We start from the raw sequence: 72,089 nt of genomic DNA on the forward strand, positions 1-72,089 counted from the left end.
CAAACCTTCCGTAAAATCTCTCAGTTGCGCCATTGTCACTACCGGTCATGCATTCCGTGGTCACCCCTGAGTTCTGATCATCACTGTCGATATCTTTGGCCTCCGTGTAGAACGTGTATCCATTGATATCGTATGCCTGATAGGTGACATGGTTGGGCGAGGGGCCATGTGCTAAGGCGTATATGAGCAATCTATCTTTGAATTAATGCAGGAAAGTGGTGTTGTGCTCTCTAGTAACTTCGGCGTCCGTCCTGCATACCCCCTGGTCACGATACTTCTTTGAGATAATTTATTTGTGCAGTGCCACGAAAGGATCTACCTCGTCTAAGTGTTGTAGCACTACCAAGTTTGCTCTGTCAAAGTTGTTGCGTCGATCTGAGTATGCCACACGCAGTTCCCTGCGACTGTTGGAGTGACCTTCTCCTTAAAGCCTCCCATCGTTCTTGTTAACGGGCAAACCAACACCAACACCAGGCGACTGGTCTGCACCATATAGAAAATTCTCACAGAAAGAGATGCACTCTTGTGTTAGATAGCCCTGGACAATGCTTCCATCCGGACGAGACATGTTACGAACGAATCCTTTGATGATCCCATTCATCCTCTCAAACGGCATCATGTTGTGCAGGAATGACGGCCCCAGATCTATTATGTCGTCCACAATATGGACACACAGATGCACCATGACGTCAAAGAATGCAGGCAGGAAGTACATCTCAAGCTCATTCAATATCACAACGATCTCTTCTTGTAGCCTTCGGAGCTGCTTCACACTGATCGACTTTCGAGAGATGACGTCGGAAAAGTTGCAGAGACCAATAAGCGTGTCACAGACGTGCTTGTCCATTATCCCTCTAAGGGCAACAGGTAGTATCTGCGTCGTCATCACATGACAGTCATGGGACTTCATCCCGCTGAACCTTTTCTTGTCCGTGTCTACATATCTGCTTATCTTGCCACAGTAACCGGATCTAACTTTAACTCCGGTAAGGCACTTAGAGAATTGATCGATCTCAGACTAACTTAAGGTGAAGCAAGAATGGAGGCAATAATCCTCTTCCTTTTCTTTCTTGCCCTTCTTCTCCCGCGCCTTTGGCTCCGTCTCTGTCTTGTCTATATTTTTACGGGGCGGCATGTGCAGATCTTTCCTGATATTCAAATCTTGCAAGTATTTTCTTGCCTTCATCCCATCCTTCGTCTTATCTGGCATGTTCATCAGTGTCGCGAGCAAGCTCTCAAGGACATTCTTACAAATATGCATTTGATCAAGGCAATGAGGTGTGTCGAGTTTGTTCCAGTACTCCAAGTCCCAGAACATAGACCTCGTCTTCCGTACCTTCAGCAGTGGCTCCAGCGCCTTTTTCATCGTCTTTCCTGGCACGGGGCACTGTTCCTAGTTTTTTAACAGCTCATCGATTTCGGCGCCGCTCCACTTACGTGGAGGTCCTCGATGCTCAGCGTGACCATTGAATAAATCTCCATGGTTTCTCCATGGGTTGTCTAGATCGAGCCATCTTTGATGCCCCATGTACACGATTTTCACAGACCCGCCATCTTTCCTTGACGTTAGCTGCTGAGAAATCGTATCATCCATGCACCGCATGCATCTGCAATATCCATGGCACACCTTGCCTGCGACATATCCGTAACTGACATAGTCGTGCACCGTTGTGATCAACGCGGCTCTCATGTAGAAATACTCGCCTTTGCTGGCGTCCCATGTCTTGGCCGGTGTTTTCCATAACGTGTCTAACTCCTCTTGAAGTAGCCCCAGATACAGATTAATATTATTTCTTGGTTGTTTGGCCCTTGAATCAGCATGCTCATGTGAATGTACTTAAACTTCATGCACAACCAGGGGGGATGTACATCCATACAAACACGGGCCATGTGCTATGGTTGGTGTTCTGGTTTCCAAACGGATTCATGCCATCGATACAGGCGCCGAGCACGATGTTCCTTGCATCACATTCAAAATATCGATAGAAGTCGTTCAACTCTCTCCACTGGCTTCCATCATGGACGTGTCTCAGCTTCGAAACATCTCCATCGTCGGGCTTCTTCCTCTCCACGTGCTAGAGCATGAGCTTTTCTTCCTTGGGATCTATGAAATACCGCTGGAGATGGGGAGTGATTGATAAGTACCATACAACTTTCTGGGGACATTTCTTCCCGGCCTTGTTGTATCGAGAAGCATTGCACACCGGACAGCTTGTTTTTTCTGCGTGCTCCTTCCAATAAATTATGCAATCGTTTATGCATGCATGGTATCTAACATGCAGCAGATCAAGAGGGCACGCGATCTTCTTGGCCTCATCCACACTAGTAGGACATAGATTCCCCGCGGGAAGAACATCCTTTAGGTACTTCAGATGCTCATCGAGGCTAGTGTCTGTCCATTTGTTTTTAGCCTTCGTCTTTAGAAGTTGGAGCGTGAAACTCAAGCGGGTCACCTTAGGATTGCAACCATCCTACAATGGAGTGTTCGAGTCTACCATGAGTTGCTGCAGCTTAGCCTCCTCTCTAGAAGCACCTATCTCAGTATTCGTCTCCTTGTGAAGCAGTGCTTGAACATGAGGGTCCCGCATGATTGAACTTAGTACCGACGAACTCTGCGGTGTGGATTCCATGTTCTCTCCACTGCCATGTCCGGCCCCTTCTCCTCCACCATGTCTGGCCCCTTCTCCGCCTCCATGTCTGGCCTCTTCCCCTCCGCCATTATCGATCATCTCTTTGTCTTGCCCCGTGTCATCATTGCCTGCCCCGTCGGCATCCTCAACATCATCATCCTCATCTTCAATTATCCACCGAGTATAGCCATCCATGAAACCAGTCATGAGCAGGTGCGCTTCGACATGACCTTTGTCATAGGGGTCGAGCCAAACTATTCCTTTGCATCTTCGATACGGACATAAAACCTCTGTCAGTTTTTTTTCTTTCATGTCCTGCACAGCCGACCGCAACCACCTGTCCACCATCGTTCCACTGACCATCATGAACGCCCGCATGGTAATAATAAACAAATTGATTACAAAAATGCGTGCATGCATCAATGTCATACAAAAATTCGGCATGACCTTCCCTAAAAATAGGACATATAGATCTAGAGTTTGCCCGGAATTCGCCGAAACAGAAATAAATTGACATTTCGGCAAAACATAGGCAACTCACAAGCACAATTCGGCGTCAACTCATGCCACACACACAATATTTCCATCATATCGCCCAATTATCATATCGCACACACATACACATATTTCCATTCTTGCAGAAGCATGAATTTTTAGTCACACACCTATCTTGAGATCGAGCACACAGTGGATAGATTATGAGGTAGTAGGGAGATCAAAAGTGGACAAAGCTCTTCTTGACAAAGCTAGATCTAGTTAGGGGGCACATAGGTCACTTTACTAAATGCTACATCTACCTAGCTAGCTAATTTGGGAGGAGACAACTTCAAGTAGTGGAGGGGAAGGAAAAAGAGAAAGTAGATGCATTAATGGAGGTGGTGTAGTTAGCTAGGCACTACTAGGGAAAACCCTAGTAGTAGTGTGGGTTTAATGCCCACTAGTAGCGCGGGCTGCCGCGCTACTAATAAGGCGCTACAGCTATTACATAGCAGTAGCGCGTGTCACACGCGCTACTGCTAAGACACATAGCGACAACGCTTGTTCTCTCCCGTGCTGCTGCTAATCTAGCTAGTAGCAGCGTGTTTACTATCCATTGCTACTAGTATTCTTTTTTTTCATTTTTTTAGTGTATTTATACGCCGTTATATAAATTTTGGTACAATACCAATTATGAGGTTTATATCTTTGTGTCCAAAATAGTGTGTCAAATGAAGGTGGATTAGGTTCAAGTGCAGGCAATATGTGGTGCATGTCAAAAGTATACTACTAATCCAAACTTGATCTTGTTTGGACTAGTAGTACTTTCGATGTGCACCACATGTTGCCTCCACATGAATCTAATCCGCCAGCACAAGCTATTTAATCATCATCATAGTCATTACCACCAACAGTATTTATTTAATCACCATAGTCATAGTGTAGCACATCATCATCTTCAAAATCATTCTAGCTAGCTAATCACCACCAACACTAGATGCGGTAGATATCTAATCACCACCAACACTAGCTAATAATAATCATCATAGTCATTACCACCAAACTAGCTATTTAATCATCATAGTCATAGTGTAGCACATCATCATCTTCAAACTCATTTCTAGCTAGCTAATCACTCCAGCTGCTCTATCTCTCAGGTAAAATAACATAAAACATGTGTAGCTCTCCTCCTTCATCAAGTTGGATCATGCAGATGAACCTGTCTCCTAATCGTGGGATGCGCTTCTGATTACTGCCCCCTAGTACTTCTCTGCACTCCTCCATCACAAATTTGGTCCAGTCTTTCGCTATTAAGCATTCCTCGCTATTAGAAATCCTGAATGCACTAAAGTGCATTGTAGGATATCTTGGCCGTAAGCTAACAAATTCAGACGTAACTTTTCGAGTAGATGATTTTTCATATAAAAAACTTTTTTATCCGAGTTCGTACGCAAAAGTTATGCCCATTTTACAAATTCTCGAGAGATTTCGCAAATAAAGTCGAAATTCATATTTGTAAATTTTCACAACAACTAGACCACATATCACATGGGAAACTTATTTTCTTTTATTTTTTGACATTTCCATCATTTTTTTTATTTTTTTAAAACTGAAAAGCCGGTCCACGGGGGGGGGGGGTGCATTCGGTGGAAGTGGTGGCCAAGTTACTAATGGCGCACCGTGGCATGGTGCGCCATTACTAGTTCAACTAGTAATGGCACACCACTCCCACGGTGCGCCATTAGTAGGGTGCGCCATTAGTAGTTTTGAAAAAAAAAATTTACTAATGGCGCACCGTGGATGTGGTGCGCCATTAGTATTTGCACACTAATGGCGCACCAACAGATGGTGCGCCATTAGTATTTAGTAATGGCGCACCACATGTACAGTGCGCCATTAGTGTCAATTTCATCTTTAGCCCTTTTCCTAGTAGTGAAATGCTTGGTATGTGTGGGATCCGACAATCTAGTTGTTTATCCTTGGCAGCCTCTCTTATGGGCAAATGTAGTCTAGTGCTTCCATGAGCCTAGTAGTCCGCTACAGCCTGGTTCACCGGAGTCCTGCTAGCCCAGCACTACTGCTCAGGACACTTGACTGGCCGGCATGTGTTTCACTTCGTTCCTGTGTCTGTCCCTTCTAGGAAATGTCACGTGGTGACATCCGGAGTCCTGCCTAGCCTGCTACAGCCCGGGTTCCCGGAGTCCTGTTAGCCCAGTGTTACAGCCCGGATTCACACGCTGCTGACCAACATGCTCGATGTGATTCATGTATGCCTGTCCCCATAGGTTGGTGCCGCTTTGGGTTCACGACTAGCCATGTTGGCCCGGGTTCTCTGTCATATGGATGCTAGCGACACTATCATATACGTGAGCCAAAAGGCGCAAACGGTTCCAGGCCATGGTAAGGCGACACCCGTGGGAATACCATGCGTGAGGCCGCAAAGTGATATGAGGTGTTACCGGCTAGATCGATGTGACTTGGAATCGGGGTCCTGACAACTAGTTAATGTGGGGTCGCTTTCTTAATTGAAGGGTAAATTGATTTTGATTTTGATCGAGTCACAGCGCACTGGCCATCTCGTCGAATCGTCAATCGCTGCCGCACGCTCCTCTCCCTCTTCTCCACTGCAAAACCACCTCCTCTCCTCTCCACCATCTCCCTTCCAGAACCACTGTCTCGCCTCTCCCTCTTCTCCATTGCAAAACCACCTCCTCTCCTCTCCATCATCTCCATTCCAAAACCACTATGTCACCTCTCCCTCTTCTCCATTTCAAAACCACCCCCTCTCCTCTCCATCAACTTAATTACAAAACTACCATCTCACCTCTCCCTCTTCTCTATTGCAAGACCACCATCTCTCCTCCCATCTTCCAAAGATAGCACGGGACCACTCAGAAGGACATCTATGGAGAGGATGCAGCAGCGAATCAGGCAGATCATCGGCGGTGACCAGGCAAAGTTAGCCAGGTTGAAGGAGATCCTTACTTGGTTTGACAATGAGTGGGAGATTTCAAGGGAGGTGAGGGCCATCTGGCAATGTATGCGAAAGAGCGAGACGGCGGGGATGAGGGTGGTGATGTACTCCTCGGCGGCAGTCACACCGCAGTCCTTCGGGTTCATCGAGTATCTCTTCTAGGCAATGGAGAAGACGGATTCGCCCGAGGCAAAAGTCAGGCGGAGGTGGTGGGCATACAGGTCGAAGGACGAGCACCCAAAGGATAACGAATCAATCATGTATGGTGTGTCGTTTGTGAGGGTGTAGAGCCCGCCGGAGCCACAGGAGTATTCATTCTCCCACCACAAGAAGAGGCCGGATGGTGTGACATCACTTCCCCACCGTTCTCCATGGTTCCCTCGACGCTCGCCTCGTTTCAACGGCGGCGGTAGGGTTTAAGGTAAGCTTCGCACTAACCTAATCTTCCATCTGGTCATGCTTACAATCAGTGTGACGGCTAATGAAAATCATGCTTACAATCAATCTCTGAGTACTACGCAAATCACCCTAAAATAGCTCTGGACCTTTGGGTCAAAGTTGTGACACTGTGTACAAATAAAGAAAAATAGCTTGGTGCTTCTTTCAGAAAAGAGAACTCCCTAGAAAACTTCCAATATAAGCTACGAGTATTTGGTTAGAGGATTTGCTGCCGAGAAAGATCCGTCCACAATGAGCGCCACACATCCCACTATTAGTGGTGGATGCCAATGAGTTCATGGAGCATGGTTGGTGTCAGTAATTTTTACTTGCACACCTTGCACTCTGCATATATGCCGGTTCCATCCGTACATTTGTGCAGTTCTACCAAAATGCAGCTGAATTACCCTGTTTGCATAGATAATGAAAAAGCGTGATTACATTATAGTGGCACTAGTTGATTAAAAATACACTAATAAATAGAAGTAAATATTGCGATAGTATCATAGTATGCCATGTTGTGAGGGCGAGATGGGCCCTGCGACGCCTCATATGGTACGCCTCATACTGAAAATTGACCCAAGTCTCCCCGATACACCCTCTGCCAGTGATGAACATCAGTGTACAACGGTAGTACAAGGAGGGGCCTTGAGACATTCCAATCTCTATTTTTTGTGCAGATCAACTAAAATTAAGCACCCTAGTTTGCAGAAACGCTTAGACATTAACAATGGGACTAGTTGATGAAACATATACTAACAAAGAGAAGCACTTTCTTTATCTACATTGGAAATGAAATGATAGAGAGGACACTCGCTCTATTTTAACTGTATTATTACTTCATTTTATCAGTGGCACTAGGGTCGAGCAGGTGGCAAACAAGGTGTACCGTGCGTCACAGGGATGGAGGTCGGGGGTGCTTAGACTGGTATGCTGAAGCTGGCTCTTTCAGTCCCTATCTTCCCCTCCTAATGTTTCTGTGGTAGCATTTGTGTTGTAATCCAAACTTGGTCGAGCTGGTGTTGCGTCACCTTACCTACCTAGCTTAGTGGCGAACTTGTCTCCTGCTAGTACTCAGTCTGTTCTAGTAGTAGTTGCATAACTGCCCGTTTACACTGAGATGTTGTCGGATAATGGTTCTCTATGGTTGGGTTTCTTTAATGAAATCGGAGGAAACCCCCTCTTTCGATATATAAAAAAAATCAGTGGCACTAGCAGTGCCAAAACATTGCCTCAAATTAATAGTGCCACTAGATTAAGGTGCAAAATAATAGCATTACTGCTTTATCATGGCAGTGCCAAAACGGTAGCACAAGAGCAGACTCAACATGCAGGACATTTGGCAAACGGTTAGACCAAAAAGGAACATACCTCGTTATGGGAACAATATCTGCAGTCAACGCCATCGTAGAAGGGATGACACCAGTCACTAACATGGATGGTTCAATTCATGGGACCTTTTGGTGCAGTTCACCTAAAATGAAGCAATGTCCCATGAGCTAGCAGCTTCTTCTTCATTTTTTTAAGAAAAGGGCTCCAGCCCCGGTTCCATTTCCATTAGAAAACGAAACCCACAAAGCTTCTTCTTCATTAGTTGTAATAAAATTAAGCAACATCAAGGTTGGTTGTGAAGCTCCTGGAATTTTCAACTATAATTTGGATATCATTTGCACGAAAAAGGTGAAAAGGAGGGTGACTAACAAGTGATGAAACATACATCAAATGAAAAGAAGCATGTTCCTTATCTGAAGGGTAATCCTACAAGGACAGTAGCAATTTCTAAGGCAACAGCATTGCTAGATATTAGTGTGGGCATTAGGATTAACTATGACAACTGTTAAATACAACATTACTTTAATGGTTCCATTGCTTCATTTTACCACCAACATTACATTAACAACTGCTACAGAGTTGGTATTTGGGCACGGGAGAGTAGGCGGACTAGGACAGTTGCATTTCTAACAAAAAGAAGAAACGTGTCTTAATGGGAAATTTAGCAGGACATGAAAAAAAGTGCCATTGATTCATATTACTTTAGACATTACATTGAAACCAACATTGGTTTAACGCGTCCTTACTTTTAACAGTGCGACTGCTACATTCTACCAATGGAATTACATAAGAGTGGCTCGGGGCAACAAACATCAGAACGGGATATCTGGGTTGATCCCATTTTTGTTCGGTATAGCCACCTTATACTGTGTGAGGCTAGCAAATCTAGTGCTGGACTTACTCTGTTGACTTGTCCCCTAGTCCCCACTTTTTTTCCTTTTTCAACCAATAGATCGGGTTTATATTGAGTTTGTACTGCGTTTCCCTTTATTTCCCTATTAGACCAACAGACCATTTGGATAGCCAATCTCTGCTACTTTTTGCCCCCATTATTTCCTCTTTCGACCAAGTCCTAGATTCAGGTAACAAATCTTCCCCCACCCCCACCCCTTTCTTCCTTGTTTGAACCAAGTAGTACTAGATTACTAGTTTTACCTCTTAACAGTAAAAATTTAGGTGGCTTCCGAACAGCCTATCTATCCTATCTATGAGGGGGCCTGAGAAATAGTAAAAGATACAAATGCAGCAACATTAGGAGCATGGGAAGTAGAGCAAGGCCGGTTTCGAAGGAAGTTATACCTGAGGGTCATCGGGATGTCGCTAGGTGGGCGGCGGGAGGCCGGATCTTCCCACACTACGGCAGCGAGGAAGAAGGGGTAGGAGGCCCTCCCTAGCCAGTGGTGCTTGGGAGGGAATGGCAAGGCACGCTGATCGGTCGCGCCGGCAGTGGGTAAGCACCGTCGCCGAGGACGACCGCATGAACATTGCACCTTCTCACCTTCCCCGGCAGAGAGGATCCGGCTGGATCTGTGACCAATGTTGAGCAGAGAGAGAGAGTGTGTGTGCGTGTGTGGCCACCGCTGTCGTGTTTAGATCTGGAGAGGACGAGACAGTGTGAAGAGAGCAACACTAGCAAGCAAGCGCGGAGGCTCCTCCCTATATAGTGGAGTACTAGTTTTCTTCTGTCTACCGGAGCCGGCTTGACCTCGTCAATGACTGTCGAGAAGTCTTCATGCACGTGTCCCCGAGGCACAGTTGTCGTCATTTTGATCTAAAGCACTGGATTATAACATATAACACAAAAAATGCCACATGACAAGAAACCATAACCTCACTTCCCAAAGGAGACAACATGAATCCCGACAGACAAACTAGACGAGGATCGAAGCACAAATTAAAGATAAACTCGTAGAAAAGGGGTCCATCGATAGATGTCCTAATTAACATAGCCAGCTTGACCTAGATGGCAGTCGAGTAGTCTTCGTGCATGTGCCGCCAATGACCAGGGCCTTGGAGGAACTTAGTTGTCGTTGTTTAACCCTCATAGTGATCCAAAGCACATGACACGTAATATTACGAGATGACAAGGAACCTTTTTTTAGATTTCTCATCAGAACTACAGCCCTGTACAACACAGCCTGCACGATATGTAGACGATAGCCAATCCAGGTGTGTCTGCTAGAGTCTGGTCACATGCATGGATGAAATGATCTTCCATGTCATGCAGGGATCATTTAGGCTCCAACTTCTGTACAACACTTCTCTAGTACTATCGTTCGTCTCTCTCTTCTAATAACTCACCCGACTTGCGGGTCCGGGGAGTGTGCCTATGTTCGGTTCTCAATTGTGGTCCCACATGTGTGTGCAAACGCAATATGATGCGCGTTCCATTCGGAGCGCGGCGTGCCAGACCGACCGACCATCTGGGGTGTGACGCGAATGCTACGGGCGTGATGTATACTCCGTACATGTGTACCGCCGTTTTCTTGAGGCTTTGCTCCATGGCGCAATCCATGGATACAAAATTAGTATATTGTACTATTTAAAAGTCGAGGGCGTTTCCCGCGCGGTAGGCGGGGCAGTTCTGCCTAGTCGGTTCGATAGAGATGCGAGAAGATGAGGGAGTAGGCTGCTGCAAACGTAGGGCTATGTGATTTGACAGCGAGTTATTGCTGGACAGGTGGGACCCCGTGATTTTACTTGCCATTATCATTTTAACTGCGGCGCTACGACTGGCGTGAGTCTCTTGATTCCTGACCACCTCCATGGTATACAAGTGCCTCTCCCAATGCTCAACCATGTAGAGGTTGGCTCTTGCATGAGAGCCCACTCCTCCACTTTTTCCTTGCCTCTTTCCTCCACAATGCAAAAATGCCATGTAAGCTGGCTTATAGCCCACTATTGTACTTGCTCGTACAGGTGCTAAGCCTGCCACATAGGCATAAAGTCTGATGTGGCAACTTAATTAAGAAGAGAGAGAGTAGTTTGGGTACCCCAAGAAGAAACGGTGCTAAGCGTGTGTACCTAGGTGAAAAGACAATTTTGAGTCTATAGCTAATTAAATGAAGTAAACTTAGCAACAAAAAACTAAGCACCTATGCATTGGGGACTTCAGTTGCTAATCCATTTAATTCCCTTAGCACCTCATCTAAGCACCATTTCGTTGGAAGAGGTCACTCCTTAGCAAATGCAATAAATACTACGAAGAAAGAGATAGAGAGAAGTAAAAAATACTCTTATAGCCAACCTTATAGCTAACCTTGTTGTATGAGTGATTAAGTGATGACTATGTATGACATGCCAACATCAGATAGCCTAACGCACCATGTTAAATATCCAAGGGCGCGAGCATGCGAGCGAGGCGACGGTCGTGGTAGGCGCGCCCATGATACGGGCTGATGGCAGCCCTTGGATCTGAAATCGAACGGTCGCATGCTAAGTTGCTGAAAATTTGCAGAATAACCCTCCAGGATAGGATATTCACCCATAGGTCTAGAATCACGCCATGCAATCGTTCGATCTCAGATCCAAGGGCTCTCGGAAGCCCGTATCATGGGAGAATGGAAAGCTTCGTATCACCTGTAATTTTCCCGACGCTTGACATGACATTGAAAGCCATTTAATTGGGTATTGAGTAGGCATGACATCTAATTGGGACCCCATAGTACTGTGCATGAATCCATTTATCCACCAGGAAAGCCACTACCTTGCCATTCGCACGCCCCACTCAGCATTTTTACAATTGAAAAACCGGTGGCAGTTCGCTCCTACTCGTCCCTGGACGTCCTTTAACATTACGGCAGTTCGCTCCTAGTCGTCCTGTCCTTTCACATTACGGCAGTTCCACTAATCCTAACACTGCTCCCAAATCCATGGCGTCCCAAATCTCCATGATCAGCGATGAGTACAAGGTTAGAACCATCACCGATGATGAGTTCGACGTCATCTACACCCGTTCTTCTGCGATGGTGAAAGGATGCCTTGCTCGCTTCAGACAGATGTTCGAAAACTCAAATGATGAGTGGGTCGCTGGGCTATATGTTAAGTACACCACAACCCTGGACAAAGAGAAGAATCTAAAGCAGGAAGAGAAGATGCAGCCCGCCATGATCCAGGTTTGCGTGCATGACTTATGCTTGGTCTACCACATATGCCATGCCGACGTTGAGTGCGAGGAATTTAAGAATTTCCTCAAGGGCGGCCTAGTCAAATTCTTTACTATAGACTTTATGAATGACAGAATAGTCCTGGGTCGGATAGACCTCATTGTAGGCAACCCCTTCGACCTCCAGAAGAAAGGGTTGGTGCCCTCCCGTGATCAGCCTTCAATGTTGACCCTGGCAGGAGCCATGGTTCATCCTTCGTACGGTAAACTGCAGAAACCTCCGCCCATGTTTCATTGTGCATGGCAGTGGAATGTACTAGATATACACTACTAGGGATAACCCTAGCAGCAGTGCGGGTTTTAGGTATGGCAGTAGCGCGGGGTCCCACGCTACTGATACGGCGCTATAGCTAACCTGTAGTAGCAGCGCCTGTACACCCGCGCTACTGCTATACAAGTGTAGCAGCAGCGGGCACTTTTAAAGTGCGCTACTGCTAATAGCTCTAGCGCACTTTATTAGGCCGCGCTACTGCTAGTGGCACGCTGCTGGTAACTCTTCTCCACTCGCTACTGCTAATTTTATTAGTTTTTTTTCTGTATATTTGTTTTGTATTTGAACATATTTTATATAAGAATGTTTAGTACATACAAATGTCATCATCATACACATACAAATGGCTGCGAGATCACAAATGTAATCATAGCATATACATACAAATAGTCTCATCATAATCATCATCCAACACAAATTGGTCTCTCGTCATCATCTCGAAAATAGCGATACATGCAAGTCTCGAATACTTGCAACTACAACGTCATCCATCTAAACAATAATATACGCGAGAAGTGCTATCACTATGAGTGATAGCGGAACTATGCAGTACATGTGGCGGCGGTTATGAGGCCTCTCTCGCGCTAGCATGTACCTCAAGTAACTAGCTTGTGCTTCTTGTCTGCTTTTGAAGCCTTTATGGCTGGCGCCCGGGACCCCCTCCACTTGCGACTGACACTCATACCACTCGTCATACACTCCCGGAACCTTCCCTTTGTACACGACATAGCACCCCTTCGCCATCAAGAATCTACATACCTGTTAGAGATGCATCTTCATCAAGAGAATGTACGATCATATGCAACAAAATATACTAGAGCAACACGAAAAAGAAAGGGTTAGCAACTAAATGCAACATATAGTACGCAAACTAATTAACTAGAGGTACGCATGTCATCGTACCCAAACTGACAAAGTAGCATTATGCAAGTTCGGCAGGGACCGTGGACATCACAAAGTTTAATCGCTACAGAAAGTATACAAGTTCAACCGACACATATCATCATCGGCATCGTAAATCACTAGAAGTTCCATCCTTCCATATCATCAAGGATGGACCCTAGCTTCTTGAATGGTGTGAGGTCATGACGTTGCATGACTATGCGAGTTCGAATGTCAGCTAGCAATATAGGGCCATGGGGGAACATCCCCTTCTCATCGACGATTTCTTTCATGATGATTGTCGCAATGTCCCTTTGGATGCGAAAGAAGTTATCTCTAAGTTTATAATCCGCTTCTCCATGAGATTCTACCCACTTGCGGATATGATCATCGTTTCTGGTTGTCATATGAAGCTTTTGGTGATCTGTGTTGAACTCAATCATGAGATGGAGGAGGTAGAATCCATCTTTCTTGCTTGGTTTTGGGACATGGATGCAGCAGAAGTTAGTTTTATGCGAGAAACCAAACTTCTTGTTCCTTTGTTTCCTGATCTGCAGGTGGCCACCCCTAATGTTGAAGCCTTGGAGAGCATCATCTAGAATATTCATTATGTGGGTGTAGTCCTTCTTCTCATAGTCTCTGGTAGGGTCGAAATAAACGGCGTGGGAGACTCGCGGGTAAAGAACGATAAGGACGGCGCGCCCATTGCTGTGGGGAAAAGACACCTCAAATTATTCTCCATATGCGCGAGAAGAAATGATTGAAATCTACAAAAGGGTTGTCCGGAACTGAGTTACTTTGGATGATAAGGCAGGAGGACAATTTCCTGGTCCTTATTCTGTACCATGAAGTTTTGGAGGTAGTCCCTAGACGTTTCACGCTAAAAGTCGCTGAGACTCAAGAAAGACTCGTGCAAGTAGTACAGATCCGCCACACAGATTTGTGAGACTTCTTCTCTCTTCACGACGGAGCTCATATGTAGAAAAGGCGGACGATTGTAAAATCGAGCCGCCTTGTCAGAAACATCTCAAAGATATGGTCAAACCGTAGGAAGAACACCTCCACGGGTTGTGTGTCGACGTAGCACTTCCCCTCAGGCACACGAGCCGCTTTTGTGGGATATCCTGGATCCTTCAAGGCTAGTAGGCTTTTCTCAGTCGACAACACATGGTCGTGCAGTCTATTGAGATCCCCTAATAGTGCCTCCAGTGGTTTCGGCGGTAGCATCGGCTCACCTGTGAGATGGAACATGGTCACACCTTTCATGGGTACACGCTCTTCAGAATCCACCGTCGGGCTGCTATGTGCTCTGGCTTGTTTGGAGGCAGCTATCTTCCCCAGTCTCATCCTCTCCTTTTTCTTGGGCACACCTTCCAGACACTTCCTTAACCCCTGCCCCAGTGTTGCCAGGCTAAGCACTATACGACCCCCGGCTAGTTGAGCCTGTGTTGAGGCAGCATCTTCAGGTGTGTCTTGTGAGGATTTCATGAAGAGATACTTCTTGCAATCCCTGCTACAACGTTCCTGCCCGGGCAGATCATCCATATCCTCATTAGCATGCTGATAGCCCGATTCGTCATATGGTTGACTCATCATATCTAAGTCACCCTCAAACGTGTTTGTATTGGGGAAACCCATTGGGTCCTCCATCTCCTCCGTCTCATCATCCATTCTCTATTCTATGGGACCTATTACATCAAACAGTACTATTGCACCCCCTTCATCACGTCGTCTGCCGCTCTCACCCGGCACTACAGGAGCTGGTAATTGCGTAGGTGGGGTGGTGGTCTCCATACATGCTTGTTGATGTGTGGTTATTGGTGTGCTCTCGGCCGGCTCCAGAAGAATAAGATTCTTCAGCCATAGTAGCACCCAACCCTTGTAGCTTCCAATCCAAAGTGGGGTATTGTCGTCCTCTCCCCCTAGGCGTAATGGAGGAGGCAAATCCTCATGCCCCGATGTCACACTCGACAAGGTAACCCTGAAGTGCCCAGCGGGGATCGGTTGGTTGTGGAACGTGAGATCCAAGGGCTTCTTTATCAACCCCTTTCCCACGTCCACCTTCTAGCCTTTGATCAAGTAGAGTACGGTGCATGGGGTTTCGTCGGCCTACAAACACATGTCTGCGGCATAAAACATCCGAAAGGCAATGGAAATGAAATATTCTAGATATGTATGTTCGTGCGACATGTAATTACTGTGAGGGCGTCAAGCTCAGCAAAAGACGAAGGCCCGCCTAGCGCACCAAAGACTAAGGACGGGCTGCTATGAGCGGGTGCGGATGCGAGATGAGGCCCACTTGTGTGAGCAAGTGATGGTGCGGTGGTGTTGTTGTCCACGGAGTTGCTCGCGACGAAACTGGGCAACGGGAAATCATGTACCGTCTTGTCTGGATTTTCCTTCGCCCAGTTGATGATAGCCGAGACCAAGTTAGTAGCAAAATCATTTCTGCATGCAGTTACAGAGGCATTGACTGCCTGTTGTAGCAACTCATTTTTCTCCTCGGCTATTTTTTCGTGTCATCAGTTGCTTTTTTCTCGAATGCAAGCTTCACCTTCTCGTCGATGTCCGCCTGACTAAACTTCTTTTTCTCCTTCTTGGCCTCCGGGCCCTCGTTGTAAAACACCTTCCACGTGGCGCCATCTTCGGCGCTGTGCACACGACCATATTGTGGCCGTTGGCCCAAAGGGAGTCCTCTTAAGTACATTTAAGGGCCGGTTGAGAGGGGTATCCCACTTGGGCCTCATCGGAGAAGTAGGGATTTCAGCTGCAAGCTGGTGTTGCTTCTCCTGCAGAAGGAACGTGAACCGTTTACGAATGTGTAGTCGACTAGATCTGGAGCTAAATGTAATGTGGTAAAAGAATAATTACCAGTAGTCTAATCAATTTCGTCGTGATCTGGTCCGTGTAAAAAACCTTCTTTTCCTTGTCCCACTTGTAGCGGGCTCTGATGAAGTCACGCTCCAAGGGGTTGGTGAACTTCGCGAAGGGGTCTGGGAGACTCGCGGCTTCACGTTCTGCATCCACCTTATCCCATATGGGCCTTTTACCGAGGTAGCCACGGCTTCCGAGGCGATGCTTCCCCGTGTTCCTTTGCTGAAGGCTCTTGAATTTCGCAGCCTTAGCCTTGGCTGCCTCGGTAGCGCAAGTGTCCTTGAACTTTTCAAACTCCTCTTCTGTAAGTGTCGGATTTTCCTCCAGAATCTTGTACAGGGGTTCCTCAGCCTCAATAGCTCGTTTCACCCTCCCTTTCCAAGAGGACAAATCATTGCTGGACATGCCCATGGCGTGATTGTTAATCTTTTTCATCTTTGGATCATCCCACAGTTGTTCTATGTTATCATCCCTGTAACATCCCAAATTTTTCAATTTGGAATGTTATACATTAGATCGTCATGCATATCATATTTTCTTTCATTTTGGTTGATCCTAGAAATTTCACGCAACTCAAGGACCCATGGAGAGAGTTGGAGATTTCGTTATTTTCATATTTGAGAGTTTTCTCAAATTTTGAAAAGAGGGTCATGTGATTTATTTATTTCATCTTCAATTATTTTTCCAATATATCAAAATATGAGAGAGGGAAATAATATGACTTTTCCCAAATTTAGAAAAAATGAAGATTTAATAAATAAATCAAATTTTGTTTTCCGGTGTTTATTCGCATTTTATTTCGATAGGGAAAAATGCGTGTTTTCAAAAATTGCATTCTAGGTCTGGAGTAAAGTTCATTTTGTTCGACTCATTTTTAGGAGTCGGGGAAAATTTACTTTAGAGATTTTGGAGTTCGTTTAGATTTTCTTTCTTTTGTTTTTCTGCGCGCGTAACCGATTTAAAAAAAAGGAGAGCAGCGCCCCGCCTGGGCCAAGGGACCAGCCGGCCGGCCCAGCCGCCGGCCGCCCTGCGCCCCGCGCACCAGCCCCGCTGCCTGCATTGCGCCGCCCCCTAGGCCGAGTCCTAGTAGGACTCTAGGCCGGTCCCCCCCCCTCTTTCTTGCCCCCTCCCCCAAGTTTCCCTCTCCCCTCCCTCCTATATATACCCCAACACCCCCCCCTCTCCTCCCAAGCCGCAGCCACCGCCGCCTTAAGCCGCCGCCTCCGCCCTCGCCGGAGCCTCGCCGGAGGTAGCCATGCAACCCCTCGCCTCAGTTCGGTTTTTCTTAAAAGAACCATTCCATTTCTTTTCCGTGTTCTTTTCCGGTTTTTGTTTCGCTCTTTTTCCGAAAAACCCTAGATCGGTTTTCGTTCTTCTTTCGGACCGTTCGTCTCAACGAACGTGATCACCGATTTCTCCCGGTTAACGACGCCCGTTCGTTTAACCGTTCGTCTCTTTCTTTTTCGTCGGATTTAGTCTGCGATCGTGATCTCAGATCCGATCTTCGTTCTAGTCTTTCTTCCTGCTCGTTTATCGGAATCAGGTGATTCAAGCGCCTGGAGTTTCATTTCGAAACCGCCGTTCTGTCTAATCAACTTAAACAAGTTTTTGCCCCGGTAAAATTTGACCTAGTTTCAACTTGCTAGAACTGAGATGTTTTCTTCCGCCGTTTGTTTTTCCGTCGTCTGTTCGGTTTTTTTCTTTCTTTGCAACCGGAGTTCTTAAGTTGAACTTTCTGGTTCGTTCTCTTGTCCGAGTTTTACCTGTGCATTAGATGAGTAGTTATTGTATGCTTGTTGTTTGTCTGTGATAGATCACCTGGATTGCGCCGCCTGTTACTTCGAAACCCTAGGTCTCGCGGATCATCAGCAAGGCAAGTAACACTTTGATCATACCTTTTCTACAACCCATGTTTTATTGCATTAGATCAATCCTCTCACATTGCATGATTAGGATCTAATTAAATTGAGGGATGGGAAGTAGATGAGGTAGTACCTATTACCTGTATTATTATGAAACCTTTGGGAGTTACTTCTACGCTTGCTATTTATGCCATGCTATGTTAGTAGACGTGGATTGGGTGAGTGATATCCATGATAGATGTGAGTTGATAATTTTAATGGTTTATCTAAGGTGGCAACTTAAACACACATCTGGGTGGATTGAGGCACCTGATGTCTATCAGGACTTGCCTGTTTTTATTTCGGACTGCCACCCAGGCTCAAAGGGATCATAAGATCTTTCATGCTAGAAACTTCCGTGTGCAGCCACAAGCCATTATGGGCTCTGGCATAGTTGACTAAGTCATGCGAACTCTTACGGGTAGACTAGCAGATGTAGGGGAAAGTAGGTGTACCGGTCTACCCACATGTAAGGTGCTAGTGCTTCTGAAATACTGTGTCTCCGTCATCTGTCTTCTCAAACACCAAACGGAGGCGATGGAGTCTTGTGGGGAAAAGTGCGCAAACCTCTGCAGAGTGTACAAACTAATCATGATTAGCCGTGTCCCCGGTTATGGACAACTTGAGTATCTAGCACTTGAATATCATGTGAATCTCAACATGTTACTCTAAATTAATTTTGATGGGTTTTAATTGTTCACTTAATTGGGATTGAGAATGTTGTCAACCATTCTCAATGTTTCACAACTACCATGATAGCTAAATAAATTTATTCCTTTGCAGTAGGGAAAAACTGGCTTTATGCAAAACTGTAACCATAGAGCTTTTCACCAGCCAAATATGCAAATAGTATAGCTGTTTCATTCCTTTGCTCTCTATGTGTTACATTGCCAGCATATTCCATGTGCTGACCCGTTTTCGGGCTGCAACTTCTCAAGTTGCAGACTTTTCAGACAACGAGTAAGGTGCTTTTAGGTCGTGGTTCTATACTCAGTGATGCCGTTGGAGTTGATGGACCCATTTATCTTCCAAGTCTTCCGCTGTTATCGACACTAGATGGCCTTAAGCCATATTTATTGTAATAAGTTCTCTTTTGAGACAACGATGTAATAAGTGTGTGATTGCCACTCTGCTATAAATCCTTCGATGTACTGTGTGGTGTCAGCATTACTGATCCAGGGATGACACTGGAGCACAGTAGACTTGATCCATTCGGGTCGGGTCGCCACAGAGATGGTATCAGAGCACACGCTGACTATAGGACACGACCACTAAGTTAAAGCCATAGATCACCATTCTCTTATCATTTTCTAACTCTTCATCTTTTCTACTCTTTTAGGATGACGAACGCGAAGATTAAGTACGCTCAACCGGATGAAGGCACACCATTTGGATTTCACCTGAAGGAAGTCACCAAGTACCTGAACATTGGATTACCAAGCTTCACGGGAACCTTCAACGCCACTCTGCCTGAAGAGGAGCGCTGGAAGATTGAAGCTCACGTTCTGGGAAGGACATTCGCACCAATCACGAAGCCTATAGATAGTGTTTTCAACGCACCAACCTGGAGTCTGGGAAGGAGCATGGCAGCTCACATCACCATGGGACGCATTGGAGAAGTTTATCAAGAAGACAACAAGGACACTATCTACCAGATTTGCGGACGCCGAGATGAGCAATGGGAGTTAGTCAGCACCAAGAAGGATAGATCCATTGCATCTTTCATCCAGGAGTTAAACCAGCACATTCGACGTCATGAGAACTAGATGTGCAATGATATGATAGAGTTGAAGAATGCGAAGGCAAGGATCATCGAGCTAGAAGGAGAACTGAAGTCTACATGCAAGGACTACATGGACGAGATCGTAGCTCTAGCAAGACACAATGGCGATCTTAAGAAGGAGATTGAAGAACTCAAGGAGAAGTTAGCATCCAGGAAGGAGGACGAGTACGTCGCATGTCCGGACAACTACATCATCATCGATGACACCGATTCGGATCCAAGTGAACCCGACTTTGAAGACGAAGCTGGAGCAGATATCATGGAGTCTTCCACCGGTTCAAATTTCTAGATGACCGCCAGATAGTAGTAGTATTCCCCCATGTAAACATTATAGTCGAGCACTTTTGCGATAGTTAGACCATTTGTAAGCCCTTGTTTGATTGAATGAAGTGATTTTGTGTGCATTTGCTCATGTGCACTGGGGTAGTGTTTTCCCTTTAGACCTCACTCTTTTCTTAATTCTCGTCTTTTCTTAACCCTCAAATGCCTCCGAGACGTGACAATGGATTTCCACCGGAACTCACTCAGTTAATCCAGCAGCAGAATCAATTGATGCAGATGTTAGTCCAGAACCAGCAGAACAACAACAACAACCCACCACCACCACCACCTATTGACCACTTAGCCCGTTTCCTTAGGCTGAATCCGCCGGTGTTTTCCAGTAGCACCGAGCCAATAGTAGTAGATGATTGGCTCCGCAAGATAGGAAGGGAGTTGACCACTACAGGATGCATGGATGGTGAGAAAGTGAAGTTTGCCGCTCACCAGTTTGACGGACCCGCGGCAGCATGGTGGGAGAATTTCGCACCCACCTTCCCAGTCGACACTGTCACATGGGACCAGTTTCAGCAGGCTTTTTGTACTGCCCATGTTTCAGCAGGAGCAATGGCCATGAAGAAGCGTGAGTTTCGTAACTTGCGCCAAGGAGGACGGACAGTTGGCCAGTATGTGGAGGAGTTTAGTAAGCTAGCACGTTATGCCCCAGATGACGTTGCTACGGATGTAGCTAAGCAGGAGAAGTTTCTGGAAGGACTGAATGATGAACTAAGCATGCAGTTGATGGTAGCGAGTTTCAACAACTACCAGGAGTTGGTAGATCGCGCCATCATGATTGAAGGAAAGCAACAGCAGATTGAGAACCGTAAGAGGAAGTATGGACAGGGGAAGTATAACTCTGGAGCCCAGCAGAAGCCCCGTTTTGCCCCTAAACCGGGATTTCAGTTTCAGCATACCCATGGAGGAGGTAGCTCGCACAACCATAATGGCCACAAGAATGGTAATGGGAATGGAGGAAGCAACGGCCAGAACCGACCACCCCATCGACCCCAACCAAGAGAGATCTGAGTCAAGTCACCTGTTTCAAGTGTTCGAAGACCGGACATTATGCCAATGAATGTCCTGAAGGCCAGAATGGAAATGGCAATGGAAGCTCTGGGAAGAAGCCGAACCCTTTCAATAGGGGACAGGTGAACCACGTTAATGTGGAGGAGGTTGAAGATCATCCCGATGCAGTAATCGGTAAGTTTTTGGTTAAGTCATTTACCGCCCTCGTTCTTCTCGATACTGGTGCATCGCATTCATACATATCCAGGGGATTTGTGGAAAAGTATAGCCTGCCCACTAGGATTCTTAAAACACCTATGCTAGTAAGCTCGCCAGGAGCAGAGTACATGGCCAGACAAGGATGTTTCCAAGTGCCATTAAGTATAGGAAGGCATGTTTTCCCAACAGATTTAATTATTCTGGAGTCCCAAGGTCTGGATGTGATTCTTGGTATGGATTGGCTGTCGATGTATGGAGGAAACATCGATTGCGCCAGTAAGTCAATTTTGCTTACCACACCAGAAGGAAGAAGGATCAAGTATGTATCCCGGCATGTGCCAAACAGGACACAAGTAAACTGCCTAACAGGAGTTGTACAAGAAGAAGTACTAGTGGTAAAGGATTTTCCTGACGTATTTCCTGAGGAATTACCAGGCATGCCACCGGATAGAGACATTGAGTTTTTGATTGAGTTATTGCCAGGTACAGGCCCAATATCGAAGCGACCGTACCGGATGCCAGCAAAGGATTTGGTGGAAATTAAGAATCAGATTAAGGAGTTATTGGATAAAGGTTACATTCGCCCAAGTTCTTCGCCTTGGGGATCACCCGTACTTCTAGTGGAAAAGAAGGATGGATCATTAAGGATGGTTGTAGATTATCGTGGATTGAATGAAGTAACCATCAAGAACAAGTACCCACTGCCAATGATCAACGATCTGTTTGATCGGTTGCAAGGAGCTAAAGTGTTTTCCAAGATCGATTTGCGATCAGGGTACCATCAATTGAAAATTCGGGAGCAGGACATACCTAAGACAGCATTCACCACAAGATATGGACTGTATGAGTATACCGTTATGTCATTTGGATTGACTAACGCACCTGCCTATTTTATGTACCTGATGAACAAAGTGTTTATGGAGTTTTTGGATAAGTTCGTCGTAGTGTTCATTGATGACATCCTGGTTTATTCAAAGAATGAAGAGGAGCATAAGGAACATTTGCGTTTGGTTTTGGAGAAACTAAGGGAACATCAGTTATACGCCAAATTCAGCAAATGTGAGTTTTGGTTGAAGGAAGTTGGATTCCTCGGACACGTTATATCCGGAGAAGGTATAGCAGTTGACCCCACTAAGGTTGAGACGGTAACCGAATGGGAATCACCAACGACAGTTGGAGAGATCCGGAGTTTTCTTGGACTCGCAGGATACTACCGGAGGTTCATTGAGAACTTTTCAAAGATTGCAAAGCCTATGACTGAATTGCTGAAGAAGGATACTAAGTTCAATTGGACTGAGGAATGTGAGGCTAGTTTCCAGGAGTTGAAGAACCGTTTGGTCACCTCACCAGTGTTGATTTTGCCAGATCAGACCAAGGATTATGAGGTGTATTGCGACGCTTCACGTCGAGGACTTGGAGCAGTGCTTATGCAGGAAGGAAGAGTTGTTTCGTATGCTTCACGACAACTGAAGCCTCATGAGTTGAATTATGCCACGCATGATTTGGAGTTAGCAGCCGTAGTGCATGCATTGAAAACATGGAGACATTTCCTCATTGGAAATCATTGTGAGGTGTACACGGATCACAAGAGTTTGAAGTACATTTTCACGCAGAAGGAGTTGAACCTCAGACAGAGGAGATGGTTGGAGCTCATCAAGGATTATGATATGAGATTGCATTACCATCCCGGAAAAGCTAATGTGGTAGCTGACGCATTGAGCCGTAAGAGCCATGTCAATACTCTAATGACGGGGAAAATACCCAAGGAGTTAGCAGAAAACCTTCGTGAGATATGTTTGGAAATAGTTCCGAGAGGCTATGTAGCAGCATTGGAGATTCAGTCAACATTGATGGATAAGATCAGAGAAGCTCAGTAATCTGACAAGGAGATTGCTGCTATAAAAGAGAAAATGAGCGAAGGAAAAGCGAAGGGATTTCGTGAGGATGAGCATGATACCCTATGGTTTGAGGACCGTGTTTATGTGCCAAATGACCCGGAGATCAGGGAGTTGATTTTGCAAGAGGCACATGATTCACCATATTCGATCCACCCAGGGAATACCAAGATGTATTTGGATTTGAAGGAAACATTCTGGTGGACCGGAATGAAGAAGGATATTGCAGCATATGTAGCAGTTTGTGACGTATGTCAGAGAGTAAAGGCAGAGCATCAGAAGCCAGCAGGATTGTTACAACCATTGCCGATACCAGAATGGAAGTGGGATAAGATAGGCATGGATTTCATCATAGGACTACCCAGGACAAAATCAGGCTATGACTCGATATGGGTAGTAGTTGATCGTTTGATGAAGGTAGCACATTTTATTCCAGTTAAGACCACTTACACCAGTGCTAAGTTGGCAAAGATATACATGACTAGGATCATTTGTTTGCATGGAGTTCCGAGGAGTATCGTATCAGATAGAGGAACCCAATTTACCTCAAAGTTTTGGAATCAGATGCATGAAACTTTAGGAACCAGACTAGAGTTCAGCACAGCTTTTCACCCACAGACGGATGGACAGACCGAGAGAGTCAATCAGATTTTGGAAGATATGCTGAGAGCTTGTGCACTTGATTATGGATCTAGTTGGGACGATAACTTGCCATATGCGGAGTTTTCTTATAACCACAGTTACCAAACCAGTTTGAAGATGGCACCTTTCGAAGCTTTATACGGAAGGAGGTGCAGGACACCGTTGTCATGGGACGAAGTTGGAGACCGTTAGTTCTTTGGACCAGATTTGATTAAGGAGTCTGAACGGAAAGTTAAGTTGATTCGCGATAGGCTCAAGGTAGCCCAGTCCAGGAAGAAGAGCTACGCAGATTCAAAATGCAAGGAGACAGTCTACGAAACCAGAGACAGAGTTTATCTTCGAGTATCCCCACTTCGAGGAGTTAAGCGCTTTGGAGTTAAGGGAAAATTAGCACCGCGCTTCGTTGGACCGTATAAGATCTTGCAACGTATGGGAGAAGTCGCTTATAAGTTGGAATTACCAGAGGAGCTATCAGGAGTTCATGATGTATTCCAGGTTTCTCAGCTGAAGAAATATCATGCCGAGATGGCGGAGGTACCGCTAAGAGATACCGTGCCACTCGAAGCGATTCAGTTGAAGGACGACTTAACATATGAGGAGAAGCCAGTCAAGATTCTCGATTATGCCAGCAGAGTTACCCGCAACAAGGTTATCAAGTTTTGCAAAGTTCAGTGGAACCACCACTCAGAGGATGAAGCCACCTGGGAAAGAGAAGAAGATTTGCTCAAGGACCACCCTCACCTATTTTCTAGCCAACCCGAATCTCGAGGGCGAGATTCATCTTAAGGGGGGTAGGTTTGTAACATCCCAAATTTTCAATTTGGAATGTTATACATTAGATCGTCATGCATATCATATTTTCTTGCATTTTGGTTGATCCTAGAAATTTCACGCAACTCAAGGACCCACGGAGAGAGTTGGAGATTTCGTTATTTTCATATTTGAGAGTTTTCTCAAATTTTGAAAAGAGGGTCATGTGATTTATTTATTTCATCTTCAATTATTTTTCCAATATATCAAAATATGAGAGAGGGAAATAATATGACTTTTCCCAAATTTAGGAAAAATGAAGATTTAATAAATAAATCAAATTTTTGTTTTTCTGGTGTTTATTCGCATTTTATTTGGATAGGGAAAAATGCGTGTTTTCAAAAATTGCATTCTAGGTCCGGAGTAAAGTTCATTTTGTTCGACTCATTTTTAGGAGTCGGGGAAAATTTATTTTAGAGATTTTGGAGTTCGTTTAGATTTTCTTTCTTTTGTTTTTCTGCGTGCGTAACCGATTTAAAAAAAAGGAGAGCAGCGCCCCGCCTGGGCGAAGGGCCCGGCCGCCAGCCGCCCTGCGCCCCGCGCGCCAGCCCCGCCGCCTGCCTTGCGCCGCCCCCTAGGCCGAGTCCTAGTAGGACTCTAGGCCGGTCCCCCCCCCTCGTTCTTGCCCCCTCCCCCAAGTTTCCCTCTCCCCTCCCTCCTATATATACCCCATCACCCCCCCCTCTCCTCCCAAGCCGCAGCCACCGCCGCCGCCCCCAAGCCACCGCCGCCTATAGCCGCCACCGCCGCCCTCGCCGGAGCCTTGCCGGAGGTAGCCGCGCAACCCCTCGCCTCGGTTCGGTTTTTCTTAAAAGAACCGTTCCGTTTCTTTTCCGTTTTCTTTTCCGGTTTTTGTTTCGGTCTTTTTCCAAGAAACCCTAGATCGGTTTTCGTTCTTCTTTCCGACCGTTCGTGTCAACAAACGTGATCACCGATTTTTCCCGGTTAACGATGCCCATTCGTTTAACCGTTCGTCTCTTTCTTTTTCGTCGGATTTAGTCCGCGATCGTGATCTCAGATCCGATCTTCATTCTAGTCTTTCTTCCTGCTCGTTTATCGGAATCAGGTGATTCAAGCGCCTGGAGTTTCATTTCGAAACCGCCGTTCCGTCTAATCAACTTAAACAAGTTTTTGCCCCGGTAAAATTTGACCTAGCTTCAACTTGCTAGAACCGAGTTGTTTTCTTCCGCCGTTTGTTTTTCCGTCGTCTGTTCATTTTTTTTTCTTTCTTTGCAACCGGAGTTCTTAAGTTGAACTTTCTGGTTCGTTCTCTTGTTCAAGTTTTACCTGTGCATTAGATGAGTACTTATTGTATGCTTGTTGTTTGTCTGTGATAGATCACCCGGATTGCGCCGCCTGTTACTTCGAAACCCTAGGTCTCGCGGATCATCAGCAAGGCAAGTAACACTTTGATCATACCTTTTCTACAACCCATGTTTTATTGCATTAGATCAATCCTCTCACATTGCATGATTAGGATCTAATTAAATTGAGGGATGGGAAGTAGATGAGGTAGTACCTATTACCTGTATTATTATGAAACCTTTGGGAGTTACTTCTACGCTTGCTATTTATGCCATGCTATGCTAGTAGACGTGGATTGGGTGAGTGATATCCATGATAGATGTGAGTTGATAATTTTAATGGTTTATCTAAGGTGGCAACTTAAACACACATCTTGGTGGATTGAGGCACCTGATGTCTATCAGGACTTGCCTGTTTTTATTTCGGACCGCCACCCAGGCTCAAAGGGATCATAAGATCTTTCATGCTAGAAACTTCCGTGTGCAGCCACAAGCCATTATGGGCTCTGGCATAGTTGACTAAGTCGTGCGAACTCTTACGGGTAGACTAGAAGATGTAGGGGAAAGTAGGTGTACCGGTCTACCCACATGTAAGGTGCTAGTGCTTCTGAAAGACTGTGTCTCCGTCATCCGTCTTCTCAAACACCATGTAGTGCGAGAAACCAAACGGAGGCGATCGAGTCTTGTGGGGAAAAGTGCGCAAACCTCTGCAGAGTGTACAAACTAATCATGATTAGCCGTGTCCCCGGTTATGGACAACTTGAGTATCTAGTACTTGAATATCATGTGAATCTCAACATGTTACTCTAAATTAATTTTGATGGGTTTTAATTGTTCACTTAATTGGGATTGAGAATGCTGTCAACCATTGTCAATGTTTCACAACTACCATGATAGCTAAATAAATTTATTCCTTTGCAGTAGGGAAAAACTGGCTTTACGCAAAACTGTAACCATAGAGCTTTCCACCAGCCAAATATGCATATAGTCTAGCTGTTTCATTCCTTTGCTCTCTATGTGTTACATTGCCAGCATATTCCATGTGTTGACCCGTTTTCGGGCTGCAACTTCTCATGTTGCAGACTTTTCAGACGACGAGTAAGGTGCTTTTAGGTCGTGGTTCTATACTCAGTGATGCCATTGGAGTTGATGGACCCATTTATCTTCCAAGTCTTCTGCTGTTATCGACACTAGATGGCCTTAAGCCATATTTATTTTAATAAGTTCTCTTTTGAGACAACGATGTAATAAGTGTGTGATTGCCACTCTGCTATAAATCCTTCGATGTACTGTGTGGTGTCAGCATTACTGATCCAGGGATGACACCGGAGCACAGTAGACTTGATCCATTCGGGTCGGGTCGCCACAATCCCGGTCGGGGAACTTGAATCTCTTGTGGAACTTCATCAGGAGCAACTGCCTCAAATGTTCTTTACTCCTTAAGTCATCATCGTTGATGCTCACGCATTCCCATAGGATGCATCGTACTTGGTTCCCATAGCACTTGCGAGGTTCTTCCGGCTCTAATGGCTCAAACTTGCCAGGTGCCATCTTTGTGATCACCAATCGTCTAATGCCTAGTTTGTTAGGTTTTCGTCTCGTCTGCTTCTCCTGCTTCTTCTTTTCGGTAGCGGCATCGGCGCCGGTACCTGCCCCGCCAATATCTTCCCCGCCGATCTCGATGCCGCCATCGGTGCTGGCACCGTCGGTGTCAATGTCGGCGTCAGTACCATCATCGAGGCCGACCTGCAAACCTTGACTATGCTTAGCAGACAAATAGTTGAGGTACTCTTGTTCACCCTCATAATCCACCTCGCCTGCATCTTGGTCAGAAGGCCCAGTTTCTTCCTTGTTCGACATCTCTCCTATGATTAAGTCTCCTCATTTATTTCTAAAACTATGACAAAAAAGAGAAATGACATAAAAAATATCTATGTTTGCCGGAATGCCGTTTCCCAGCAACTCCTGGCACTCGATATGCCTACTATCTAGCACAAGTCATGCCAAAATTCACGGAAAATTTCGGCATGACCTTTGCTAAAAAAATGGACATATCGAGCGCCTGAAATTCACCGGAACAGAAATGAATCAACATTCTAGCATAACATAGGCCGCTCAGATCATTTACCCTGCACATAATCATCATTTTCCAGATATGACATGTCCAAAACATCACATGTCCAAATGACATATCCAAATTCCCAATATGAAATGTCCAAAACATCACATGTCCACATATCACTTGTCCACTTCAAATTTTCATATAAAATGAAGAAAAATATTGAAATTGAAAAAAATACAAGAACAATATTTGAAAGTAAAATTTAAATTTGCTTTAACAAGGGATGTGGATTTGGACAATTGCTTAAACTAATTCTATTTTTAATACTAATTCTAATTAACTAACTAGCACTATAAAATTTAAATAACAACAATTACTTAAACTAAAAAACCTAGCTAAATTCATAACTAAATAGATAACCTAATCAACCTACTGCCCTAACTAAAACCTACATAATTTAACCAAAGAACCCTAGCTAGCAGAGAGAGGAGGAGTGGTGGGGGGCTTACAGAGGGTGCAGGCCCGGCGACAGCCGAGGTTGGGAGGGGTCGGGGTCGGGGCCGGGGTCGGAGTCGGGGTCGAGCGCCGGGGCCGGAGCCGGGGTTGGGGCCGGGGTCGGGGTCGGGGCCAGGGTCGAGGTCAGGGCCGGGGCCGGGGGCGAGCACCGGGGTCGGGGGCGAGCGCAGGGGCGCAGCGAGGGCACGGCTCCGGCGGCATGATGGGGGAAGAGAGAGTGGGGATTTTGTGGGAAAAGGGGCGAGATGAAGCAGAGAGAGAAGGATTTTGGGCGTTAAGTGGACATAGCAGTAGCGCCTTGAAACCAAACACGCTATAGCTAAGTTAGCTATATCGGTTTTACGCAGACCGCACTTCTACTATTACATGTAGCTATAACGGTTTTACAAGGAAACCGCTGCTGCTACCTTGACTAGCTGTAGCTCTTTTTCCGAAAAGCGCTACTGCTATTACTAGTACCTATAGCAGTTTTCCTGTTTGTTTTCTTCTTCTTTTTTCCTTTATTTTCTCTCACTTTTCTTTTCTTTTTTTCTGAGAGCAGTGAACGAAGGGAAGGTGATATATATTGCATATTTGACGATTAAGTATGTATACAGAATAGGAACGTATATATTACATCATTGGACCCATGCATAATGGCTAAGTGTGTATACAAAATAGGAACATATATATTACATCATTTGACCGATAACATTAGGTTCCTCAGCGTTGATGTTTTCATTTTTGAGTGAGCTTCTTTCCCTTCTTGTTCATTGATAAAATAATTGAGGCCCTCATTGTGACTTTTCCGTTTCCATGGAGTGTGATTTTTCTTAGGTAATGTAGTATTGATTCTTCTTTTGACGTATACTTCATCGTCATCGTCATCTTCCCTCATTGGGTTGTCGTACTAATCGTAGTCTTCCTCGTTGGCGACTCCATCCATTCCAATGATGTCCCTTTTGCCTCTCCTCACGACAACACGGCTGGGATTGCGTGGGTCGGTTATGAAGAAGCACTGTGTCACGTGCTTAGCGTGTAACCATGGCTCGTTTTTTGCGATAGCGTTCACGGTAGCGCTCTTGGCGTCGGGTATAGTCATGGTAGTGAAATACCGGTTTTCTCTTTCGACATTCCTAGCCCATCTGACACAGAACATCGTCGTGTTGTGTAGTCAAGAGTAGTCAAGCTCCGAGATCACCTCGAACCTTCCGTAAAATCTCTCAGTTGCGCCATTGTCACTGCCGGTCATGCATTCTGTGGTCACCCCTGAGTTCTGATCATCACCGTCGATATCTATGGCCTCCGTGTAGAACGTGTATCCATTGATATCGTACACCTGATAGGTGACATGGTTGGGCGAGGGGCCATGTGCTAAGGTGTATATGAGCAATCTATCCTTAGAGCCCTCCTCCGTGCGATTAACAATAATATGCTCTTTGAATTAATGCAGGAAAGTGGAGTTGTGCTCTCTAGTAACTTCGGCGTCCGGCCTGCATACCCACTGGTCACGATACTTCTTTGAGATAATTTATTTGTGCAGTGCCATGAAAGGATCTACCTCGTCTAAGTGTTGTAGCACTACCAAGTTTGCTCTGTCAAAGTCGTTGTGTCGATCTGAGTATGCCACATGCAGTTCCCTGCGACTGTTGGAGTGACCTTCTCCTTAAAGCCTCCCATCGTTCTTGTTAATGGGCACACCAACACCAACACCAGGCAGCTGGTCTGCACCATATAGAAAATTCTCACAGAAAGAGATGCACTCTTATGTCAGATAGCCCTGGATAATTCTTCCATCCGGATGAGACATGTTACGAATGAATCCTTTGATGATCCCATTCATCCTCTCAAACGGAATCATGTTGTGCAGGAATGACGGCCCCAGATCTATTATGTCGTCCACAATATGGACACACAGATGCACCATGACATCAAAGAACGCGGGCGGGAAGTACATCTCAAGCTCATTCAATATCACAACGATCTCTTCTTGTAGCCTTCGGAGCTGCTTCACACTGATCGACTTTCGAGAGATGACGTCGAAAAAGTTGCAGAGACCAATAAGCGTGTCACAGACATGCTTGTCCATTATCCCTCTAAGGGCAACAGGTAGTATCTGCGTCGTCATCACATGACAGTCATGGGACTTCATCCCGCTGAACCTTTTCTTGTCCGTGTCTAGATATCTGCTTATCTTGCCACAATAACCGGATCTAACTTTGACTCCGGTAAGGCACTTAAAGAATTGATCGATCTTAGCCTGACTTAAGGTGAAGCAAGAAGGGGGGCAATAATCCTCTTCCTTTACTTTCTTGCCTTTCTTCTCCCGCACCTTTGTCTCTGTCTCTATCTTGTCTATCTTTTTACAGGGCGGCATGTGCAGATCATCCCTGATATTCAAATCTTGCAAGTATTTTCTTGCCGTCAGCCCATCCTTCGTCTTATCTGGCATGTTCATCAGTGTCGCGAGCAAGCTCTCCAGGACATTCTTACAAATATGCATTTGATCAAGGCAATGAGGTGTGTCGAGTTTGTGCCAGTACTCCAAGTCCCAGAACACAGACCTCGTCTTCCGTACCTTCAGCAGTGGCTCCAGCGCCTTTTTCATCGTCTTTCCTGGCACGGGGCACTGTTCCCAGTTTTTCAACAGCTCATCGATTTCGGCGCCACTCCACTTACGTGGAGGTCCTCGATGCTCAGCGTGACCATTGAATAGATCTCCATGGTTTCTCTAGGGGTCGTCCGGATCGAGCCATCTTTGATGCCCCATGTACACGATTTTCACAGACCCACCATCTTTCCTTGACGTTAGCTGCTGAGACGTCGTATCATCCATGCACTGCATGCATCTGCAATATCCATGACACACCTTGCCTGCGACATATCCGTAACTGACATAGTCGTGCACTGTTGTGATCAACGCGGCTCTCATGTAGAAATACTCGCCTTTGCCGGCGTCCCATGTCTTGGCCGGTGTTTTCCATAACGTGTCTAACTCCTCTTGAAGTAGCCCCAGATACAGATTAATATTATTTCCTGGTTGTTTGGCCCTTGAATCAGCATGCTCATGTGAATGTACTTCAACTTCATGCACAACCAGGGGGGTTGTACATCCATACAAACACGGGCCATGTGCTATGGTTGGTGTTCTAGTTGCCAAACAGATTCATGCCATCGGTACAGGCGCCGAGCACGATGTTCCTTGCATCACATTCAAAATATCAATAGAAGTCGTTCAACTCTCTCCACTGGCTTCCAGCCTTGACGTGTCTCAGCTTCGGAACATCTCCATCACCGGGCTTCTTCCTCTCCACGTGCCAGCACATGAGCTTTGCTTCCTTGGGATCTACAAAATACCGCTGGAGATGGGGAGTGATCGGTAAGTACCATACAACTTTCTGGGGACATTTCTTCCCGGCCTTGTTGTATCGAGAAGCATTGCACACCGGACAGCTTGTTTTTTCCGCGTGCTCCTTCCAATAAATTATGCAATCATTGATGCATGCATGGTATCTAACATGCAGCAGATCAAGAGGGCATGCGATCTTCATGGCCTCATCCACACTAGTAGGACATAGATTCCCCGCGGGAATAACATCCTTTAGGTACTTCAGATGCTCATCGAGGCTAGTGTCGGTCCATTTGTTTTTAGCCTTCGTCTTTAGGAGTTGGAGCGTGAAACTCAAGCGGGTCACCTCAGGATTGCAACCATCATACAATGGAGTGTTCGAGTCTACCACGAGTTGCTGCAGCTTAGCCTCCTCTCTAGAAGCACCTCTTTCAGTATTCATCTCCTTGCGAAGCAGTGCTTGAACATGAGGCTCCCGCATGATTGAACTTAGTACCGACGAACTCTGCGGTGTGGAGTCCATGTTCTCTCCGCTACCATGTCCGGGCCCTTCTCCTCCACCATGTCTGGCCCCTTCTCCGCCTCCATGCCCGGCCTCTTCCCCTCCGCCATTATCGATCATCTCTTTGTCTTGCCCCGTGTCGTCATTGCCTGCCCCGTCGGTATCCTCAACATCATCATCCTCATCTTCAATTATCCACCGAGTATAGCCATCCATGAAACCAGTCATGAGCAGGTATGCTTCGACATGACCTTTGTCATAGGGGTCGAGCCAAACTATTCCTTTGCATCTTCGATACGGACATAAAACCTCTGTCAGGTTATTTTCTTTCACGTCCTGCACCGCCGACCGCAACCACCTGTCCACCATCGTTCCACTGACCATCATGAACGCCCGCATGGTAATAATAAACAAATTGATTATAAAAATGCGTGCATGCATTAATGTCATACAAAAATTCGGCATGACCTTCCCTAAAAATAGGACATATAGATCTAGAGTTTGCCCGGAATTCGCCGAAACAGAAATAAATTGACATTTAGGCAAAACATTGGCAACTCACAAGCACAATTCGGCATCAACTCATGCCACACACACACAATTTCCATCATATCGCCCAATTATCATATCGCACACACATACACATATTTCCATTCTTGCAAAAGCATGAATTTTTAGTCACACACCTATCTTGAGATCGAGCACACAGTGGAGAGATTATGAGGTAGTAGGGAGATCAAAAGTGGACAAAGCTCTTCTTGACAAAGCTAGATCTAGTTAGGGGGCACTTAGGTCACTTTACTAAATGCTACATCTACCTAGCTAGCTAATTTGGGAGGAGACAACTTCAAGTAGTGGAGGGGAAGGAAAAAAGAGAAAGTAGATGCATTAATGGAGGTGGTGTAGTTAGCTAGGCACTACTAGGGAAAACCCTAGTAGTAGCGCGGGTTTAATGCCCACTAGTAGCGCGGGCTACCGCGCTACTAATAAGGCGCTACAGCTATTACATAGCAGTAGCGCGTGCGGCACGCGCTACTACTAAGACACATAGCGACAACGCTTGTTCTCTCCCGCGCTGCTGCTAATCTAGCTAGTAGCAGCTTGTTTACTATCCATCGCTACTAGTATTATTTTTTTTTCATTTTTTTAGTGTATTTATACGCCGTTATATAAATTTTGGTACAATACCAATTATGAGGTTTATATCTTTGTGTCCAAAATAGTGTGTCAAATGAAGGTGGATTAGGTTCAAGTGGAGGCAATATGTGGTGCATGTCAAAAGTATACTACTAATCCAAACTTGATCTAGTTTGGACTAGTAGTACTTTCGACGTGCACCACATGTTGCCTCCACTTGAATCTAATCCGACAGCACAAGCTATTTAATCATTAGCATTGTCATTACCACCAACATTATTTATTTAATCACCATAGTCATAGTGTAGCACATCATCATCTTCAAAATCATTCTAGCTAGCTAATCACCACCAACACTAGCTAATAATAATCATCATAGTCATTACCACCAACACTAGCTATTTAATCATCATAGTCATAGTGTATCACATCATCATCTTCAAACTCATTTCTAGCTAGCTAATCACTCCTGTTGCTCTCTCTCTCAGGTAGAATAACATAAAACATGTGTAGCTCTCCTCCTTCATCAAGTTGGATCATGCAGATGAACTTGTCTCCTAATCGTGGGATGCGCTTCTGATTACTGCCCCCTAGTACTTCTCTGCACTCCTCCATCATAAATTTGGTCCAGTCGTTCGCTATTAAGCATTCCTCGCTATTAGAAATCCTGAATGCACTAAAGTGCATTGTAGGATATCTTGGTCGTAAGCTAACAATACTCATGGTACCTTTAGTCTCGATCCCATGAGGCACAACATTCATCGGGAGTCCTTGTTGAAGAACATCGTATAGTAACATACTTAGCAATGAAGTTTAGCTTAAAAATAATGTATGCAAAAGATGCATTGAGGACAAATAGTAAAAATCTTACCATCTTTCCAAAATAGATGTGACCGTAGTTCAGTACGAACACTATTGGTTGCACGTTTTTAGTACTAACATTTCTAAGTGCAAGAAGAAAATTTGTCTTGACAGTATGAAGATCCTCAAGCCATGAAACATAATGACTTAGCTCCTCGCAGTTTAGTTCAGCCCCAGGACAATAGTAGGTCCTGTCTACCAAGCGCTGCACATGTTTGCTTGAACCGAAATAAGCTGACAATAGAATTTAGTTGTCAACTATTATTTGAATAAACAATATCAAAGACATAAATATGGTTGAGAAACTCACATAATGGTATAACTGGAGGCGTCTGCACATCGACCCAGATGTCGATATTACCTTCAATATCATCTTCCGGATGAATATCAAAGGTGATAACCATATCAGCCTCAAATGCATAAGTCTTGCATAGTGCTCGCCAAGTTTTTCATCCAAAATAGGTGTAGTCGTCTACATTGTATAATTTTGCGTGGAAAATACAACCATGCTCGTCTTCAAGTAAACTTTTTTACCTCCATAGTACGACTGAAACCTATCATATCCAAGACAAAAACTCTTGCATGGCAGGGGATACGCTAGTAGAATAGTAAAAAATAAATTATGAGTTCAAGCAAATGAAGTAGATGTCATGCTTAATTACGATAAAAGACTTGTCGTTGTGACTTACTGTATCCACTTCGAAGTTCTCGTCCAGCTTGATGCTGAAGCACCTATCATCATCTAGGAAGATTCTGTCGCACAGGTGAAAGAGCAATCATGCCCTTATATTATGTTTTGATGTTGATGACAATGTACATGTAGGGGGTCTAACAATGGTTGTCAAGTAAATCCCAGGTGTTAGCCCCCAGCTCATCGATGTGTGTGGATCAAGAGCATACAGAGTGATTTTACTCAAGGATGAAGCATAAAAGTTGATTACATATTTTGTTTTCTTGAGTATAGCATCCCGCACTATTAAGAGGGGATCGATTGGGTTAGTTAAAAGCTTGCTCTTGCCACAAAACATCCTTGCCATATTTGCTCATGATAAAATCTTCATGGTTCTGTTTTTGGGTTGCCGGATGTCTGGGCTTCTCGGCCAGATGTCCGGGCTGTGCTATCCAGGAGCTGCTGTGTTTCTGTAAAACTCGCCGGATGTCCGGCCTCCTTGCCAGATATCCGGGCATAGCTGTCCAGAGGACATTTTTATGCTAGGCTGCGCGCCGGGTGTCCTACCACCTGCCGGATATTCAGGCCTTCCTGTTATGCCGGATGTCCGGGCTTGGGCCCCGGATGTCCGGCCCATCTGTTCTCTTGTTCTGTTTTTTGTTCTGTTCTTGCAGCTTACCATGCCGGATGTCCGGCCCCTAGCCCGGATGTCCGGCCTGCACACACACTTACACTGCAACGGCCATATTCAAGCTCACACTATATATAGCCCTTCTTCCCCACGGGAGAGGGTTGACCATTCACTCCTGAACAAACTCTAGAACACATCTCACTCTCTCTCTCTTACACCTCCACACCAAATCTTAGATCCCCAAGGGATTTGAGAGCATTTGAGAGAAGTTGTCCAATCAAGTGATAGATCCACCCCTTCTCCATCTTTGCACCAAAGGAATTTTTGATTTGAGCAAGTCTTGAGATTTTCCCCATCGATGTTGTTACTCTTGGAGGTTGGAGACTCTTAGGCGGTAGGAGTCTTTCGGAGAGGAATCGATCTTTGTGATTACCCCCAGAAAAGTTTGTGAGGGTTTGGAGACCACCCCAAGGTCTACCACTAGTGGTTGAGAAACGCCTTCATGGTGTTGTCTCAAAGGGAGAATAGGGTGAGCCTTCGTGGCGTTGGTGTGCCTTCGTGGTAACATCCACCTCTCGAATAGTGACGCAGCTTCCCTCCAAGGAAGTGAACATCGGCATACATCCTCATCTCCCGGAGTTGCGGTTATCTCTAACCCTAACTCTCTACTTGTGGTTACTTGTCTCTTAGCACTTACTTCATCACTTCGTATTTGCCTAGTTACTACTTGTGCTACCTGCTTAGTACTTAGTATTTCACTTGCAATTGTTAGGCTCACTTACACATTCCGCATTATTGCCTAAAATTGCTAAGTAACAATTAAAATTTGTAGTTGTACCTATTCACCCCCCTCTAGGTCCATCTTGATCCTTTCAATTGGTATCAGAGCCTCGTGCTCTATTCTTGTGGCTTAACCGCCCTAGAGCGAGATGAACCCCAATGGGACTCCCCTTGTTGTAGATCCGAAGGATAAAGGTTAGGCTTCTTCTGAAGTCAAGACCTTTACTTCTGAGGATCTAGAACGAGCCCTTGCTAAGAAAAAGGAGGAGCATGATGCTTCTGTCGAGGCCTTGGTCCAAATGAGGATAGCCACATTGTCCATGGTTCTTGCACCACTTTCGGGTGGTGCGGCTTCGAGGCCAACTGTGCCTACTCCGTCACTTGGTCAACAACCTCCTAGCAATGAACACTCTAGTGTTCCTTGGCTTTATGCAAGACCCCAAGTTGAGAAACCAAAATATAACCCTCAAGGCAAACCTCCTTTACTTGATGCCACTTCCGATTTTGCTTTGTGGAGAGTTGCTATGCAGGATCATCTTCGATATGGAAACGATGAGATGCTAGAGATCTTGGAGTATGGTTACCATGTGGTTGATCCAAAGAATCCTACACCAAGAGAAATTTATGACAAGAATCTCAATGACACTGCAATCATGTGTATAAGGAGAGGTATCGTTGAGAAGAAAAGGAGACCTTTCTTACACATCACAAGTGCCAAGGAATTATGGGAAAGTATTATAAGATCCAAGACCGGTACCTCCACCCTCCGCAGTGCTCAATATGAAATTGCCAAGGGGCAATTGCAAAACTTTTGTATGGAGAAAGGTGAAACTCCAAATCAACTCCTTGAGCGTCTCATGACTCTCACCGCTGATATTGAGTCGTGTGAGTGTGACAAGACACAAGATGGATTTAACATGACTAAGCGATTCCTTGTGGACAAGTTCCTCCATGCTCTTGTTCCATATCACCATCCGATGGTATGGGACATAAGACAACACCATGCCTTCAAGGAAATGACTACAGATGACATCATATCCACTTTCCAACTATTTGAAGAGTCAAAGGCAAATGCTACAAAACATCTTGCCATGCAAGGTACTCCATGTCGAAGATCAATCTTGCATTGAAGGCCAAGCATGTATGTGAAGATGAGCAAAGTGAAGAAGAAGAAGAAGATGATGATGAAGAAGAAGATGGTGATGAGGTTGAATCCAATGAGGGCCCTTCATATGAAGACATGGCTCTTTGTCAAGAAGTTTAGTGCTGGAAAATTCAAGGGAAGGTTTCAAAAGAAGAAAGTAAGAAAATGCTACAACTGTGAAGAAACCAACCACTTCTCCAACGAGTGCCCTTATGAGAAGAGAGAAGATAAACCAAGGTTTCCCAAGACCTTTACCAAGAAGAAGTTGCCAAATCCATTGAACTCCAAGCTCAAGAAGAGAGATGGGAAAGCAATGGTTGCTCAAGAAGAATCCGATCCGGATGATGTTAGTGGTGTTGCCGGAGTTGCTCAAGATTCTCAAAACACATCGAGGCTAGTCAACAAGAGTGGTGAAGTTGTCACCTACAACTACATGAAAGATTACAAGGGCAACGCTCACAAGTTTCTCATGGAGAAGGCCATGGTAGAAGATGGAGAGGACCAACACTCTCCTGACAAGGTCAAGGTAACCCCACGATCAAACCCTCCTCTTTTCACTCCTCCTACTCCTAGTGATGAGTATCTTGATGCGGAGGATAGTTATGAGGATGATGATATAAATGATCCTATGCTTGCTAAATTAAATAAGTTCATGTGCTCTCTTAAAGGAAAGAAGCTCACTATGTTTCGTATACTTATGGAGATGGTGAGTAAGCACACCATTAAACCCTCGTCACCGAGGAAAAGGAAAAATATGAAATCCTTGAGCGGAAAGTCCAATATGAGGAAGCACGCAATGATGAACTATGCTTAAAAATTGGTGCAAACATTGATGTTCATACTAGGGATCTTGCCTCCTTGAAAAAGGCTATTGACTCTTGCGAAGAGTTGATGAATGATAAAAGTAAACTTGTAAAGTCTAATGCTTCTTTCTCTAAGGATTGTGAGCTCCTATCCGTGTCCCTCAAGACCAAGGAAGAAGAGCTCACCCTCCTTACAAAGAGTTTTGAGACACTCAAGCTTACTTATCTTGAAACTCCAGCCAAGGCTTACTCTTCTCCTATTATCAATGTTGATGCTTGTACTACTAACTCTAGTAGTGATCTAGCGTCTATTCTTGAGGAGAATCGCTTTCTCAAAGCTCAAATTGAGAAAGGGCTCATGACATGTGCTCAAGGGCAAAAGAACCTTAATGAGGTGTTGAGCCAACACAATGAGGTGTTTGCCAAAGAGGGACTCGGGTTTGACCCAAGCACAAGCAAGAAGAAGACGTCCTCTCAAAAGTGCACCACTCCTTTAAAAGAAACTTTTGTACGAGAAGGGCATAAGGAGAAAGGTAAGGTTGTTAGTGGGAAGGCCACAAGGGGCATGCCTACTCTCAACAAGCCAAAAGTGTTTATGCCTCCATCCTATGTACTTCATAAGACTAAGGATGGAGAAGTTTTTGCTAAATTTGTTGGTCCTCAAAATGCATTTCGGTTTTATGCTATTTGGGTCCCTAAGATCCTCGTGACTAACCTGAGAGGTCCCATTGTAAAATGGGTGCCTCTAACCAAGCCATAATTGTGTGTAGGTCGCTTTCTCCGGTGGAGTAAAATGGGTGATTGACAGTGGATGTACGAATCATATGACCGGGGATAGTAAGTTGCTCTACGATTTCATGGAAGCTATTCAACCATTTATGAGCATTATGTTTGGTGGAGGTTCAAAAGGATAGGTACTCGGATTGGGCAAAGTGGCCATCACAAATGACATGTCTCTTGCAAATGTGATTCTTGTCCAATCCCTCAAATAGCATTTGCTTTCTATTTGCCAATTGGCTTCTGTTGGTTATGATACACTCTTTGGACTAACAGATGTGAAAGTCTTTAAGAGAGATACTCTCGAAGTGGCCTTTGTTGGAGAGTTGGATGGCAACCTTTACACGATTGATTTCTCGGAAGAGAGCACATTCCATGCAACTTGTCTAATGGCCAAGGACGACAAGGGGTGGCTATGGCATTGCCGGCTAGCCCATGTCAGCATGAGAAATCTTCAAGATCTCTTAAAGGGTAATCACATCCTTGGACTAACAAATGTCTCTTTTGAGAAAGATCATGTGTGTAGTGCATGCATAGCCGGGAAGCAACATCAATCAAAGCACCCACCCAAGAATATTGTGTCTACCTCAAGGCCTTTGGAGCTCCTTCATGTGGATCTCTTTGGGCCTCCCTCGTGGGATAGTCTTAGTGGAAAAAAATATGGACTTGTCATTGTGGATGATTACTCAAGGTATACATGGGTCTTCTTCCTCAAATCCAAGGACGAGACGACGATCACCTTCATTTACTTTGCCAAGCAAGCACAATGCAAGTTTGACAAAGAAATTCTGGCAATAAGAAGTGATAATGGATCCGAGTTCAAGAACTACACCTTGGAAGAGTTCCTTAGTGATGAAGGGATTGAGCATCAATATTCAGCTCCATACACTCCCCAATAAAATGGTGTTGCAGAAAGGAAGAACCGCACTCTTGTGGAGATGGCAAGGTCCATGTTGGATGAATACAAGTTGCCACATAGTTTTTGGGCCGAGGTCGTCAACACTGCATGTCCTGCATCAAACCGGCTCTTCCTCCGCAAGATATTGGAAAAGACTCCATATGAGCTCCTAACCGGGAACAAGCCAAATGTCAAGTACTTTCGTGTATTTGAGTGTAAATGCTTCATCCTCAACAAAAGAGAGCGGTTAGGAAAATTTAAATCTAACCATCGAGGGCATATTTGTTGGCTATGGATCAAACTCTCACGCCTATAGAGTATACAACAAATCCAATGGATGTGTTGTAGAAACTTGTGACATGGTGTTTGATGAATTTAATGGCTCCCATGGGGAACAAGTTGATCTAAGTGATGTAGGTGAAGAAGATTCTTCTCAAGATATCTTGACAATGGGTGTTGGTGCACTTCTTCCAATGGAACAAGAACCTCATGATGGTGAAGAAGAAGATGAAGGCCTCACACACCATCAAACTACTTCAACACCCATACCACCACAAGCCCCTATTACTCAATCAATGCCCATAGTCCAAGTACAAGATGACGATCAAGTTCCTCTTCATGATAATCATCAAGAACAAGATCATCCTCAAGGGCAAAAACAAGAAAGTGCAATCATTGACAATGAACCTCTACAAATGCAAGAAGAAGAAGAAGATTTTCCACCACACATTAATGATCCATATGTAGAAGACGTGGATGATGGACATGAAGTTGAACCTCATGAAACCTTAACCTCCATCATGCCTCGAGTGGCCGGTCGTGTTGATGTTGATAAGATCCTCGCCGGCATATCGGAAGGTAGAGTCACTCGTAAACAATTGACAAACTTTTGTGATCACTTCTCTTTTGTGTCTAGTGTTGAGCCTCTCAAGGTACAAGATGCGTTGATAGACAACGATTGGCTCATTGCTATGCAAGAAGAGTTGAATAGTTTTGAGTGTAATCAAGTGTGGTCATTAGTCAAGAGGCCAACTATGGAACACAACGTCATTGGTACAAAGTGGATTTTCAAGAACAAGAAAGAATAGAATGGTGTAATCATCCGCAACAAGGCAAGGTTAGTGGCACAAGGGTACTCACAAGTTGAAGGTTTGGACTTTGGTGAGACCTTTGCCCCCGTTGCCCGTCTTGAATCCATTCGCATCTTACTTGCTTATGCTGCTTTCAATGGCTTTACATTACATCAAATGGATGTGAAGAGTGCTTTCCTTAATGGCCCTCTACAAGAAGAATTATATGTATCACAACCACCTGGGTTCGTTGACCCTGATCACAAAGACTATGTGTATAAACTTCATAAGGCTTTGTATGGCCTCAAACAAGCACCTCGTGCTTGGTATGATCATCTTAAGAAGTTTTTACTCGATGATGGCTTTGTGAGAGGGGTGATCGATCCCACTCTTTTTACTAAGAGGGACAAAGGTGATTTGATCTTATACCAAATCTATGTAGATGATATCATTTTTGGTTCTCCTAACATTCATTTATGCAAGAAGTTTGCGGCATCAATGACAAAGAATTTTGAAATGTCACTCAATGCGGATTTGAAGTTCTTCCTCAGATTTCAAATTCAACAATTTCAAGAAGGAGTTTTCTTGTCTCAAGCAAAATACCTCAAGGATATCCTAGAAAAATTTGGCATGACAGATGCTAGCCCATGTAAGACACCCATGCCAACCAAAATTGTACTCACTGAAGACTCAAACGCTATCCCCTTTGACCCATCTAAATACCGCTCTAAGATTGGTTAATTGCTTTATCTTTGTGCATCTAGACCAGACATCATGTTTAGTGTATGCATGTGTGCTAGATTTCAAGCTTCCCCTAGGGAAAGCCATCATAAGGCGGTTAAGCATATTCTTAGATACCTGGTTCACACGCCAAAGTTGGGTCTATGGTACCCCAAGGATGCTAAGTTTGATCTCATTGGGTACACGGATGCGGATTGGGCTGGAGACAAAGTGGATCGTAAGTCCACCTCCGGTGCATGTCAATTTCTTGGACGTTCCTTGGTGAGTTGGTCCTTGAAGAAGCAAAATTGTGTTGCCCTCTCCACAGCCGAAGCTGAATATATTGCAACCGCCAGTTGTGCAACTTAGTTATTATGGATGAGGCAAACTTTAAGGATTACGGTATCACCTATAGACATGTGCCCCTTCTATGTGATAATGGAAGTGCCATTAATATTGCTGAGAACCCCAAAGATCATACCCGCACCAAGCACATTGACATTAGGTACCACTTCTTGCGAGATCTTGTGGAGAAGGGTGATATTGACATTGCTCATGTTGGCACAGATATGCAACTTGCAGATATTTTCACCAAGCCATTGGATGAAGCAAGGTTTTGTCAACTTAGACGTGAACTTGGTATCTTGGACCTTGACAACATTATGTGAAATCTAGTACCCATTCATACTTAAACTTAATGTCTTGTCTTGATGTAGGCATATATTTAGGAGGAGACACTCAATTCATGAGTACTCTCACCTTACATAATGCATAAATAGAACAAACACTCTCAAAGTTATCATAGTTTTCGAACTAGGGTACTTTAACATGATGGAGTCGTGACCATGTGCTCAAAGTTTACATCTTTGCGGTACTATGTTCCATATGCTTAAACATGGTGACCTCAGTCACCGCTTGTACAATGCTTGTATGGACCTTTCTTTCTTAAATAATGTGTGGTTTGTTAATGCATCTTAGTATGGCCTTAGATGTCTCAGGTTCTCTCTCTTATTAGTCTTATGTAAACTGCTTGGCGGAGTCAATATCAAATTACACTTGTCGGCCCCCTCCTTCACATCTTTCCCTTGCCCCAGTCTTCTATCCAGTGGCCGGACATCCGGGCTTCAGCCGGACATCCGGGCCCTGGGAAAAATTTCTTTGCCACTCAAAACGATCATCAACCACTTACAGTGGCCGGACATCCGGGCCTTAGCCAGGACATCCGGTCCCTGTACCCATGCTGCTGATTTCCTCACGCTGGATATCCGGGGTTACTCCCGGATGTCTGGCCCATTGGCGCTACTTCTTCTGTGCTCTGGTTTCCACTCGCCGGATATCCGGGCCTAGCCTCGGATGTCCGGCCCATCGCCCGCAGTCGCATAAACCTGGGGAGGAGTGGGGGATGTGGGGGCAGTTCCTCACTTCTTTCGTTCCTCCCCTCATCTCCCTTCACAGCCACCGCCGGCGAGCCATCACTCCGGTGCTGTCCCGGCCATCTCCACCGACCTCCGGCCCCAATCTCCTGCTCACGGACTCTTCTCCTCCCAATCTACGATTCTATCCAATCCATTTCTTGGGTTGTTGTGTGAATCTCTCGGGAGGGACCAGTGTATCGTGGGATTCACCGCCGGAGTTTCTTATGGCACGAACCAAGAACTGCGGTCCCAATCGCCCTGCGCCTTCTTCCCGGGGTGTGGATGCTATCTCTACTCCAGTCTACTTGAATGGTGACCGAAAAATCTTAGGGTTTCATCCTCTCATGCAAATCTTGTCATCTATATCTTGCTAGTATTGTGGTGTCTCTTGCTAAGCCTCGAAATATTCCTATGTACTCGGTTAATCATTTTAAATCATGGATATGTTGCAATTTTTGATCTATCACTGGACTTGTTCTATGGTCATGATCAAAAATGTTCATCCCATTGTTTAAATTGTTTTATCTGTGTTCCTACTTGTTGGCTTCTTCTCATCAGAACCTATTCATTATCCATTCCAGTTGATCATCGGCAAGGCTCAACCGACTCCGATGAGCATGCTCGGCCTAAGAAGAAGAAGACCACCACCAAGAAGAAGAAGCGGGCACCATCCACAAGTCCGTCGGCCTCTGATCCAGATGATGTGGACTATGTTGGTGAGGAAGGGTATGACAGTGCACCAAGACAGTCTGTTGGACAGTCCAAGCCTGGTACTAGGAGGGCACCGCTGCATCAAGTTCGTGGTTTTGCAATGCCAATTGTCCATGGTCGTCGCATCTCCATGGAGCTTCCTGACAGTCAAGGTCGCCCCACTCATGACTTCACAACTGTGGGGGCGGGGCAATATCTTCAGTTCCGTCGGGATGTCAATCAATACGAGATGGTGGCTGATGCCGAAGATCCTCGGTTCCGAACTCGTATGCAGCAGGACCTCTATTCCAGTTTCGCCCAAGGGTGTGGCCTTGCTTCTCACTCATATGTGGATCTCAACTTTCTGCGTGATAACCCTTCCATGTTCCCTAACAATCCGGTCAAGATCCTTGAGGATATGACTCTTGCTTCCGCAATGACTTTCAAGTGTGATTGGAGTGAAGCTACCATTCTACAGTTCTATGCCACCTGTTTCTTTGGTCCGGACAACACTCTCACTTGGATGACCGATGACACTACACTGAGCATTACCTATGGCAGGTTTGTTCAGATTTTGGGTCTCTCCGGTGTTGGCCACTACATCCACAGTATGGATCCAGAGTACAAGCCCAAAGGGATTGATGCTTGCATGCTACTTGTCAAACCTACCTCTCAGCTCACTGACGAAGAAAAAGAATATCCAGTCAATGAGGTCTCCATCTTCCGTGCTCCCTTCTACATCCTCTATCAGTGTGTGCTTCGCACTCTCCACCCTAAAAAGGGAGATCGCTCGAGGGCTCGCAACTATTGCATTGACTTGATGGTTCGTATGCATGACAAACCCACTGAGCCTATGGACACAACCAATTTCATTTGGCATGAGATTCGTCTTTGCAGTTTCATTCAGACTCGCCAGTTCCCTCATGCTCCATTTATTTAGGCTCTAATTGATCACACTTCTCCCTTTGAGGTGGTTAAGACAGTTGTGCACTCCATTTGGAAGCCTCCTCCTCATATGCGCGTAGTGGCTTCTGCTCCTACTTAGCCTAGGAGGTCTGCTGGTGGGAAGACAACTGCTCTTACTCAGCCCACTGGTTCATCTATTCCATCTTCTTCGTCTGCCCCTCGTGGATGCCTTGCCTCGTTCTTCGGCAAGGCTCAGTCTGCTCTCATGAGGGCATTCACCTTCAGCTGTTAGCATAATCATGATGTTCAGAAGCGCCTCATCATCTCCAAGAATCAGCTCAAGCAGCGTCTCCGTGACCGTGGGAGCCTGATGAGTGAGGATGACCCTATTCCCGTGGCTCCATCCACTTCCACCTTCAGATTCCCGTCTCACGCTGACTACCCCGAGTTCTTTGCTGATGATGATGACATCCGCCAGGAGTGACCCAGCCTGTTTGGTTCTTCGCCCCTTTTTCCTTGTTGATGTCAAAGGGGGAGAAGTAGTATCTTAGTATGGTCATGCTATTTGTTTTAATGTGCTACCTTGATCATGTGAAACTATGTTATGTGTTGGCTATTTGTGTTAATGTGCTACCTCTGGTAATTGATCTTGATCATGTGAAACTATGTTATTATCTTGTGGCTATGAATTATCTTGTGGTTATGAAATGTTTTTAGTCTATGAGTTATTACCGTTTCATATGTGCATATCTCTCACATGTATATCTCTTGGAGCTACATATGCTACCATACGAAGTATTATATTGAGTACCCTAACATATTCATCTCATGCTCACAATGAGGGGGAGCTAAAAGCAAATAGAAACATCTACATGTTTTATACCTTTTTGCTCTCATGTTTGTCAAATGCTAAGATTATTTATTGCATCTATGATACTACATGTGTGATTGTCATCAACAAACAAAAAGGGGGAGATTGAAAGAGCAATCATGCCCTTATATTATGTTTTGATGTTGATGACAATGTACATGTAGGGGGTCTAACAATGGTTGTCAAGTAAATCTCAGGTGAGGGAGTCCTGGATTAGGGGGTATCCGGACAGCCAGACTATAACCTTTGGCCGGACCGTTGGACTATGAAGATACAAGATTGAAGACTTCGTCCCGTGTCCGGATGGGACTCTCCTTGGCATGGAAGGCAAGCTTGGCAATATGGATATGTAGATCTCCTTCCTTGTAACTGACTCTGTGTAACCCTAGCCCCCTCCGGTGTCTATATAAACCGGAGGGTTTAGTCCGTAGGACAATAACAACAATCATACCATAGGCTAGCTTCTAGGGTTTAGCCTCTCTGATCTCATCGTAGATCTACTCTTGTACTACCCATATCATCAATATTAATCAAGCAAGAGTAGGGTTTTACCTCCATCGAGAGGGCCCGAACCTGGGTAAAAACATCGTGTCCCTTGTCTCCTGTTACCATCTGCCTAGACGCACAGTTCGAGACCCCCTACCCGAGATCCGCCGGTTTTGACACCGACATTGGTTCTTTCATTGAGAGTTCCTCTGTGTCGTCATCATCAGGCTTGATGCTCCTTCGATCATTGTTGGCGATGCAGTCCAGAGTGAGACTTTTCTCCCCGGACAGATTTTTTATTCGGCGACTTTGCACTGGCGAGCAGATTGAAAGCTACGCCCCTGGCCGTCAGGTCAGGTTTGGAAGTTTGAACTACACGGCCGACATCCGCGGAGACATAATCTTCGACGGATTCGAGCCCCGGCCGAGTGCGTCGCACTGTCACGATGGGCATGATCTAGCTCTGCCGCCGAACAGTGTCCTAGAGACCGCACCTGCATCCGCTCCGACCTTTAATTCGGAGCCAACTGCGCCATCCGAAGGCGGGTGGTTAGACCCCTCCGCGGAGGCTACAGCCTCAACGGCGATCGAGCTGAACACCAACCTTACTCTTCACAAGGCCCGTGACTCCACACTGCTGGACTCTTCTCCGGATTCTGAACCGTCCGCGCCCCTGCCAATCGAATCCGATTGGGCGCCGATCATGGAGTTCACCGCCGCGGATATCTTTCAGCATTCGCCCTTCGGCGACATACTGAATTCACTAAGGTCTCTCTCTTTATCAAGAGAGTCCTGGCCGGATTATGACCTGCAGGATTGGGATGCGGACGGCAAAGAAATTCGACGCCCACCCACCACCCACTTCATAGCCACTATCGATGATTTGACCGACATGCTCGACATCGAATCCGAAGAGATCCACGGTATGGACGACGATGTAGGAGACGAACAGGAACCAGCGCATACAGGGCACTGGACAGCGACCTCATCGCATGATGTATATATGGTGGATACACCCAAAGGAAACGACAACGAGGAACGGGAGGACGCAGCGAAGGATCGCTCCCTCGATAAGCAGTCAAAGCGGCGGCGCAAGCGCCGCTCCGAACCCCGCCTCGACAGAAACAACGGTCATACAGACCCAGCCATAGAGCAGGGCGAGCCGGCGGACGACGAACATGGAATCGAGCAACCATCCGAACAAGGCAACCTGGATAATCAAACCGAACAACCCGTCCCCGGCGAAGATAACAATCCGGATGACCTCACGCCGGACAAGTTCCTGGAGTAGAAGAACATCCATAAAAGGCTCGTCGCCACTGTGCGTAGCCTGAAAAAGCAGAAGCGGAAGCTCAAGACTGCGGAAGATGCACTCAGAATTAGATGGAGCAGAGTACTCAACACCACAGACAAATATGGCGGCAGTCGCCACACAAAGAGCTACCCGAAGCGAAAGCTATTGCCCGAATTTGATGAGGAGGCCTTAGAGCCCCCGCAATCAAAAAACAAAGCAGCCATCCGGTCGGATAGACGACCTCATGGCCAACATAGAGCGGCAAGTGACGCCGCACACAAGCCAGCATGCGATCCACATGAGGACTCGCATCAAAAAGATGGCCCAACCTGATGTATCTACGGGCCAAGAAAGCACGCTCTAGCGAGCAATGCAACAGAACAAATAACCAAACACCACGACACACCCAAATACAGGGGTGCTGCACAGCCCCTATGTTTCACTGATGAGGTGCTGGACCATGAATTTCCAGCAGGGTTCAAACCCGTAAACATAGAGGCATATGATGGAACGACAGACCCAGGGGTTTGGATTGAGGATTATATCCTCCATATCCACATGGCTAGAGGAGACGACCTCCACGCCATCAAATACTTACCCCTCAACCTCAAAGGGCCAGCCCAGTATTGGCTTAAAAGCCTTCCCGAAAACACCATTGGAAGTTGGGAAGATCTTGAGGACGCTTTTCGGGCAAATTTTCAAGGGACTTATGTCCGACCACCGGATGCAGACGACTTAAGTCATATAACTCAACAACCCGGAGAGTCAGCCCGGAAGCTCTGGAATAGATTCCTTACTAAAAAGAACCAAATAGTAGACTGTCCGAACACCGAAGCCCTAGCAGCTTTCAAACATAGCGTTCGAGACGAATGGCTCGCCAGACACCTCGGCCAAGAAAAGCCTAGAACAATGGCTGCATTAACAAGCCTCATGACCCACTTTTGCGCGAGCGAGGACAGCTGGTTGGCAAGATGCAGCACCAGCGACCCAAGTACATCCGAAGTCAGGGATGGAAACGGGAAGCCACGATGCAGCAAAGGCCAGCGCTGGAATAAGGAAAACAGCCCGAAGAGCACGGCAGTTAACGCCGGATTCAAAAGCTCTCGACGGGGTCAGCAAAAGCTGCCTCTCAAACACAACAGAGATGAACTGACCAGTCTTAACAAAATTCTGGATAAGATATGTCAAATCCCACGACACCCCTGATAAACCTGCAAATCACACCCATAGAGAATGTTGGGTATTCAAACAATCCGGCAAACTGAACGCCGAACACAAGGGGCTGGATACACCAAGTGAAGACGATGACGAACCCCGCAAGCAAAGCACTGGGGGACAGAACAAATTCCCAGCAGAAGTAAAAATAGTAAACGTGCTACACGTGACAAAGGGGAGAAGCAAGGTGGCACCCATAGAGATATGTGCCCTAGAGCCTATCACAATGGAGTCCCACCACTGTTCATCCAAACCGATCACCTTCGACAATCGGGATTACTCCGCAAGTATCCGGCACGCAGGATGGGCTGCCCTGGTGTTAGACCCGATAAATGACGGATACTACTTCACACGAGTCCTGATGGATGGCGGCAGTAGTGTGAATCTGATATATCAGGACATGGTCCGCAAAATGGGGGTAGACCCAACAAAAATCAGCCATAGCAATATTTCCTTTAAAGGAGTAACACCAGGCCGAGGGGCTCGTTGTTCGGGCTCCCTCCTACTAGAAGTCATATTCGGCTCTCCCGATAACTTCCGTAGCGAAAAGCTAACCTTCTACATCGCTCCTTTTAAAAGTGGCTATCAAGCACTACTGGGACGTGACACTTTCGCTCGCTTTAACGCAATACCGCACTATGCGTCTCTCATGCTTAAGATGCCCGGTCCACAAGGCATCATTTCAGTAAAGGGAAACATTGAGCGCTCCTTGCGCGCGGAAGACTGCACGGCTGCCTCGACAACCACACACAAAATGCCTCACCAACCAGAGCACCTAATAGGTCGTTAAGACCAGGGACACGGCTGGACGAGTCCGGCATAACTATACAATTATTAAAGGTTTGATGGTTATACACCCCTATACAGGGGGCTCCGCGCATGTAAACAAGCAGCAATAAGACTCAATTTTCCCACATTGAATTATACTTTGTTTATTTAGTATAACATACATTTTGCACGACTACTTTTTCAACTAAGTTCCTCTCTTTTCCAGATGAACATCGTGCTACACCCGTCCAGGATACGGCACAACGGAGACACAGGCGCAGACGTGCAGCAGGGACACGTTCCAAGGATTCTTTTTAGATTAAGACCCTGCATAAACCTTTTTCACTGTCTCTTGTTGATACACATCCCCCGGATTCTCAGTGCAACTGAGAAGGAGGCTGGCATCTTGGCATGTGGCCACGTCAAAATAATGCACGTACCTGGGCACCAGGGGCTTATTACAAAGGGAGCTTCAGCCCGTTTAAAATCACAAAGAATGAATACCTTAGGGAGTGTTCGGCATCGTGAGTTTGGCCTTATATGCATCAGCTCCGAGTCATGTCTTTGGTCAAATGTTGGGTTTACCCGGCTCCTGTGTTTTGCTGCCTTATGTTCCGCTCTATCGGCTAAGGCGGCACTAGGAGAACTACTGTGATTGTGCCCCGGTTCAGCCAGGCGAGCACATCAGTAGAGAAAGCCGAAAACTGACTGTCATGACATAGCGTGAGACTGGTCAACCACTCGATGACCTAGCGGAATCTTCGGGATTCCTCCACCTAAACGAAGGGCCGTGTCTCGGCCAGGCACACACGCGCCCTGAATTCGGGTAAGCGCGGAGCCACCAGGGGCTATATAGTAGCCCCACTGTCAAACTCCTATGGCTAAGTGAAAGTGATAAGGCATTATAGTCCAATTGCCTAGTTCCCTGCGCTATCACCTCCTTAATGGACCAAGACGTTGGATCAAGTGTGAATGTGCGTCTTCTGCGAACACCCCCGCATTATATGCGTGGGGGCTGAAGCCGACGACTGACATCTTTCAGGTTATATACATATATACATAAACGGCCGCACAGGAGGTATCATAATTCTTGAAGGCACAAGTATAAAATAGCCTTTACATTTTAGCAAAACATTGTTTTCAATGGGAATACATGTCATTAGAACATAATATTCTTCGAGCACTGCGCCTCTATCGAACGAGTGCCCTCCAGAACTTCTTGAAAGTAGTGCTCGGCAGGTACTCGGCTTCTGTCCGAGTCGTGGTCCGCAATGGCGGTGGCCTCCATTTCTGCCCAGTATGTCTTGACACAGGCAAGGGCCATCCGCGCACCCTCCATGCACACTGACCTCTTCATCGCGTTGATATGCGGCACCGCACCAAGGAACTGCTGCACCAAACTAAAATAACTATTCGGCTTTGGCCTTTCCGGCCACAGATGATCCACGACATACTTCATTACAAGTGCAGACAATCTATTCAGCTCGGCCCATTCGGCGAGCCGATCCGTCAATGGAAGCGGACGCTCTGGTTGGTTAAATTGTGACCAGAACAGCTTTTCCACTTTGCGATCTTTTTGATCTCGGAAGTGTTCGGCCGCATCAACAGCGCTTGCCGCTAAATCCATATATGCGTCCACAGAGCTCCACCACCGGTCCAAAGGAGCATATTTAGGATCTCCGAACTTCATCCGCAGCATAAAGGGCTTCCCAGCCGCGATATCTCCGGCTTGACGTAGCTCCTCCTTCTTCGCTCTCATCGCAGAGCGGGCATCCTTGGCCTCCATCGTGGCCTTCTCCAGGTCTATCCTCTTTGTTTGATCTTCCTCTTCAAGAAGCTTGCAACGGTCAGCGGCGTTCTTCAATTCCACAGCCATCTTGGCCAATTCCCCCTTGCTTTGGCAGTGAGCAGCCTGTTCGGCTTTCAGCTCCTTGATTGCCTTTAGGGCAGCCGCATCACTTTTTCTGGCTTGTTCCTTGGCTCGGGCAAGTTCTGCCCGCAGGTTCTCCACGGCCGCAGCTCCGTCTGCATTAAACACACATGTTATAGATAGTAGCATTTATGCTCCTCTTACCATGTGTCAATGGAGAAATTACATACCTTGCGCCTCGTCAAGCCGCTTATTGACAAGCACGATGTCGGCATCCGCCACATCAAGCTGCCGCTTTAACTCGGCAAATTCATCAGTCCGGCTGGCCACCGGACACTTCGCCACCTGCATATCAGGGCGGCAAAATTAAACGTGGGACTATGATCCTCTGCGCGCCGTCGTCTGCGATGGCACCCAAAGTCTCAGGGGCTACTATCTACACAGGGCGCATCGTAAAGTATGCGGTACTGTCAAAAACGTGCATCATTTCACGTACCTCAAAGCCCGTCAGTAGACTCATGACAGCTTCATGCAACCCGCTTTCCACAGACGAAATCCTTTCAATTACAGTACCCATTAACATGCGGTGCTCCTTTGAGATAACTGCTCGCTCTAGCAGATCCCTCAGTACGTCTGACCACACACCAGGCGGTGCCGGACTCTTTCGATTGCTCTCTTCAAAAGCCGGATACTGAGGGCTTCGGGTGGCCATGTGACTACCTTCTGGCCTCGCCGGATCAGGAGAAAACCCTCCGTGATGACACCTCGGGGTCGCCCGCCTCATGAGGTAGTATGGCAGGGGGAGGCGTTCCACTCTCCATCATCTCTGGAAGAAGATCCCCCGAAGACGAACTCTGCTGAGAAGGGCTAAGATCCGAACTAAAAGGTAAATTTTTGGTTATTTTCCTCGGAAGTGAAGCAAGGATTTCTCTCATTATTAAATACCCTTTTACTTACGGCTTGGTGGAGGGCTGATCCCCTTGAGGAACAGTACGGCCGGGGTATCCCCCGGCACAGGACCCTCTAACTTCTTCCCCTGCTTTGAGATCATTGTCTCCGGGTCTTCAGAGGCGGTCCTCTTCTTCCCCCGAGGAGAGGAATTTTCGATTCCTCCCTTCCAGACCACCTCCTCCGCGGAGGCAGTAGCTTCCTTGTTCCCCCCTTCATTTTCTTCTAACCGCGCGACCTCCAGCATCCTGGTTAACACGGGATCTGGTGAGGTCTCAGGAAGGGGGGTCGGACACCTGATTAACTTCGCCTTCGCTATCCACTCCTGGTTCAAGAACAACTCTTTTAAAGGCGATGTTGCGATAAAGGAACAGATTGCGTGTCCGGGCACAGGGCTACTTACTTGGGTATCCGGACGATTGCAGCTCAGACCTGCGTCTTTAGTAGAATCCGGGCACATTACTTGTGGTCCAAAGAACAATTTGTACATCTCCACGGGGGTCATGCCAAGGAAATGTTGAAGAGCTCATGGTCCCTCCGGATTGAACTCCCACAGGCGGAGGGGACGCCGTTTGCAGGGCAGGACTCGGCGAATTAACATAACCTGCATCACCACGACTAGACTGACATCTCTCTCCAAGAGGTCTCGAATGCGGCTCTGCAATATGGGAATGTCCTTTGCCGGTCCCCAGTCTAATCCTTTGCTGACTCATGACGTTAGTCGTGGCGGGGGGCCCGAGCAAAAAACAGGTGGAGCCACCCACTTGGTACCCCTAGGAGCTGTGATATAAAACCACTCTTGTTGCCATAAGTCGGGCTCCTCCGGGAAAGAGCCCTCGGGCCATGGGGCATCAACATTCTTACTTATTACAGCGCCTCCGCACTCTACGTGCTGCCCCTCGATCATCTTCGGCTCCACTTTGAAGGTCTTGAGCCACAGTCCGAAGTGAGGGGTGATGCGGAGGAAAGCTTCGCACATGATGATAAACGATGAGATGTGGAGGATAGACTCCGGAGCTAAGTCGTGGAAGTCCAGCCCGTAATAGAACATGAGCCCCCTCACGAAGGGATGCGGCGTTAAGCCTAGCCCTCGAAGGAAGTGAGAAATGAACACGACGCTCTCACCAGGCTTGGGAGTAGGAATAACTTGCCCTTGAGCAGGTAGCCTATGCGGGATTTCTCTGGTCAAGTATCTGGCCTCCCTTAGCTTTATTATGTCTTCCTCCGTCACGGAGGAAGGCATCCATCGACCTTGGAGGTTGGATCGGGACATGATCGAAGGTCCGATGTGCCATAATCCGAGGCTTCGAGTTTTGGAACTCGAGGTGGGAGGCGGATTCGATTAAGATCGAAAGAAGAAGTAAGGCCTTGGTCTCCTTATAAAGAGGTGGTATACCGAGAGCCCTCCACGTGACCGTTTGGGACCCGCCTTCGATCGAGGAAACATGCCAACGGGCATGATTGGGTTACCCACGTCCGTATTGATGAGAATCCCGTGATAAGGGGACATGATCTCTGCTTTGACAAGACGTGCCAAGGAAACCGCCTCGCAAAACGCGCTGAGGTGGGACAATAGAAAACGATTTGAATAAAGGCTTGGCTGTGGTGTGATGTCATGCTACAGAATACGTCAGCAGATCAGATTTGTGAAAATATTACTCTCTCTATGGTGGTATGTGGAACTTGTTTTGCAGAGCCGGACACGATCCTCGTGTTCAAAATCTTCTATGAAGTATTCGAAGGAGGAACCCGCCTTGCAATGCCGAAGACAATCTGCGCGTCGGACTCATCGTCATTGAAGCCTGGTTCAGGGGCTACTGAGGGAGTCCTGGATTAGGGGGTATCCGAACAGCCGGACTATAACCTTTGGCTGGACTGTTGGACTATGAAGATACAAGATTGAAGACTTCGTCCTCTGTCCGGATGGGACTCCCCTTAGCGTGGAAGGCAAGCTTGGCAATACGGATATGTAGATCTCCTTCCTTGTAACCGACTCTGTGTAACCCTAGCCCCCTCCGGTGTCTATATAAACCGAAGGGTTTAGTTGGTAGGACAATAACAACAATCATACCATAGGCTAGCTTCTAGGGTTTAGCCTCTCTGATCTCGTGGTAGATCTACTGTTGTACTACCCATATCATCAATATTAATCAAGCAGGAGTAGGGTTTTACCTCCATCGAGAGGGCCCGAACCTGGGTAAAAACATCGTGTCCCTTGTCTCCTATTACCATCTGCCTAGACGCATAGTTCGGGACCCCCTACCCGAGATCCGCCGGTTTTGACACCGACATCAGGTGTTAGCCGCCGGCTCATCGATGTGTGTGGATCAAGAGCATACAAAGTGATTTTACTCGAGGATGAAGCATAAAAGATGATTACATATTTTGTTTTCTTGAGTATAGGATCCCGCACTATTAAGAGGGGATCGATTGGGTTAGTTAAAAGCTTGCTCTTGCCACAAAATATCCTTGCCATATTTTCTCATGATAAAATCTTCATGGTTCTGTTTTTGGGCTCCCGGATTTCAGGGCATTACGCTGGAGGTCCGGGCTTCCAGTGCTCCCCGGATGTCCGGGCTTCTCGACCGGATGTTCGGGCTGTGCTATCCAGGAGTTGCTGTGTTTCTGTAAAACTCGCCGGATGTCCGGCCTCCTTGCCGGATATCCGGGCGCCATAGCTGTCCAGAGGACGTTTTTATGCTGGGCTGCGCGCCGGATGTCCAGCCACCTGCTAGATATCCGTGCCTTCCTGTTATGCCGGATTTCCGGGCTTGGGCCCCGGATGTCCGGCCCCTCTGTTCTCTTGTTCTGTTTTTTGTTCTGTTCTCGCAGCTTACCATGCGGGATGTCCGACCCCTAGCCCGGATGTCTGGCCTGCTCACTCACTTACACTGCAATGGCCATATTCAAGCTCACACTATATATAGCCCTTCTTCCCCATGGGAGAGGGTTGACCATTCACTCTTGAACAAACCCTAGAACACATCTCACTCTCTCTCTTAAACCTCCACACCAAATCTTAGATCCCCATGGGATTTGAGAGCATTTGAGAGAAGTTGTCCAATCAAGTGATAGATCCACCCCTTCTCCATCTTTGCACCGAAGGAATTTGTGATTTGAGCAAGTCTTGAACTTTTCCCCATCGATCTTGTTACTCTTGGAGGTTGGAGACTCCTAGGTGGTAGGAGTCTTTTGGAGAGGAATCGATCTTTGTGATTACCCCCGGAAAAGTTTGTGAGGGTTTGGAGACCACCCCAAGGTCTACCACTAGTGGTTGAGAAACGCCTTCGTGGTGTTGTCTCAAAGGGAGAATAGGGTGAGCCTTCGTGGCGTTGGTGTGCCTTCGTGGTAACATCCACCTCTCTAATGGTGACGTAGCTTCCCTCCAAGGAAGTGAACATCGACATACATCTTCGTCTCCCGGAGTTGCGGTTATCTCTAACCCTAACTCTCTACTTGTGGTTACTTGTCTCTTAGCACTTACTTCATCACTTTGTATTTGCCTAGTTACTACTTGTGCTACCTGCTTAGTATTTAGTATTTCACTTGCAATTGTTAGGCTCACTTACACATTCCGCATTATTGCCTAAAATTGCTGAGTAACAATTAAAATTTGTAGTTGTTCCTATTCACCTCCCCTCTAGGTCCATCTCGATCCTTTCAACAGGCCGCGCTCATCTTTGCAGTATTTGCAAATACCGAAATCCTTTTTGTTGTCAGACATTTCCTATGTTCATAGTTGAAACATTAATTGAAAATCGATCGAAGACAACTACCAGGATACTCAACACATTAATCCGGGGCACTCGATAGTTCCAACATATTCTGGCACAAGTCATGCCAAAATTCACAGAAAAATCCGGCATCACCTTTTCTAAAATAGGACATATCGAGCGCCTGAAATTTGCCGAAACGGAAATGAATCAACACTCCGGCAAAACATAGGCCACTCGGAGGTGTAACCTGCAAACATAACCGGCCACTTGGGCAAGCACATATCCTATTTGAGCAACACAAGATATACATTTCAAAATATCTTATACTACTCATATTGACATGAGCATTCAATAAGCAAAACCAAATCGTAGAATAAATAAGTATTCAAATTAGCATGCCTTCAATAAGCAAAAGTAAATCATCTCATGCGTCCGTACATCGTCGAATATTATCACTAATACATCCCGAATAGTATCATACATATAACTTCACTAATACAAATAAAACCCTAGCGCACGACGGGTATCGGCGCGGGCAGTGGACACCCAAAGAGAAGGGACCATCACGGGATCAGAGCTCCAGTGAGATCCCTGGAGAACCTGCCAACTATTGGAGAACCTGTGATCCAACGCAAACAAGTAGCGACGGACGTGTGCGTCCTCCTCACTGACACGGTGACGCACCACCTCCGCGGGGTCCTCGAGCCTCTGGACCGTCACTGGCCCACACGACTGCCACCAAAGAAGGTTCGGGTCAATGACAGGCTGGTTCCTCACCAACCTGCGCTCCCTGGTAGGTAGCGCCTCCCAGTACCACCCCGGCGGAGCCCAGTCTCGGACATGGCCCATCTTGTGACGCAGGTGTCCTCCGCCGACTCGATGACGAGGATGCGCGATAGGCATCATCGACGTCGATGCGGGAAAAATTGCTTTAACTAAAAAAAACAACAAATGTAACATGTTCAACTAGTTCTATTAATTCAACTAGTTCTTACTATTAAATCTAGTCGATCAATTCTACACCTAATAAAATGAATAATGACATAAAAAAGGCCTATGCTTTCCAGGAATGTTGACTCCTTCCCGGTGCGGCAAATCCCGGGCACTCGATATGTCCTAGTTTGTAGCACAAGTCATGCCGAAATTCACGGAAAATTTTGGCCTGACTTTTACTAAAAAGTGGACAAATCAAGAACCTGAAATTTTCCGGAACGGAAGTGAATTAGCATTCCGGCAAAACATAGGCCACTTGACTTCATTCCCTGGAAACAACAAAGCCACTTGGGCACAATCGAACCACTTCAATAATGGAATATGCAAATGAACATCAATGACATATATCATATAACAACAATCTTGTTTTTTGTTTACACAGCAACAATTAGTTTAACCAAGTTTTTGAAATAAAAACAATTCTGTTTTTTGTTTTTTGAATGAAATTACTGTTTAGGCATTTTCATAAAAATTTGCCCTAGCTAATTTCCTAAAAAAATTACTAATCATTTTTCCTAGATGCTAAAGAATGCCTAATGCCCTAAACATATCTAGGGTTCATATGAACAACTAGGGTTCATATGAACATAAACACAACATCAACACATATATGAATTGCCCTAGCAGAGAGAGAGGAGGGTAGGGGAGAGGAGAGGCAGAGCCTTATGGTGACTGCGGCGAGGGAGGGGCAAGCGGTGTCGAGGACGAGGTCGGGGCTCGGGCGCGCGGCGGAGGGCGGCGTCCATGTCGGGGTCGGGGGCGGCGTCGAGGTTGGGGGCGGCGTCGAGGGTGTGCGGCTGGCGGCGGCGGTGGTGAGGTTGAGGGCGACGGCGGGTGTCGGCGCTGAGGTCGAGAGCGGCAGGGCGACAGCGGCGATGGAGCAGTTGGGGGATTGGGGGAAGTGGAGGGGAAGGACTTAGCGAAATTTTGAGCCTGCACGGCCGGGGGTTAAGTCAAACTAGCAGCAGCGCGTTTTTCCGGAACACGCTATAGCTAAGTTAGCTATAGCGTGTCAAGCGAAATGCGCTCCACCTATTCCTTTCTGTTTTATAATATCAGTAGCGCTTTGCCCTGAAAAAACGCTACTGCTAAGTCTAAGCATATAAAAACATCAAAAATATACATTGAACATCATTGATTTTTTGTGTAGAATCTAAATAGTCAACATGAATCCTCACAGTACCTGTATAGGCACTGGTGAAGATTCATATTGCAGCCACAAATCCTACACATATAGTTCAATGAAGACCAAGTGCTCGAGATAGTTTGAGAAGTAACATATTTAAGGTGGTAAACACCTTGTTCTCTTAGCAGTATGGGACTAAACTTAATTAGGTGCAATACTTAGCAGTAGCGTGTTTTGAAGAAAAACATTGCTACTAAATACTTTAGTAGTAGCGCGTCCTTGGAGGGGTGCTACTACTATATCTAGCCTGGGGGCAACGCCGTGGCAATTATAGTAGTAGCGCTTGCTTCACCTAGACCGCTACTGCTAATTAGCAGTAGCGTCTGTTTTTAAACCGCGCTGCTGCTAAGATTCTGTGTATAAGGTTTTCCCTAGTAGTGAGGAGTAATAAAGAGAGAGAAAGGTAGGTCAAAGAGGGAGAGTAATGGGGGGAGAAGTATTGCGGAAGAGAGGAGGTGGGAGGTAGCGGAAAGTGAGGAAGAGAGGAGAGGGGGGGGGGGGAGGGGGAGGGAAAAGGTGGCATTATGTTGCGACTTAGCAGTAGCGCGGGTTGCTAAGCACGCTACTGATAAGAGAATAGCAGCGGTGCGCTTGCTTCGAAAGCGCTACTGCTAAGCGGGGCCCGCCATGTGGCCAGTTTCAAAATTAGCAGTAGTGATAGGCAAAAAAAAGCATGCTACTCACTACTGTAGGATGCTGCTAACGCGACACTACGATCAGAGACCCTTCGACGAAACTGTGTGCGATGCAATAATCGCAAACGGCGGTGTAAGAAAACCATCAAAAAAGGCGCAAAACGTTTGCGATGATGGATGCATCAAACACGGTTCAGATTTTAGTTGCGTGTGCGATCAGGGCATACAGTTCAGTTCAATTAACCATTTTCGATGAGGAGGAACAAAAGAAACGGGCAGCCAGATGAAGGTGTGTGTGTTGTACAGCATACGGTTCACTCGGATGAACTATTTGTGATTAGGCAACACAAAAGAAACGGTCAGCTAGATGAAGGTGTGTGCGATGTACAGCATACAGTTCACTCGGATGAACTATTTGTGATTAGGCAACACAAAAGAAACGGTCAGCCAGATCAAGGTGTGTGCGATGTACGACATGCGGTTCACCTGGATGAACTGTTTGCGTTGAGACAAGAAAACATAAATGGTTCAATATAACAAATACCATAAATATTGCAAGGTTCAAATTCAAAGATTACAAGGCCCAAATTCAAACATTGCAAGTTGCATCATTTCTGAAAAGGGATCAGCCGCTGACAAGTCATGTATGGGTTTGACACAATAACTTCTAATTGCTTTGCCATATGCTCTACCAATACGAAGTTCGGCATTTTTGGAGGCACTTCCATTCCACAGTACCAGCCGACTCTGATAATCATACCATTGATCTTTCCTAATTAAATGCCGACTCTGATAATCATACCTCTGATAATCAACCGGCCGGCAACTCACAATCCAGCGCCTTCCACTCTTGTGCAGTTGTCAAAGGTCTTCGTTCTCAAGCCTCGCAACACTTCAGCATTTGCCCTCTCCGCTTGGCCATTGCTCCGTGGATGTGCCACGGAAGCAAAACAGACCTTGCTGCCGAGGTCTCTGAAGTACTGCATGAAGGTGTGGCTTGTGAACTGCGTGCCATTGTCGGTGATGACTCTATTTGGCACACCAAAACGGCAGACCAGCCCTTTGAAGAATTTGAAGGCTGACTGAGCAGTCACCTTCCTCACTGCTTCCACCTCTGGCCACTTTGTGAACTTGTCGATTGCAATGTACAAGTACTCAAAGCCCCTGACAGCGCGGGGGAAAGGGCATAGTATACCGAGCCCCCAGACCAAGAATGGCTAGGAGAGAGGGATTGTTTGAAGGGCTTGAGCTGGTTGATGAAGCTTTTTTGAATGGAACTGGCATGCTTCACACTTGGTGACTAGTGCCGTCGCATCCTGGAGGGCGGTGGGCCAGAAGAAACCTTGCCGGAACGCCTTCCTAGCAAGGGCCCTTCACCCTATGTGGGAGCCACATATGCCTCCATGTATCTCTGCCAACAGCTCTAGTCCTGCCTCCCGGGGGATGCACTTGAGTTTCACACCGTTCGACCTTTTCCGGTACAGGACGTCATCGACGAACTGGTACAGGGCGGACCGACAGGCTACTTTCTCCGCTTCTTCCTGCTCCTCAAGAAGTTCCCCTGTTTGGAGGAATTGGACGGTATGCTGCGCCCATGCCAGAGCCTGAGGCTTGACGGCAAGGACCAAAGGCATCTCTTCCGCCATGGGAGCAGCTGTCTCTACGTCCAGGGCCTGACGCCCCGCCGGAGCCAGGTGCTCTTGGGCAGGTTCAGCGTCCGCGGCAGTACCCTTGCCGGCAGCCCCAGGGGGGGGGGGCTCCATAGGAAAGTACTTACCGGGACCTGATTTTCTCCGCTTGCTCTGCCCTGCTGATGGATTGACGGATGGTTGAGTTAACCGGAGCAAAAAGGTTCCTGGTTCCACAGGTAGCTTGAATGTGGCACGCTTTGACAGGTAATCAGCGATGTCGTTCTCCGCTCGGGGGACATGCTCCGCCTGGATACCGTCAAAGCGTTCCTCCAGCTTCCTCACCTCATCTACGTATGCTTCCATCAGTGGGCTCTGATAATCTTTGTTGACTTGCCTGACAACGAGCTGCGAGTCACCCCTGACGATGAGCTTCTTCACCCCGAGGTCTGCCGCGATCCTGAGACCGGCAAGCAATCCCTCATACTCGGCGGTGTTATTGGTGGACATCTCCCTGGGGAAGTGCATCTGGATCACGTACTTGAGGTGCTCTCCGGTGGGTGCGACGAGAAGCACACCGGCACCGGTGCCTTGCAGCGAGAAGGCTCCATCAAAGTACATGATCCAGTTGCTATCTGCTTCCTTGCCGGGGAGAGTAGTCTCCTGGATTTCTTCGTCAGGCGTCGAGGTCCATTCCATGATGAACTCCGCCAAGACTTTGCTCTGAATTGTCGAGGTACTCTCAAACTTTAAGCCGAAGCTTGAAAACTCCAAGGCCCATTCCACAATCTTTCCGGTTGCGTCCGGGTTGTGCAGTATCCGTTGCAACGGGAGGTGGGTGACGACAGTGATCTCGTGGGCCTAGAAGTAGTGACGCTGCTTCCTCGAGGCCATAAGGAGGCCGAAGAGCAATTTTTGCACACCGGAATACCTTGACCTAGCCCCCTGCAAGAGGGAGCTGACAAAGTAAACCGGGTGCTGCATCATATTTTTCGTGGGCACCACTTCACTCAACCGCGCGGGCATCGCCTTGGTGGCACCAGACTCTGCCGGGGGCCGCGCCTTGTCGGCACCAGGCCCTGCCGGGGGAATCATCGGCTTGCCATCCACTGGTCCTGCTGCCATTGCTGCCTCCTCGTCGACCTCCCTCTATGCCACTAGTGCGGCGCTGACCACTTGATTCGTCGCCGCCAGATACAGCAGTAACGGCTCTTGTGGTTTAGGCACAACTAGTATTGGCATGGAGGAAAGGTATTTCTTCAGGTCCTGCAGTGCGGCATCGGCTTCTGGGGTCCACTCTATTGGGCCTGCCTTTTTCAAGATCTTGAAAAAGGGAAGGGCGCACTCGGCGGACTTGGAGATGAACCGGCTCATGGCGGCAACACAGCCGGTGAGCCGACGCACATCCTTGATCTGCTTGGGCGCCTCGATCTGCTCAATAGCCTTGATCTTGTCTGGGTTTGCCTCGATCCCGCAGTATGACACGAAGAACCCAAGAAGCTTGCCGAACGGGACGCCGAAGATGCACTTCTCAGGGTTCAACTTGAGGTTGATCTTGCGCAGGTTGGCAAATGTCTCTTCTAGATCTTGCACAAGAGTCGGCCAGTCCTTGGTTTTGACCACTATGTCATCCATGTAGGTTCCATATTTCTATGGAGCTGAGGTTCAAAACCAATTTGGACTGCTCTTGCAAACGTTGAGCCAGCACTCTTCAACCCGAAAGGCATCCGTAAAAAGCAATACGTACCACATGGGGTGATGAATGTTGTCTTCTCGTCATCTTCTCTTGTCATGAAGATTTGGTGGTAGTCTGAGTAGGCATCGAGGAATGATAACACATCACACCCGGCCGTGGAGTCAACAATCTGGTCGATGCGCAGCAATGGGAAGGGGTCCTTAGGACAAGCCTTATTGATATCTCTGTAATCAATACACAGCCTCCACTTCCCATTCGCCTTGCACACCACTACCGGATTGGCCAACCACGTCGGATGGAGCACCCCTCTCACCAAACCTGCCGCTTCTAACTTCCTGATCTCCTCTGTGATGAACTCTTGCCTCTCCAGAGCCTGCTTTCTAACCTTCTGCTTGACGGGCCGCGCGTGGGGGCAGACAGCTGGGTGGTGCTCAATCACCTCCCTGGGAACACCGGGGATGTCGGACGCTTGCCATGCAAACACATCGACATTTGCCCGCATGAAGGTGACGAGCTCGCCTTCCTATTTGCTATTGAGGGCGGCGCCTATAATGAAGGCCCCTCCCGTGCCGTCCTTCGTGACGGGCACCTTCTTGGTTTGCGGCGGCTCGGCTCTGGACCTCTTGCTCTTGTCGGCAGAGCTCTCTTGCACGTCCTCAACGGTAGCACAACACCCCGAGGAGGTGCGCTTGCCGGAGTGGGTGCGAGAGGTCTTGCCGGGCTCCTTCTTCCCTCCCGGGCCTTCGGCGGCAGGAGCAGGTGCCTTGACGGCAGCTGATGCAACCGCTTCCCGGTAGAGTTGGTCAGCGCAAATCAGCGCGTCCTTCTTGTCGGAGGGGACGGAGATGATGGTCAATGGCCCGGGCATCTTTAGCATGTTGTAGGCGTAGGGTGATGCCGCCATGAACTTGGCTAGTGTCAGGCGGCCAAGGATCCCGTTGTAGGGCAAGGGGATCTCAGCCACGTCGAACCGTCCGGTAGTTCAACTCTCCTCCAAATGTCACGGGCAGTGTGACCTTTCCCTTTGGCTGACTTCTCCCTGGATTGACCCCCTGAAACGTGCCCGTTTCCTCGAGGTCTCCATTAGGGATTTGCAACCTTTTGATCACGACAGGCGAGATCAGGTTCAGGCCGGCCCCGCCGTCAACCAACATCTTGTTCACCCGGAGGTTGTGTATTGTTGGCGAAACCAACAACGGCAAGCACCCGACCGCGGTAGTTCGATCAGGGTGGTCCCCGGTGTCAAAGATGAGGGGCATGCTGGACCACTTTAGTGGCTTCTAAGCGTCGAATGACGGCTCTGTTGCTATAACATCTCATGCCCACTGCTTGAGCTGGCGGTGAGAGGCGTGCAGCGAGGCGCCGCCATCGACGCACATGGCCTCCATAGCCTTCTGGAACCCTTGCTCACCGGACTCGTCGTCCTCGTCGTGATCGCCGTCTTCCTGTTTCTTATCGCGGCCCCGGGCGGGCCTCTATTGCTAGTTGTCCTTGCCGGGGCGGCCTCCTTGGCCATCATGCTTCTTGCCTGATCCCTCAGCGCCATCCTGGTCTTTCTCCTTGTCCCGCCTTTCGTACTCAGCCTTCTGCTTCTCAGCAAGCAGCTCGACTTGTCGGCAGTTCTGGAGATCGTGAGCCTTGGTGCGGTGGATCTTGCAGTATTGCTTGCCGGAGCTTCCTGGCTTGTTGGTAGCCGCCAAGGCCCGGCAGGCGGCACGCCCGGCAATCTCCTTGGCGGGGTGTCTGCCTTGACCTTCTTGCCGGCACCGGTATCGTCAGATCCCTCAACAGCAAGCACGGCCTTGCCTTTGCGTTTCTTGTTGCGACGCCGGCCCTTCTTTGTCGTGGCGACGGCGTCCTCATCTGTAGAGTCGGTTTCCGCGCCAGCGTCTTTGCCGGGGTACGTCCTTCCCTCTTCAGCCCGGGCGCACCTGTCGGCCAGAACATAGAGCTCGGCCACATCCTTAACCTTGGTCATCGCCAGCTCCTCGCGCATCTTGCGATTGCGCATGTTCTGATGCAACACGCTAATCACAGCGGCGGGATGAACGTCAGGGATGTTGTACTGCACCCGACTGAATCTCTAGATGTACTTGTGCAGGGTCTCCCCTTCCTTTTGGGGAATGATATGCAGATCACTGGCCTGGCCATGAGCTTGGTGGCCTCCTGTGAAGGCGCCAACGAACTCATGGCACAGATCTGACAAGGAACAGATGGAGTCCGCCGGCAAGTGCATCAACCATGACATTACATTGGGCTTGAGCACCAGCGGGAAGTAGTTGGCAAGCACCTTGTCATCGTGAGCCACAGCGGCTGCATCGCGATGGTGTAGATGCTGAGGAACTCGGGCGGATGGGTCTTGCCGGTGTACTTCTCGCCGACGTCGGGCTTGAATGTGCGGTGGGATGGCCACTAGAACTGCCTCAGCTCACGGGTAAAAGCTGGGCAGCCCACCTCATAAGGCAGGCCGCCGGGGCCCCCCGGTGCCGGGTGGTCCGTAGCGGGTCCCGCCCGCTTGTCCGACTGGCGGCACGTTTCGCGCCGGCGCTCGACGGTGGTTCGAGCGTCTTCATGAGCTCGCTCCCGAAGGACCTGCACTGGTCGCGGAGGGTCCCTGGATCGGACGACGCTATGGAGATGTTATCACCAGCGTCGTCGCGACGGGCCGACGCCCGCGGTGGCTGGCGAGGAGGAGGAGAGTGCACCGTGGCCGCAACTCCCCCGGTCCTCCCAACGCCAGCATGTGGTGGTTCGGTGGAGTGCCGACCCGAAGTCCCCGCCGGTCGTGGATCGTCTTTGTTCGCGACGGCGATGAGGCTCTGGATGGTGGCCCTCCACTCACCGAGCCTCTCCGCAACAGGAGGGAAGTCGAGGAGCAGCTGCGCGCGCGCCAAGCCTTCCGCTGGCGTGGGTGGCAGTGACAGCTGAGTGGATCGCGGCGCGCTTCGACTTCTAACTATGTTAGAATGAGCTCTGTCACGACCCAGCGGCTGCGTGCCATTTTCACCAGTGCTTCGGCGAGCGTGTTGATCTCCTTCGTCTTGCTGACGACGCACATGGCTCTTCCCACGGCGGTGCCCAGGGTCACCAACGTGGTGACGCTGTTCGGCGCGCACACCATGGGAAGAACGCGCTGTGGTCGCCGGTGTATGCGTCCTGGAGGTCGCCGCGCCGCCCGGAGTTGGCACAACGACACGCCCGAAGGGCCCCGCGCCGCCGGCAGGGGGCCCAGCTCCGTCTTTGGGTCCGGCGGCATGGGGCCGATCGTCTAGTGCATGAACGACGCTGCTCGCCAGGCTCCGACTGCCTGGGTGGTGCTGGTGTTCGCGGGCTGCGGCCCGAGTCCTGTCCGCGACCGGTCCGCTGCTCGTCCGCACCAGCACGGGCCGTTCGGCCCCAATGAGCCGATCGCCGTGGCCGTATTCTTCTTAGGGGCCATGGCAACGAAGAACCGCTAGGCTAACTACCAGACTAGATTCTCACAAATGCGTCCCCTACCTGGCGTGCCAAAGATGTTGGTGGAAAACGACACCTATGGGATCACAAGAATCCCTACTACGGTTGCGGGGCGCGGGGTTGAGAGAAGAGCAGATCTAACAAAGAGCACGTGGTTCGTTTATCCAGGTTCGGGCCGCGAGGATGCGTAAAATCCTTGTCCTGCTTTGGTGGATGTATTCTGAGTTCTTGAACTAGCTACGGAGTGTAACGAGCTCCAAAAGGCCGAATCCTTCTCCTTGTAGCCTTGGGCCTCCTTTTAGAGAAAAAGGGGTTGCCACAGTGGCACACAGGAGGTGGAAAGGCAACAGTGTTGCGAGGTTATCCTTCATATTACAGGACAAGATGCATTTAATGCATCGCGCAGGTGTCCCTTTGCTTTATCGGGGATGGGAGCGAGGCCCGTCCCGTTCGTCGCCGCTCTTCCTTGCTTCGACACGTGCCCTGGCCAGTGATGTGTGCGGCGCCATGTAGGCAGGCTGGCAGCTGAGGTGGCATGGTGGTGGAGCCATCGCGAGGATCTGCATGCCGCCATGCAGGCGCTTGATGGGTTGGCCTGGGAGCTGCACGTCGCCACGCAGGTACCTGCCCAGCTGGTTGGGCTGGTAGCTGTATGTGAACGGCGGTGGAAGCTTGGTCGCCGGCGGACCTGGCGGTGCCCCTGCTTGCACCCTTGATAATGGCCTTGCCGGGTGGCCCGACAAGGTTCTTGTTGTGGCACGCCGTCGTCCTCGGCAAGGGTCTTGTCGTGGCACACCATCGTCCCCGGCAAGGGTCTTGCCGGGGGTCATCGTCTTCTAATCCTTGTCTATCCTTGGATATGTCTTCACAAAGATCTGCATGCCACCTCGGAGGTGCCTTCCTGAGCCCTGGCTCCACGCGAATGACTGCGTTGGGGATCGTGTGCTCAAGGGTGGCTCACTCTGTTGGTGTGGGGCGAGCTGCCCCGGCAAGGGTCTCCTGCCGGGGGAACCTGCTTCGTCCCTTTGCTCTTTGTGGCCTTGGCCTTGGCGTTGCTCTGTCCATCTTGGGCTTCGGTCTTACCTTGGCTCACCTCCCTCGCTCTGCTTGGTGTGGTCGCGGGCGCAGCTCTGACTACCCATGCACAGGTCAAGGGGTACAAAAACATGCCCCTAGTTTTGTACACCGACACAAACGAACCCCAAAAAATCACAGAAAATAACACAACACTCCTGTTGTTCTATGTTGACACGAGAAATTTTTTGAAATCAATAAGAGGCAATGGATATCGTTTCGTCCCCAAAGGTGGGGCATTCCCTACCGAAACCATCATGCTTGTTGTGAGAAGCTCTGATTTCTGAGAAGCATATACCCAAACCTGCTTCAAATGGGACAAAAAATTTACCACGGCATGTTGATGCCACTCCATGATAGCATGCCAAGTTTCATGAATTTCAGACGAGTTTTGGTTTTACTAGAATTTAAAAACCAGGCATCTCAATGTTTTGCTAGCAATCAACGGTGCCGTGGTGTTTCAAATTCATTCCCATTTCTTGCATGGGACCTAAGCATGCACCCAAGGACACATATTTGATTGTTCAACCAATTTATATGCACTGGAGCATGTGCATGTAGTTCAAACTTGAATTATGCACATAAATGCATTGAAAACTCAGTTAATGCATAAAAATGTCCAAACGAACCCCAAAAAATCACAAAAAACACAACACTCCTGTTGTTCTATGTTGACACGAGAAATATTTTGAAAATAATAAGAGGCAATGGATATCATTTCGTCCCCAAAGGTGGGGCCTTCCCTACCGAAACCATCATGCTTGTTGTGAGAAGCTCTGGTTTATGAGAAGCATATAACCAAACCTGCCCCAAATGGGACAAAAAATTTACCACGGCATGTTGATGCCGCTCCTTGATAGCATGCCAAGTTTCTTGAATTTCAGACGAGTTTTGGATTTACTAGAATTTAAAAACCAGGCATCTCAATGTTTTGTCGGCAATCAACGGTGCCCTGGTGTTTGAAATTCATTCCCATTTCTTGCATGGGACCTAAGCATGTACCCAAGGACACATATTTGGTTTTTCATCCAATTTATATGCACTGGAGCATGTGCATGTAGTTCAAATTTGAATTATGCACATATATGCGTTGAAAACTCACTTAATGCATAAAAATGTTGTGACACCCCAAAATTTTAACCTTGTTTTATTAATTAAAATTTTGCCAGGAATTTTAAACTTTTATTTTCTGGATGTTCTTTTGGTTTCAGGACCATTCTTCTCCTTATTATTATGGAGTTTTTACCTCAAGTGAAGAAACTTTCCAAATATATTATTGGACTTGTTTTCCCTTGCAAGAAAAACACTTCTATTATCAGTGGGATTTACTTGCATAATTATTTCTCTCTGAGATTTATTCCTTAAAATGATTTTTCCATTAGTTTTGGAGCTCTTTCTGAACTACAACCATTTGATAAATTTATTTAAAATTCCAATCAAAATTTGGAGATGTCATGTGATGTTTTTAAATCACTTTTATGCAAAAATATATTTCATTCTTTAGATATTTTGAGCTCTACACCAAGTTTTCAAATCTGGTCCAGTGGGCAATTTTGCACTACAACCCATTTAAATATTTCTTTCTAGCCTCCACCAAAATTATGGGATGTTAATAGGAGTATATTATTAAACTTTATGCAAAACCCATTGATGTTCTTTGAAAAATTTGAGTGAATCAACCTCTTTCTCATTCTGGTCCACCTTGGTGATTTGTACTGCATCCCTATTAAATTTTGCTCTAGTGACCATGAGCTTTCTCCTGCTTGTAGTGCTCCTTGCAAAACCCTTAAGTCCAGGAGAGTGGACTCATTGGAGGATTTTAAATGCATGCAAACATGCCCTTTTCCTCCTGCCCAGAACTGAAGTTTTGCAAAACTTGCACTAACAAGTTTGAGCTTTTGGCAAACTAACCTCACCACCCTCTGTATCATCTAAAGAGACCCCAATCTGGAAAGTTTGGCCACCCCAAGAGTTGCCTAGATGCCCTTAGCATTTTGTCAAACACCTGGTGTGCATGGCCAGTTTTGGCATGGTTTTTAGTTTGCACACTAGACTTGCTTGCCTTGCCTAATCAGAATGTCTCATAGCTTTGCCCTAGCCTATAGCCCCTCCCTGCTTAACCTCTTGTGGATTGGAGTCCCCTGGCATGACTTGGCATTTCGCCGAACACCTAGCGTGTGTGCTCTAGGCGCACCCAGAGCGCACGTTTTGCACGCGCGTGCACCGAGCTGCCGCGTCCCACTGCCACCGCCCCGCGCCCTCTCTAGCATCTCCCCACTCCCAGTCGACGCACCCGACCCCTCCCTCGTCGCAGGGCCACCCCTGGAGCCCCACAGCGCCGCCATCAGGTCGGCCGCGGCAGCTAGCGGCCGGCCATAGTGCGCCTCTGCCATGGACGGCGCCGCCCAAGCCACAACTCCTCGCCAGCTGCCCTCGTGAGCTGGCCGCCCTTATCCCCAAGCCCGTCCGCTAGCGCCGACCCTACTCCGGCCATCGCCATGTCGCTCTGCCACAACAGAAGCGGTCGGCCGGCGATCTTATCCCCGGCCGCCGCGGAACCGCCATTGCCGCCTATTTAAGGAGCCCCCAAGCGCGTCCAGTCCCTCAAGCAGCCTCTCCCCACCTCTCTAGAGCCCCCCATAGCAAGTGATAGACGGTAAGAGGTCGTCTTCTTCTTCTCCGGCAACCATAGCCGCCGCCACTGTCTCGATCACTCCGGCGCCACCAGGGCCTCCCCTGCCCATCCGGCGCCACCAGGGCCTCCCCCGCCCATCCAGCGCCACTGTCGCCTTCCCCTCGACCTTGCGGAGCTGCCCGACCCCTCAAACACGATCAAAACCCACCATAACCCAAATCCCCAATCCTGGCCGAAACTCCCTCCGCCGCGGAGCTCGTCGCTGGCGACTCCCTCCGTCCCCGCCGGCCAGTCGACCACTGGAAGGACCGCCTAGAAGTGGCGGATCCATCCCTGGCCTCGGATGCCCTCGAGGAGCCTCCGTTCGCCGGCAACGATCACCGGAATCCCGCCCCCCCTCGGGCAGAGGAAAAGGAGGGAGAGAGGACTGGTCAAACCTGACCAGTGGGCCCCGTGGACCCACTGTCAGTGACCCACGCGCCCGTCCACGCTGGATAAGTGAAAGCGTAAAGTCTCGAGTACGTATCCCCCACCCCGAAAGCGTATTCTATATCGAAGCGTTTTCCTTTTTCTGTTTTATTTTAAAAACGGAATTTGACTAAACTTTGATTGGCTATAACTTTTAAAATATAAATCCAAATGACTCGATTCTTTTTCCGTTGTTTCCCAAATATTGTCTAGTTTATTTTGATATTTATTTGAAAAAATTTCAAACAACTTTTTGTACTATTGTGAAACTATGTGTTAATTTAAATTTATTTAAAATAGGATTTTTGGATGAGGAAGAAGGGAACTTTCAAAAGTTTTGAGTGCACCCTGCCTCTCCACAACTTGAAAGGAAGCATTCTGAACCCTGGCAGAATATTGCCGTGTGTGGTTTGACTTGGTTGCAACACCACCGTGTCTCGAAATTTCCATTATTTATTAGGATGATATGATCCTACTCGTAAGTGCATGTCAATGATACCGTGCTCTTGAACATTGATATGTTGTGATAGTGGTCACCCTCATATAGCGTTCATACCTACCGGAAGGAAACCGGGAAAGCCTCTGTCTTGGGTAGACATGATGTTGTGTCCGGTATGGCATGATGAGGTATGATGAGTGGTGATTCTATCTGTTGGATTGAAATATATTTGTTATGCTAATCATGCAGGGAATGCCTAAACCTCCTAAGTCGACCATTTGATCGAGTCTTGTTCCGGTAACCCCCATACTTGTTTCGTACTACCACTTGTCCCTACCATAGGTAGGGTACGGTTCAGTAAGTTGTCAACCCCTTTCCTAGCACACACCATACAGAGAGGCCATGGTGGAAGATACCGGCTGCATCCGGTAGGCATGCCACCTGATCCGGGGTATGGGTGTTTCGGTTCTAGCCGAAGGGGTAGCTCCCCTAGTTTGCGCGCGGTATAAATTTTGTGATCCCATGCTAGTCGAGGTTGTAGCCTCCCCACTTAGAGTTTTTCTTAACATGTGTCAAGGGTGATTCCAGACACTGGTGAGTTAAGCTGGTGTGTGCGGTCAGGTGTGTTTTCAATCAAAAGACCGTGGATGGAATTAGTCCCGATGGACTAAAGGAATCCGTTGCTAGTGGGTAAAGAGTACACCCTCTGCAGAGATTAAACCTATTCGAATAGCCGTGTCCATGGTTAAGGACTACAGTCTGGGATGGGTCAAGTGTCGGTCTTAGTGTCGGTCTTCGGAGGAGAAACTTCTAAACCAGAACATTGATTATGACTGGTGATATATGTTGGTTATAATTATTATTATTGTGGACTAACCATTTGCATTAATTGGAGATAATGAATATCCCTGGGACGGTTCTACCTCCTGGATATTCACTGTGATTATGTTTATACATATAAGCCCTTTATGTGGTGTCGCTCAGACGCCCGACTGTGGCATGCTTGTTATTCCTTGTATATATATGTATATATAAGCCCTTTATGTGGTGTCGCTCAGACGCCCGACTGTGGCATGCTTGTTATTTCAATCACTTATAAGCCCTTTATGTGGTGTCGCTCAGACGCCCGACTGTGGCATGCTTGTTATTTCAATTACTTATAAGCCCTTTATGTGGTGTCGCTCAGACGCCCGACTATGGCATGCTTGTTATTCCCTTTATATATAAGCCATTTCTGTGGTGTCGCTCAGACGCCGGACTGAGGCATGCTTCATATTATTATCCTTTCGAGGCGTCGCTTCAGACACCCGATCGGTGCTTTTCATTTCTACTCCCTGATTGTTTACTCATGTTTTATTTGAATGATCTACTTGCGCACATCATGAACCTTATTTCATAATTGACGAAGTAATCATAGAATATTTCAAAGCATGATCATCAGTGGCTATATTATACCTGTGTTCGTAATGTTTGCGAGTACATTCAAAGTACTCACTGGCTTGTCCCTGGCTATTGTCTTGGCCAGATTTCTTGCATGGAGAGGAGCGTTGTGATGACAACCTCGGAACCTACACAATGATGATAGCAGCCTCGCGAAGATAGGAGTTATCTTGGTCAGCTGTTCCTATGGGAAATGGAGTCCCATAGACGTCGATGATCCGCAAACTGCTTCCGCCATCAACCACTAGAAACCAATTGTTGTACCCATAGGCCAGAATGGTCTTGTACTACATATTTTGTAGTTTGCTTGGAGTTTCTGTAACAAGTTGGTGTCTCATCAGCTAACAGTAATCCTGGGGCTGTTGAGCACAAGGGCCGTTTTTGGGAAATTAATATCCCGAAAAACCGGTCCTGACAAACTTGGTATCAGAGCCAGGCTGA

Source organism: Triticum urartu, chromosome 3 (genome assembly GCF_003073215.2).
Source record: "Triticum urartu cultivar G1812 chromosome 3, Tu2.1, whole genome shotgun sequence".
Lineage (NCBI taxonomy): Eukaryota > Viridiplantae > Streptophyta > Magnoliopsida > Poales > Poaceae > Triticum > Triticum urartu.